This window comes from Xenopus laevis, chromosome 3L, assembly GCF_017654675.1.
Source record: "Xenopus laevis strain J_2021 chromosome 3L, Xenopus_laevis_v10.1, whole genome shotgun sequence".
NCBI lineage: Eukaryota > Metazoa > Chordata > Amphibia > Anura > Pipidae > Xenopus > Xenopus laevis.
In genome coordinates, this window is record NC_054375.1 from 105,465,864 (window position 1) to 105,537,232 (window position 71,369).

The 71,369-nt window shown below is 38.2% G+C and overlaps 1 protein-coding gene across 3 annotated transcripts; it reads left to right on the forward strand.

Annotated features, from left to right (window-relative positions):
- The first annotated feature begins 23,540 nt into the window (after nt 1-23,540).
- Nucleotides 23,541-58,081, forward strand: znf280d.L (zinc finger protein 280D L homeolog). Of its 3 annotated transcripts, XM_018253042.2 has the most exons (21): nt 23,541-23,680; nt 25,980-26,130; nt 34,626-34,688; nt 34,767-35,131; nt 36,335-36,452; nt 38,394-38,606; nt 39,768-39,941; nt 40,053-40,168; nt 41,397-41,623; nt 42,238-42,395; nt 42,973-43,073; nt 44,052-44,198; nt 44,370-44,504; nt 45,897-46,156; nt 48,536-48,676; nt 49,240-49,302; nt 50,832-50,950; nt 51,080-51,119; nt 55,243-55,288; nt 55,924-55,955; nt 56,711-58,081. In XM_018253042.2, exons 2-21 carry the CDS (start codon nt 25,986-25,988, stop codon nt 57,231-57,233), a joined length of 3,186 nt encoding a protein of 1,061 aa, XP_018108531.1. In that variant the 5' UTR covers nt 23,541-23,680; nt 25,980-25,985; the 3' UTR covers nt 57,234-58,081. The 3 variants fall into 3 exon arrangements, 2 of the variants coding, with proteins under 2 accessions (XP_018108531.1, XP_018108532.1); XR_001934885.2 differs by lacking the exon at nt 51,080-51,119 and having other exon boundaries at nt 56,711-56,782; XM_018253043.2 differs by lacking the exons at nt 34,626-34,688; nt 34,767-35,131; nt 36,335-36,452.
- The last annotated feature ends 13,288 nt before the right edge of the window (nt 58,082-71,369 follow it).

Genomic DNA, 71,369 nt, shown 5'->3' on the forward strand with positions numbered 1-71,369 from the left:
GCTAAATCTGGTGTTTCCACCATCTGTTATATACTTTTTCTGTAGCTGTGAAGGTACTGTATTCTTTCACATATTTACTACATGTCATGAATATATTTATTAAAAGGTTACTTATGAAATAAACTTTAAACACACAGCAAAACCTCCCAGGCAGGAATATCACAGGAAATGTGTCTTTAATGAGCCAACATGCACTTTGATGATGCTGCAGGTCAAGGAAAAAAAGTTAGTCACTCAACACAAATGCAAACTTTCCATTGAGAACATGGAAAATTATCCAAGTACATAATCCTAGTACATAATAGAATCGTTTAGGATTTGTAAACATGAAGGTTCATGCTGTTGACGTCTCCTTATAACTCTACGCATTGCAGATCTCGGGGGCTAGTCCAGGTCAAAAGGCCAACATACCTTCAGTAACCCTGTATTTACTCTTACTGCAGGCTAGTAACAAATTTCTTTTCAGCTCCTACCAGGCGCCAGTTTATAATTCCAATACAAGACTATAGCAAGTGACATGATGGACAAGGAGCATAGCATGACACCACTGGGGTCAGTGGCTGAAGAAGAAGATATTTATCTCAAAGCAAAATAATTTTGTGGCCCCCATAAACTAAAGTCAGTGGCCCAGTGGACCCCTATAATTCCTGGGATCCTCTGTAATGGCAGGGTCTGCTTCCTCAGTGGTTACTCCCCTAATCAGTGCATGGCCAATTGAAGGGGGCTATAAATGTCACTCTTCATATGCGAGACAATAGGATTTTTTATAAGCTACAACTGATTTACCATGTACAAGGGCAACCATTAAGTGGTAAAGCAGCAAGTGGTGCTGTCCATATGTCAAATATATATATAAGGGTGGCAGTCCCAGTGGTGCCTGCATTGAAGCCTCCTGTTGTCATCTTAATTTTTCTCCCCTCCCCTTAGCCCTGAAGGAATGCCACCCTCCCTTAGGGCAGGGAGATTTGTCGCCCGTGATAAAAATGCATGACTGCGGGCGACATTGGAAATCACTGAAATCGCCTGCAATAAAACCATAATTTCATTCTTTCGAAGTCGCCCGAAGCTACCTCTGGAGAAAACTTAGGGCAACTTCACGATATGTTGGTTTTACCACCAGAGATTTCAGTTATTTCAAATGGAGATGCATTTTTGGGAGATTTGTCGACCCGCAGTTGCGCATAAATAATCGCGGGTGACAGATCTCCCACTGCACTTACTTGCAGTAATATTTTCTTATCTGTTTTTCATTTGTCTTAATCTCAAATATGTTCAGAGCACTCCTGTAGAATACCGACCAACAATCAGCCTAGATGACCCGCAAACGAGTGTGCAATTTTCGTTGCATTTTAGCCCAATTGCCGTATTCCAGGAGCATTCTAAATATTATATTATATTATGAAGATAAAAAAACAAATAATATTCAGTTTTCTGGAGCAGCCTGAGAATGTTGTAGGGGGCAAGAACAGCAGTACACAACTTGCAGATGAGAGCAGGATTTAAAGTGAGTATAGGGCACAGAATGCAAAAATAAATGTAATGGTAGGAGAACAAGAGGAAGGGCAACGAGGGAAAAAGGGAAAGAAAACAAGGGAAAAAGGAAAATGAAGACAGAAAAGTGGAGAACATTAACAATGATAGGGAAATTGGTCCTTTATGGAGGGATGTTTGTTATTTCACTGTTTTAGTCCCCCACAGGGACTTTCATTAGGATGTAAGGAAAACAGATAAATACATATACAGATTTTTTTGTCATAAGCAGCTGTTCAGATGCATTTAATTCAATTGCATTTATTTCAGGAGAGAGTTCTGCATTGAGACTTACATATTAGCATACTGATATTAAGGTCTTTTTATTTGCGGTGTTACCTCCAAAATCCCCAATATCTATCATATCTTTTTTGCAGGGGTCTTATGATTGTCAACTACATACATGGCCGGAACTAGAGGTAGGCAACAGAGGCACTTGCCCAGAGCACAGTTGAAGAGGAACACATCATCAGGAATGTACAGGGGGATCAAGAGCTGGGCAGAGGGCCATGCAGACCTGGCATATGGAGGATGGCAGGATGGGGCTGAGTAGTTGGGCACTTTAGGCATCAATACTACTTGGTTCAGCACTGGCTGTCTTATATAAAACATATAAATATCTAAATTTAAGTTTTTATATATCCACTCACAATTGTATATATTACTTGCATTCTTAATTAGCATTTTACGTGGGGAAATCTGATTTGCCTAAAACTCAAATCTTAAAAGAGAAAGCTTCCACCCTCACTGGCCCACTATCCATTACATCTTTACTGAGACAAACAGAAAGATTATGCCAATTCAGATGAGCCCTGCAGTCTGATATCCACATTCACAATAAGAAGGGAAAAAAACCTGAAGTTGAAACTGATTTTATTTCATCTCTAGAAATAGAAAAGTTGTTACCATACTGCTTAATTCCAGCCACGAATGAGGCTGACGAAAGGCGTGCTGAACAGTACTAATTATTGTCATCTTTGTTAAACGTCCAGTGAGATTTAATTGGTGGTAACTTAATTGAAGTCATTCTGCAGAAATGGTCACCATATTCAATGACATTTCCTTGCTGGGAACATCGATTGCTGTTTTCTGTTTTGCAGATATTGTTAAACACAGAAATCTGAACAATGCTTCGAAAGCCATATGTCCTATTGGATTAACACCTCCTGAAAGGTTGTACTATTCCAAGGGTCCGCTTTCCATATGTTAAGTTCCAGACCTTACAGCACGATGCATATTATTGCACCCATTTTGTTATGTATTAGAGCTTTTCTTAATTAGAAAACCATACTGACTTCTCCTCCTTCTAACATATTAAACACAAACCTAATTCATTTAACACTATGGAGTGCTGTTTTGGGGGTTGAGCAGAAAGCTCATTTATCCTTGTGCCCTAATCTTCAGAAAGGCTCACTGAACACAAAATGGCCTTGGTAAAAGTACTAGTTATGGTGCTGAATTGCAACAGTGCTGTAAAAATCGCCATATTACTCTGATCTGATTGGTTCTCCTGATTCAATGGATCAATATGCAGAGGTACAGTTTCCACACCACTGACAATCATTGGTCTCTATAGTTTTATGCTGGAGTACTGCTGTACAAATATGACAGCCCCCTCATAGAGGAACATGGGTGATCAGGTAGGTAATGTAAAAGCGTTGGGCGAATATTTAAATGTAGATGTAAAAATAATAGATAGATGTAAAAAAGGTTTAATTTTTAGTGCATCCCTTTAAGATAGCTAAAGTGATAAAATACTGACACTCTGATAACCAAGCTCTATTCAACTTCCAGTTAAAATAATTAAAGTGTATAACATTATATTACGTCACGTTTATTAGGAAAAGTTAATTATTTGCAGTATAAATAATTCCAAATTTATTAAAGGAAAATATATATATAATTTTAGTTAAATATGAGAAATTGTATTAATCTCAGGAATATATGTCCATGTAAAAAAATGTGCATGCTCATAATGGTAAGCTAATTATATAGAAAAAGGAACAATGGGCAATGAATCCTTCCTAGGTGGTTAATGAGCCGAAATGAGTTCCTCCTGGAGAGAATCAAGCTGCTGTCCCCCATACTCATAGTAATAATACAGTCACAGACACACTGCCTTATACCAAAAACGGTGCCGTGCTTTGGGAATGCTTTGGCCTTCTGGAAGCAAACAGGTTAACTCAAGTCTTAGATTTATAGTCAGATTCTAGGAACAATACATAAAGACACCTGCAAAGACCTGACACATAATTGGAAAGTGGGAGAACTTTCAGTGGAACATCCTGTGGTTCTAGCATGCTGCGAGGAAGAATTTAAACAGATGTTAAGCTCCAAAATGCAATCTCTGATGATAGTTGTTTTTGAAATGTTATTATCCTTTACGGTCTCTTTCATTTGGGCTGGATAAATATGATTTTGCAGCTCTGTAATTTATTTTTCTTCCAGTTACCTACGTCCCTATATTTTTCTTTGATTGACTATTTTTCTTTCCCCAGCAAAATAACTCCACCAAATTTTGTCTTTGATCTATAAAGAGGGATTTGTATTCTGGAACCATTTTCTTGCGCAAAACCTTGCACATTAAATTATAGATTTATATATTTCTCAATATTTATAAATTAGAGAAGTGATAAAAGCTGATCATCTTCAATCACTCAGTTACTTTGTTTAAATTGATAAGTGATTTTCTCACTATTTATCTGGCCATGCCTTACTATTATTATCTTTTACTTATATAACCCCAACATATTCTGCATTGCTTTAAAGAGATTATACAGCATTCCTATCAGTTCCTTTGACAGTGAAGCATATAATCTTGGGTCCCTGTTTGTCACATCCAGTATACACATTATGGTCATTGTAATCGGAAGTCAGTTACCTGCCTGTATGTAACTTAAGCTAGGATCCTAGTGCTGCAATGTAGTAATACCAACCACCGTGACATGATGCCTCCATTCTATCAAAAAGCAGCAATCCCCGAATATCTGGGTTAGAGGACAGGTGTGACCCACTAATTTACCAGATACAACAACTTACCCTACAAGTGCACACTCAGGCAGATCTTCTGGAGGACTACGAAAATCACCAACGGAGAAACAACCCAGTGGCATTCATAGAGAGCTTGATAAAAGACATGTTAAGGAATGATAAAAGGAATGTTTAATTGGGCCCATCAGCAAATACGCTGTTGTACAAACAAATAAATCTTTTAAAAAAAAAAGCAGAAATCCCAGCATGCTTTATGACTATTCTTATAAGGGCAGTATCACATGAGGTGATTTGATCATTGCTTCTAGCACAGATAAAAATACCTGCGCTTTGTTTTTCAGACTCTTGTGGCATCTTCCCTTGACTTCCCTGAAAGGCAAGCCTCCAAAATTATTGGTGTTACCTGCAGCTCTTAGTACAGTTGATTAAAGGAACATTCTGTCATAGTGTTCATGGAGCCTATGTGACAACTACAGTTTACATCATTCTACACTTTGGAAATCTTATTTGTTGGCTTGTTCAGCTAAAAATACTGACATAGGGGAAAACACATCTTAAAAATTGCAATTTTGTGGAAGAAAATACATACTAAGTAACAGAAAGCAGCAGAGGATTAATTAAACTGCTAAACAGTTATTACAAAAGGGATTTTACAGCATTACTGTATCCAACCTGTTTTATTATTTACTGTCCTAACTCCCATCTACCCCTAATATCCTAAAATGTATTGTATTATCCTGTATTACTTACTTTATACACACACATATATAATATGTTGGACCCATTTTAATCTGGTTACTGGCCTGCACAAACTGCTTTTTGCAGAGTAACAAATCATCTTCACTTTGATGTGCATTTGATACTGTTGACCACTCCCTTCTGATGCAAATTCTTAAATAAGGATTTGGTAATAGTCATCGGTAAAGTCTGGAATAAGTAAAAAAAACGGGGAAGAATATCCATCTTGATTATGTTGATTTTCCCGAACCATGAAAATCCTGGTTTATCCCATTTTTTCAAATCTTTCTGTACTTACTTCACGAGTGGGTGTATATTGTTTTTATACAGTCACACAGATTAGCCGACACTTTAATCCCCAAGGATGTAAAACATTGATTTTCTACAGCAAAGGAAAAAGAATTTCTAATCTGTGTCATTTGGGCCTCCTTTAGTGAAATATTCAATACACTGGATTTTTGATAATTGATTTTCAGATTACTAATATTATTAAAGGTCTCAAATTCTTCCACCAAATTAGACAATGATACAATGGGATCTGTTATAAAAAAACATATCATCTGCATATGCCGCCAATTTATGTTGACAATTTCTACCTTTACTTCTAAAATATTTGCATTATTTCTTACTTTTTGGAGGAATGGTTCTAGGGTAATAACAAACAAGAGCTGAGAAAGTGGACATCCTTGCCTTGTACCGTTCTTGATGTTAAAAGAATCTGATAGTGTGCCGTTTATCTGTAGGCGAGCTTGTGGATTGATATACAGATTCTTTACATATTGGATAAAATTAGGCCCCATACCAATCCAGGATCCTTTTCCGCATTGGTAGTCAATAATGCCAAAGGCACTCTCTTTTGTTTGCAAAAATATAGAAAAATATAGAAGGCTATATAAGTGTAATGTATTATCCCGTGCCTCTCTTTTTGGTATAAACCCACTTGGTTGGTATGTATCACCTGTGTTATAATTGGCTTTAACCGCTTAGCTAACACTTTTGCAAAAAGTTTTATGTCAACATTTAGTAATGAGATAGGTCTGAATCCTCTTACATCCATAGGGTCTTTTCCCTTCTTTTGTATCAATGCTATATGAGCCATATTCGCTTGATTTGGTAAAATATCTCCACACAATAGCCTGTTTAGGTCTTTGGTGTAATGTGGAAGCAAGATCACGGCATATTTTTTATAATATGAGCAGGTGAATCCATCTGGGCCAGTAGCTTTATTAATTGCAGTAGATCTCAAAGCAATTCCCAATTCTTGCATAGTGATAGGATTCTCCGATATTTCCAAATGTTCTTGTGGTACTTCTGGTTTTACTAAATTAGAGAAATATTGTTTCATTTTCTTAGTCTGTTGCATGTCTGTTGAACCTTGTTTACGTAAATTATATAAGTTCTTATAATATTCCCGAAATGCAGCTGCTGTTTCTTTCATGCTTGTAACTGCATCCCCTTTATCATTCTTTACTTTAGCCACATTGTTTCTTCTTTGTCTGCATCTCAAGAAGGCAGCCAGCATACGACCGCATTTATTACCATGTTTATAAAACATTTGTCTCTGGTACCAAATGGCTTGCTCTGTATATGTGTTTAATAAGTCCTTAATTTGACTTCTGATTAAAGAAATTTGCTGCATTTGTTGAATCTGTTGGATTTCTCTTGTGTGTTTGTTCTAATGTTATTAATTCTGCATATAACTTATCATACCTTTGCTTTCTTTCCTTTTTCTTTTGCGCCACCAGTTTTATGATTTCTCCTATCACAACACATTTATGAGCTTCCCACGCTATTAACTCATTAGGGCCTTTAGCTTCATTTTCCTTAAAGTAAATATCTATAGCACTCAGAATCTTCTTCCCTATCTCTGGATCCTCAAGTAGTGTTTCATTTATTTTCCACTGCCATGTTCTGCCCTGATTATTTGCTATATCTATTGCACAGACGTTGGGGGCATGATCTGACCATGTAATAGGGCCTATATGCGATTTCTGAACCATATGCAGTTGATTTGTAGAGTGAAAAAATAGTTAGTTCTTGAATAACGATGATGCACAGTAGAATAATATGAGTAGTCTCTTAGATTAGATTAGGGTTAAAGATTGCCAGATATTCATCATCCTATATGAGTGTAATAATTTCCTTACTGAAATCAAATATGTATCAGAGATTCTACTTTTCTGGAGAGAGCAATCCATGGCCGGATTGAGAGTTAAATACAGAAGAAAACCTTCTGTAAAACCTTCCAAAGTACATAGAATAGATTTTAAAGTCTGAGCTTGTCCAGAGTTTGGGAGGTACACAGAGACAAGTGTATAGATATTACTATCAATCCTGCCCTTAACAGCTATATAGCGCCCCAATTTGTCAGAAATATGATCTATAAAGGACCACTGGACTATATTAGAGATCAAAATTGCTGCACCTCTGACTTTTTTCTCTTGAGGTTTACTCACTTATACGGCATTAAATCCTCTAAAGTTTAGCTTAGGCATAGCATTGACCTTAAAGTGCATCTCTTGCAAGAAAGCAATTCCAATTTTATGATTTCTCATTTCTAATTTTAAATTATATTGTACATAGGAGTTTAGAACAAAAACAAAAAAGGGAAAAGTAACAAGAACAGTCTTATGATTTTAACCTCCTATACTGTACTTAAGACAATGTTAACACTGCTAAATCTTTATTTGTTATGGACATGTTCGTCTACCATACTCAAAGACATCGCATCTCACCCTGCAATATCGGCTACATTATCACTTTGGTATAAACATAGGAAAGAGTACAATTTGATGTCTACTTTTCTAATGCTGCAACCTCTCTTGAAGAATCCGGACTTCCCCCCAAGTCTAGAACCTAAAGATTTTGTAAGATGTTCAAGGGAGAGAGTCAAGAATGATAGATTTCTTAGAGAATGGTAGACTGATTAAATTAAGGGATATCCAAGAAATCTGGGGCCCCCACCCGAGAGACTTGTGGTGCTACTATCAACTGTATAACTTTCTTAATGCACAGAATATAAAGCAGGATGAGATCGAAATGTCGGTTTTGGAAAAAATATTGGATTCAACCAAACCACAGAACAGACTTATATCTGTAACATATAAGCTCTTACTTTCAAATAAAAACGTATCCTATTCTAAGTATTTTGATGCATGGGAAAAGGAATTGGAGACAGAGTTGTCTCTGCAGATTAGGAGGAAAATAATGATAACTATACATAAAACGTCCAGGGCTTCCAGAGTTAGAGAAATGTTGAATAAGGTGACCACTAGGTGGTATAATACCCCTGAAAAACTACATAGGGGAAAATGGGAAATGCTGGAGATGTAAATTGGAAGAAGGAAACATACAAACATATTTGGTTTACATGTCAGGGAATTATCCCATATTGGATAAATGTGGTAGATAGGATAAATAAAATAACAGGTTCAGAGATACACCACTCAAACATTATGTTATTACTGTTTCATATAGACAGCAGTCAGAACAAAATGCTAGTAGATAGATTAACACTACATCTTTTACACGCAGCAATTGCTATGATACCAAAAAAATTAGAAGTTATCTCCTTTAGAAATGGAATGGAGGAACCTAGTGGAAGAAACTATAAAACTAGAGGAGATCACAAGTTTACTGCATAATAATACATTACAATATTTCCATAAGCAGATAACCTGATCAAGCTACAGATCAAAGGGGTGCAGCAACATTTGCCTACAGTGATGCAGATATTCAACTCATCTTGAGTGAGATAGAGGAGGGAGATATCCCCCTGAGCGGCACAGCTACAATTGCTGATACTAAAAGAATTTTACTGAACTTTCAGAAAAAAGAGCAAAATTTAAATCTACACGTTATCTCCCTGGCACAATATGCAAGACAGAGACGCATCCCGCGAGGATTGCAAGTGGATTTGAAACCGAATTTATGCGCTGACAATCCGGTCTTAATGCAAAGATGGCAGGAGATATGTAATAAGTGCAGTTTGGACTTAATTGTATTGACCGTTGAGCACATACAAGTGAAATTGTCATCCATTTGTAAGAGGGTTTGTGACCCTATGGAGGAGACCAAGCGGGAAAAAGGGGCGGAGCAAGCGGCGGCCATCCTGTGAGAGCATGAGGAAGTACTGAGACTTTGACCGGGATGCGGAGGATTGCCGCAGGAACCAAGTGTACACCTGGAGAGTTGATAGAAAGAAGCAGAGGCAGCAACGGTATTCTCCTCCACATCAGAGCGACTACAGACAGTGGAACAGCGGTACCATGGAATACACAAATACACGTCAGTATAACAGGAGGAGGGAACCATTACCACCATACAGAGGAGACTCTGGCGACTTATCGAGCAGTAGCGATCTGAGTGGGGCAAGTTTTTTATACCAAGACCCTCCACTTCATCAAACCAAGAAGAAAAATCCTCGGGCCCCGATTCAGAGGGAGCAGTATCCGAGCAGACTGAGATCACAAAGGTAAACACAGAGACTATTGTTGTGAATATCTCATCATATGACTTGTCCCCAACTGAACTTAAACTTCTTAATCACGGGCTTGGCTTTGTACCGACATATCACACAGACTTTGTGGAATGGGAAATTGATTTTCAAAAGTTTGTCCGTAATTTGAAACTTAAAATGTGTTTCCCTGAGAACCCACAAGTTTCTGATGTTAGTACACATGTATTTAAAGTGCCTATATGCCAGAAGTAGATAATGATGTGTTGACTGCATTTGAACTTGTTGTGACAAATGAAGTAAAGAAATTGTGGGAACATCCTGGCAAATCTGTACCCAATTTATCCAAGGACGAAAAAATAGCATTACACTCCTTAAGAACAAACGACAATATTGTAATTAAAAAAGCAGATAAAGGAGGTGCTATAGTAATCATGAATAAAAATGAGTACAGATTGGAAGTATTGAAGCAATTAACTACACCAGGACACTACCAAAAAATTGGACATGACCCTGTTTTTGAAATTAAGAGAGAGATCTCGCTGCTGGTGACTGAAGCTCATAATAATAGTACAATCAGTAAAAATACTATGGAGTACCTTTTAACGGAATACCCACGGACTCCAGTACTGTATCTTTTACCAAAAATACACAAATCCTTAATAAATCCTCCAGGGCGCCCAATAGTGTCCGGTGTAGGTTCTGTCTTAGAGCCACTTTCAAAACTGGTTGACTCATACTTACAACCGTTGGTTCAAAATATCACGACCTGCCTGAAAGATACTAATGATCTATTGAATCGGCTGTGTGCACTTCCTCCTTTAAATGCGGACTGTACTTTGTGCAGTATTGACATAGTTAGTTTGTATACCTCTATACCGCAAGATGAAGGCCTGAAATGTGTAGAAGAGGCTTTATTTGAGACTACTTTGCCCATTAATCTAATTTTTTTCTTACTGGATTGCCTCAATATTGTCCTTAAAAGGAATTATTTCAGGTTTGAGGGGTAATACTACTGGCAGCGCCAAGGGACATCAATGGAGGCTGCAGTAGCACCTTCATTTGCCAATCTAGTCGTCCACATGCTTGAAATTGATCATTTTCTAAAACATAAATACAGTGAACACATTGTTCTGTACTTGCAGTATGTGGACAATATTTTTGAAATTTGGAAGGGGGATTTGTTAAAGTTTCAGGAAATGGTCACTGAAGCCAATGCCAAACATTCCACCATTAAAGTTACTACGGAGACCTCCAGTAAAAGTTTAAACTTCCTGGATGTGAAACTTACACTAGGTGAAGGCACACTTATTACTGACCTGTATTGTAAGGTTACAGATAAAAATAATCTACTGAATGCATCTAGCTTTCACAACCCCCGTTGTATTAAAGGCATCCCAAAAGGGCAGTTTTTAAGAGCTAGGAGGATAGCCTCAAATGATCATAGTTATTGGAGAGCAGCATCGACATTAATAGACAGATTTAAAGAAAAAGGATTTAAAGAGAAAACACTTATTATTACAGCTAAACAAGTTGGAGAGGTCCCACGTAACACCTTACTAAATAAGCAAACAGAGGAAAATGTAAAGAATAATTCAAAGAGAATCCCCTTTGTAAGTAAATACGCTAAACAGTAAACCGATTGAAAAAATCATTAAGAGATTCTGGCCAATACTAGATAATGATAAAAATTTGGGTAAAATCTGTTCACAATTGCCACTCTTTAGTTATAAAAGGGGCTCTACACTGCGAGACATTCTTTGCCCAGCAGAGGCCAGGACACCAGAAAGGATGGAAAAAATATTTAAAAGCAAACCAAACATAGGCACATTTCCGTGTCTTAGTTGTGTTTGCTGTTCATCCATCATTAGAGAGGAAGTCGTACAACACCCTACAAAAGGGAACAGTATCCAACTTAAAGATTATGCTACATGCAATACGATTGGAGTCGTGTATATGCTAAAATGCCCCTGCGGTAAAGTGTATGTAGGCCAAACGATAAGAGAAATAAAAGCCAGAATTAAAGAACATAGAGGGGACATTAAGAATTACAAACCAAATACATATACAGACACCCCCGTTTCTTGTCATTTTAACCAAAACAGACATAACATGTCACAGTTAAAATGGCTAGTTTTGGAGGTGGTTCAGGAATTACCTAGAGGAGGTGACAAAAAGAGATTTCTTTTACAGAAAGAAGCTTTGTGGATAAAAAAACTCAATGCTTTGGAACCATTAGGCTTAAATGACCAATGGAATATGGCTTGTTTTCTGTAGCAATTAATATGTATCTTGCTCTCCTTCCCCTAACAGATACAGCTGCCTTAAATTTGAAGGTGCATTGATTCACGTGTATGGTAAGATATATTTAAGTAACATTTCTGTTACATTTAAATTTGAGATAACTGAAGTAATATGTTTGGTTATATTGAAATAAGGCAGTAACTTTGCTACACGTTTAATTAAAAAGTAACACGAGTCTAAGGATGTATACAATGTATTGTTTTTAAGTCTACTCCTGTAGGCCAATAACAGGCAGTGCAGAGGTTTAGTTGTAATTAGTTTTTATTGGTATTTTTACAGCTTGCACAAAAAGAAAGAATACACACAGTGTCAAAGACTTTGACAGTTTGGTGTTATTGTCATTTATTCCTATTATCTGATGAACAGCTCTTTTATAGCAACTGAAGATTTATGAAAACAACATATGGGTTTGCTATGGACTTGTGTTACCTAAGCCTGTTAGGCTACAAATTCCCACAGCAGTGTTCGTTGTAACCAATCAGAGGTTTGGTGGGTGGGGCATTTTGTATTTAACTTGTTGTACACTGTTTGGCTAATATACACTTGATAAAGAGCAAGAGCTCGAAACATGTCGTGTTCATAATAAAGGCACCGTTTGCAGCAGATTCGCCTGCGCTTGTTTGTATCCACACCTACATTTGAATTTTTACAATATTTCCAGACATGGAGACCATGGTTGGAAAAGTGGGAACTGGTTGAAAAAACTGGATAAGGTATAAGGGGTTAGCTTAAATGGGTCTGCTAATCAATATATCAGATAAAGGTTACTAGATGTGATGTATTGAAACTCAATAAGTCAATACTCTGTTTTTTGATGTACTTGCTGTAAATTTTCTTATTTACTACCCTTTCCTTTGTTCCCTTCTGTACCCACCCTACCTTTTTTAAAAAAAAAATCAATAAAGAGAGGTTTATTAAAAAAAAAAAAATCTTTATCCCCAAAGGGGCTATCAATCAACTGTGGTTGATGGTCTGCGGGGGTAAGACCACAACGTTTTATCTCTGTCTCCTCTAATCACCCAAGAGGGGAGAAGGAGCTTTCCCGTCTCTATATGATTATTCGGCATCCCTAAAGAGTTGCACCACTCCTTTCCTATTTCCCTTCACTTCCTCTTGTTCTGCATATTGTTTTCCCAAATTATCCCCTTAGCTGAACATGTTTTAGATTCCTGACAAAACAGCAAAAAAAAAAAAAGGGGGGGATTATAAAATAAAATTAAGTGCCACGTTATTTTGAATTATTAAGCCATTACCTATAGTGAAAAAGATAAGAAAAAAAGAAGTGGAGGAGTGATCTCTCATGTATTCTCAAGTGAGTTAAGTGCCGTTATTTTGAATTATTCACCCATTACTTGTGGGAGAGTGGGAGAGAAAAAGTTAACTCTTGTGTATTCTAGGATGAGTTCAATACCACATTATTGTGAATTTTAAACCTCTACCCCAAAAAAAAATGTCATTAATTTCTTGGGGGGGGAACCCCTACATTCCACCTAATAAAAATCCCTGACAAACATCGTACTAATTTATTTTAAGAGCTTCTCTGCCCTGTGTACATCTTCACATAATTAATTAAGTTGATGTTACAAGAACCTCTATCTGTGACAGCTGTTGGCCTATTCTATATCTATCAACTATACCCTCAGCTGGCAGTATTATTATTTAGTGAAAAATGAAGAGAACAGCAGTGAAGAAGAATAAGTGTAACATAGTATATAAATTCCCTTGACAAAATATTAATACATATAAATGCATACAATCAATCTTCCTGTTTGATCCTAACTCTACTTCCAGGAAATTAAAGAGATGTTTCCTCTGAACTATTAACCAGTCACATACATTCCCCCACAGTGTTCCTTATATCCCAAGGACTATATTAATACAAGTTCAGCAGGACTATAACTAAAAAGCATAAATATATCGTGACAAAGGAGAAGCAAAAAAAAATGTATTCCACCTAAAAAAAAAAAATTCCCTAATAAAACACCTTACAGATTTACTTTAGGAGCTTCTCGGGCCTTTTGCAAACCCCTCTCATAATTAATTAGTGTTACGTGTTCCTCTGAAAGTGCCAACTATTGGCATATCCTGTATTTATCATATATGCCCTCCAAGGGCATTGTTATTATTTAGTGAAAAACACACAAAAAACAAAAATTGCAATTTGTCTTGAACATTAGTACTCAGTATATTAACACATTCCCGATAGTCTAAAAGTTGCATTAATACCGGTTCTGCAGAGCAATAACTTAAAATGATAAATATATTATATATATAAATTCCTATGACATTATGTTGAAACATATACATGCATGCGGTCGATCAGTCTCTTCCTTTTTAACCCTCCACATACAACCATGGAATTATATAAATTCCTATGACATTATGTTGAAACATATATATGCATGCGGTCGATCAGTCTCTTCCTTTTTAACCCTCCACATACAACCATGGAATTAGAGTAATGTTTCTTTTGTACTATTAACCAGTTGCATGAATTCCTCTCAAATGAGTCACCCCAGCCATATGCCCATTGTCGCCGGCTATGAACATGCAGATTGTCATGTGTAAGAAGACTCAGTATGTTGAAGGGATCCTTATATCCAAGGATTATATTAATACCAGTTCAACTGGGCTATTGTATAAGAGCATAGATATATCATAACAAGAGGAATGGGAAAAAAAAGGGTTACTCCCTTGAACAATATTTTAGTACATGATGATGGTAGACATCAGTCTATTTGTCTTGACCCTTAGTATGCTTCCATAGGACTACTAGCATTTTTCCTCTGAACTTTTAACCAGGTGCAAGCGTTCATATCTGATAGGTCTTCACCACCATATACCAGATGTCTCCATTCCTTTAGCTCCATGCTGGTATACATAACCCGTGGCAAAAGGTATCTAGCTCATCGGGTTCCTTAAGGGTATATACTTGGCCATTATGTTGAGCTGCCAGTGTAAATGGATAGTTCCATCTATACTTGATACCCCTTTCTTTTAAGGCAGTTGTCAAGGGTCGTAACAGTATCCGTTGTTGTAGAGTCAACCCAGATAAATCTTGAAAAATCTCTATTTTATTACCCTGGAACATGCATTTATTAGTCCGCAGAGCTTTTGTCATAATTGTTTCCTTTACCTTATAACTGCAGAGGTGCATACAACATCCCGTGGCTCCTCCCGGCTGGTGTTTTTACCTATTACTCTGTGGGCCCGATCAAATTCAATTACCGCATCCTGCGGACTTTGCAGAAGTGAATTAAAAATATCCCTCAGAGTATTCTCCAATTCTCCATGTGTAACAGACTCCGTTAGACCCCTCACCCGCAGGTTATTCCTCCGTCCACGATAATCGAGGTCCTCCATCTGGCATCTTATAGTATACAAATCCTTGTGATGTTTGTTAAACGCTGTATGCCATCTTTGATAGCTTGCCTGTTAGTGGATACTTGCATATCCAGTTCCTCCATTTGGGCTCCAATGCTCCGTAGTGAATCCTTTATTCCCGCCATGTTTTCTCTTTCGGTCCATTGGATCCCTTCCCCCATCTCCTGTAAATCGGTCTTAGTGGGGAGCAGCGCAATCATCTCCTGCAGCGCGTGGTTAACTGTGCCCTCTGCCTCCTCTGCTTGACTAGGGCTCACATTGCATTCAGGAGCTGCCGCCATCTTGCCTCCAACAGAGAGCCTGTTTCGTTCCACTCTGTCTAAATACTTAGACACAGATGATGCCTTTGTTATTTGCGGTGGCGTTAAAGCATTCGGTTCTGTCTTTCCCCATCTTGGAAAGAGGAAAAAACCTTTAGTTTAAAGGGGAAGGAAACCTAGTCGGCGCAAACCCCCCACCCCCCCTCCCGTTTGTTGCCCACCCTCCCTCCTCCCCCCTGACCTACCCGTCCCGCTGGGCAAATGCCCCTAACTTGTTACTTACCCTTCTGCGCAGGTCCAGTCCAGGGAGTTCACAGACGACATCTTCTTCCACGCGATCTTCTTCCTGCTGTGAACGGCGCATGCGCAGTAGGATCATTTCGCCGGTACGGTCTACTGCGCATGCGCGTGACTTTTGGCGCATGCGCAGTAGATCCATACTGGCGATATGATCCTACTGCGCATGCGCCAAAACGCCGTTCAAAGCAGGAAGAAGATCGCGTGGAAGAAGATGTCGTCTGTGAACTCCCTGGACTGGACCTGCGCAGAAGGGTAAGTAACAAGTTAGGGGCATTTGCCCTGCGGGACGAGTAGGCCAGGGGAGAGGACGGAGGGTGGGCAACAAACGGGAGGGGGGGTGGGGGGTTTGCGCCGACTAGGTTTCCTTCCCCTTTAAAGGAACAGTTACCTCAAAAAATAAAAGTAATGAAAATATAATGCAGTGTTGCCCTGCACTGGTAAAACTGCCGTGTTTGCTTAAGAAACACTACTATTGTTTAAATAAATAAGCTGCTGTGTATCAATGGGGGCAGCAATTCAAAGGAGAAAAGGCTCAGGTGACACAGCAGATAGCAAATAAGCTCTGTCTGTCTAATGGTGTTATCTGTTATCCATTAGTTAACCTGTGCCATATAGCCGTTTTTCAATTTCCGCCATTTCTCCACAGCAGCTTGTTTATATGAACTATAGTAGTGTTTTTGAAGCAAACAGATCAGTTTTACCAGTGCAGGGCAACACTACATGATATTTTCAGTACTTTAAAACACTTAAATTTTTTGGTGTTACTGTTCCTTTAATACCAGAGATACCCGCAAGTGTTTTAGCTTAGAGACGGGAGCTATTCTCCCCCGTGTCCATTTAGTAGCACATCTGGTCACCCTTTCTCTGTATGTATGTTTAACTTTATTTGTAAAGTGCTGTTAAGGAGCCGCAGCGCTTTACAGTGCATAAAAGTACAATATATATAAAAGTATACACAGGGAAGACATAATACATAATAAATATATACAGCATCATATCAAGACAAGGAGCTTAAGTGTTATGTGGTAAGAGATGCAGTGGGAAGGAGGTCCCTGCCCCGTAGAGCTTACAGTCTAAGTGGATGAGAGGCTAACATACAGGCACAAATTGGAGATGAAAAAGTGCACAAGGTCAAGCATAAGCAGTAGACACAGGACTAGGCTAATGTTTTAGTGCACCAAAAGGTAGGCTTTTAGTTTTTTCTTGAAGAGATTGAGAGAGGACTAAGTAGCAACTAAACTCATGCATGCTCTCATCCTATCCCGACTAGACTACTTCAACTTGCTAATAACTGGCCTCCCTAACTCACATCTCTCTCCACTACAGTCATACTATTGCTAGAATTCTCATCCTCTCATTCAAAAGGGTACAGGTCCCTCCCCTGCTGAAATTCTAATCATGGCTTACCATAAAACAGAATAACTTTTCTTCTCATAACCTTCAAAGCTCTTCATTCCTCTGCACCTCACTACATCTCTTCTTGTGACTCCATACATTCCTGGCCAATTCCTCTGCTACTCTCAGAGAAACCACTTGGTTGCACCCCCCCAATACTACTGCAATATTTGGACACAATCCATGTATTTTAACTCAATTGTAATTGAGGGTGCATGCATTGGTAAATCACATGTTATATTCTTTATTTCTGTGTCTGGGCCTGAATGGGACTAAGAACAACCCACCATAGTTTTCTCCCATAATGCAATTGTGCTAGAATTTCAATGTCACTGCACCACCAACTGCATATAAACCAGTGTGCTCTGTATCAGAATTGATTTATAATCATCCCTGGAGCTTCCTATGATGGATGTAACCTCATTTTCTGCCAATGTTTTGATGATTTTCCAAAAGCTTAGTTTCTCTACAGCAGAGCCAGAGTACACTAGATATGTGCAGTCACTGGCTCTTAAAAGATGACCAAATAAGAGCCAAGATCGGGAGCTGTTGTCATTTCCTTGGAAGGGATGGATTATAGGGTTGCAGAACCTCTGGCTTGGTACAGAAAGTTTAGCATATAATATATATAGAATTTTTACACAACTTTTTTTAGTTTTCCTTTAAATATATAGTGAAATTCCTACAGCTGGCACTTATATCTTTATACTATTTTCACAAATAACTCATGTCTGGTATGTGGCACCCTCTTAGTATAGAGAGCCTGATATGACATAAAACTGATATGACTAAGTCTGCATGCAGCTGGAATTCTGATCAAATATATTTTGAAAATACAACATACCTTTTTCGAGTAATAATCCTGTAATGCGTGTAATATTGTGTTGATGTTATTTACATATAATTATACACAAATACACAATACATATTATTTTTAAAATCCATTATAAATGCATTAACAGGATTATGGTAGAAGAAGTAAAATGGCTATTTTATGTTGTGGATAAAAATGAAGTATTCTAAGCACACAATTTATAAAATGAGATACCAACTGTATACGTTTACATATTTTACCAATTTCCTGCATCCTTTTCCTTTGGATGTCGGAGTTAAATGTAAGTATTTAAAATAATGCACTGATCTGATTTTAGAATAGGAAGTCATTTTAATGAGTAAATGCACTTTATATGCTAAACAGATTGCTAACCATATTGTATTTGTTTCAGGAGGAGACACAAAGCAGAACATTTGGGACACATTTTTCTGGCCTTGCATTTTTCTGCCAATTTCAGAATTGATATGTATTTTTATATTAGACTTGAGTCATTCACGGATATAACGACTTTGGATGAATATTTTACAGTTTAACAACATTAAGGAAAAAATATGGTGTCAATGCATATTTATAAAGCTTCATGGTTTCCTTATGCTTGGATTAAAACCATCATCATGCCATGAAAACAAATCATTACAAATAGCTAAATAATGTACTGTATTTGTAAAGGTGTACATTTTTTCCACCATTCATGCCTACAATAATGGTGTTATTTAATACCGCTCTGTGGGGCAAATTCACTAAAGCGAGAATCGGCTAACACTAGCGCAAATTCGCCAGCGAAGTGGACCTACTCTAGTGCTACTTCGCACCCTTATGCCAGGTGAAGTTGCGCTATGGCGAAGGGACGTAATTAAGATAATTCACTAACTTGCGCATTTTACTGAACGTTACCTCTTGCGCCAGACTTGCCTTCGCCACCTCAGACCAGGCGAAGTGCAATAGAGAAGAGGGCTTGCTTCAAAAAAAGTTGAAATTTTTTCTAAGCCCAAAAAACGCTGGCGTCCAGGGTCAGACTGGGGGGCCCACTGGGACCACTATCCAGGGCCCCCCTCTGACCTCCCTGCCCGCCCCCTACTGTGACGTGGCGCTCTACGCGCACACTTGTAGGAGCGCTTGGCATGCACGCATGAAGGTGCGCTCAGCGAATGAGCAGGAGTCGTAGTGCTGAAATTTTTTTTTCAGTGAAATCCCAATTTGGGGAGAGGGAGCCTGGCCCGGTGGGGTCCCAAGAGTATCGGGGCCCACCGGGTTTTTTCCCAGTTTCCCGCCGGGCCAGTTTTTTTGTGGTACCCTCCTCCCCCCCTACATTTCCTAACATATGGCACCTAAACTATACAGTGGGCACATGTATAGGGCAAAATAACAACTCTATTTTATTATATAAAGCTTTCCCAGGCTTGTGTAGTGTAATGTATTTACTGCTACATATACGTCCATTGTACTTTAACTTGGCGCCGTATGCAAATTAGGCTTCGCTTTGCTTGACGAATTAACGCTAGCGCAACTTCGATACCTTTCGCCTCCCTGAGCGCAACTTCGGATTTTAGTGAATTAGCGGCGCCCTGGCAAAATTCGTCTGGCGAAGTGCGGCGAAGGCGTCGATAGCGTATTTTTGGCGCTTAGTGAATTTGCCCCTATATCTGAAGCTACCTATTGAAGTAAATGGTAAGATTAGCTAACATTCAATTTTGAACACCGGGGTAGAAATTTGCGAGCTCATGTTTTTTAATGCGTCTTTTTAGAATTTTGACGGTGCAGGCATTTAAGTTGTATATTGTAAAAAAACGGATTATCTTCTATATCTGGTTCATCTGTCTTGGGGGCAGATTCACTAAAGGGCTAAGTGACTAACATTAGCGAAAATTCGCCAGCATGACGTCATTTCGTTACTTCGTTAATTTACTAACGGGTGCAGGTGTAACTTCCCTAGCGAAGGAGATAGACTCTATCGGTAATTCGCTCCCTTACGCCTGGCGAAATTGCTGTCTGGCAAATGGACGTAACTACGCAAATTCACTAAGATGCGGATTTTACTGAATGTTACCTCTTGCTCCAGACATGCCTTCGCCACCTCAGACCAGGCAAAGTGCAATAGAGTAGACAGGAGTTCCTCAAAAAATAGTTGAAAAATTTTCTAAGTCTCAAAAAACACTGGCGACTTTTCATTTTTCAGGGTGATAGCAGGCTGCAAAAGATCGTAAATTTTTTCTGGGGTACGCGGCTTCCACCTACATTTCCTAACATATGGCACATAAACTATATACTGGGATCATGTGTAGTACAATATAACAACTCTATTTTATTTTATTAAGTTTTCCCGGGCTTGTGTAGTGTAATGTATTGGCTCCAACATATACGTCCATTCAACTTTAACTTCCCGCCGTATGCAAATTAGGCAATGTGCTAGCGCAACTTCTATTCGCTTGCAGCATTAACACTAGCGCTACTTCACCAGTGTTTGGCGACCTGGATGCAACTTTGGATTTTAGTGAATTAGCGTTGTCCTGGCGAATCTACGCCTGTCGAAGTATTGCGATGTGAGAGAAGCGGATGCTAGTGCATGTCTACATATCATTATATTATATATCTGCATATTCATCATATTTATACTGTATATTTTCTACACTGGGTCTATACTGCAATTACAATATATTTCTGGAGATCATAATATTTCTGCAGTTTTTCAATATTGTTGTATTATATGTAGCTTCTGTCTTTTAGTGTATTTAGATTTACAGCATGTTATGTTGCTCTAACTGTTTCTGCCACTCGCATTCAAACTGTAAGTATTAAAGAAGCCCTTTATGTTGAGTCCTATAATTCTACAAGAATGCTACTAGTTGCTTAGTGAGTGAGTATAATTTGTGGGCTGTTGTTCTTTGCTTTTCTTTTGTAACAGCTCTCATTGTTTCTGTGGTCCAGATATTAGCTACTGCAGTCACAGTTATTGCATTACTCTATTTCTATAGGGGTCTTCTGTTGCAGTGCAGTTTTATTGTGGCAGAATTGTCTGCTCTTGCAGATTAGCTTTAACTACAGTAGTGAAGCTGTTGCAGTAAGATTTATCTGCATTAGCTGCTGCATTGCAGTGTTTTGGGATAGTGGGTGTAGCATGCAGTGTACCTGTGAATAACATTACAGTGTACTTTTCAAGTCTGTCATCAGTATTTATGGGGCTCCATACTACCCAATTATTATCACATGGGATACCTGGGCACACTGGGTAGCCCTGCCAAACTAGTAAAATAGGCCACAAATTTAAAAAAAAGTACTCTTCCAAACATACTACAATTTTGCCTAACCCTGCCCATTCATCACATGCTACACTCATTTACAACCCTCGAATGAAGTCCGACATTGGGGTTCAACCCCATCTGAATTAAAATATTATAGAAAATAAATAATGAAGACCAATTGAAATGTTGCTTACAAGTGGCCATTCTATAACATACTAAATGTTAACTTAAAGTAAACAACCCCTTTAATAAAAAAATTCAAAAAGAATTCAAGTTAGTAAATTGCATTCTCTGCTCTAGAAAAGCTGAATTTCTGGTGTAATAACTAGAAAGCCTGCTCTTAAAAATTACCAGGAGTGGCTTTTACTGCCCCTGGTAACTTGTGGGGAACTGCCACCTGAGCTAAGCTTCTCACCTTGCCTCAAAGCAGAAATGCCCGTTTGCGCCTGCTGACCCTGTCAAAACTTCTCTTTGTCATTGCTTGATATGTAAGTTAAGTAAGTTTCTAGGTAAGGCAGGACAGTTTTTGTGGAAATTACGTAAATTGAGTATATTTTGCCATAACTTTTTACATAATTTATACAATTTGTGTAACTTACACCACGTGGCCAGGGTCAGTTCCCCATGTAGATTTCACTGGACCTGCTCTCCTCCTCTGGTGGGGACTGGGCCATAATAGAAAGTTGCACCACCACAACAGAGCAACTTGAAATTGATCTGTCATTGATACATCATGACATGCAGAAAATTCAAACAACACTGCTGCACTAGAAAATAGAGTCTCCTCACTAGACAACTCAGTAACCCTTTTGCAAAATGATGTATTAAAGGAGAAGGAAGGTCGTCTTGCACTTGGGGTGCCAAATGTTAGGCACCCCCCATGTGATTGCAGTTACTTACCTGAAACCCCAGGCCGGTGCTCCTATTAGCAGAAAACTGCACCAGCCCGTGGTTATTCCACTGAGCACCACGGAGCGATCCTCTTCTGTCTGCCTCTTTCTTGCGCAGTAGAGCGATAGGCCGAACTTTAACTAAAAAGTCGTCTATTTCGATCTACTGCGCATGCATCTGCCCCGGGAAATTTGAAGAAAGAAGAAGCCGGAGGAGGATCGCACCGTGGTGCTCACTAAAATAACCCCGGGCCGGTGCAGTTTTCTGCCAATAGGAGCACCTATTGGCAGAAAACTGGGGTTTCAGCTAAGTAACTGCAATCACTTGGGGGTGCCTAACATTTGGCACCCCCAATTGCAAGACGACTTTCCTTCTCCTTTAATGGATTAAACATCAACTTAAATTGGCCATAGAAATGTCAGATGATGTGAAAAATAGACTCCGGAGAAGCAATGTGTGGATAATAGGATTAACTGAATGCACTTAAGCAACCAGTCCATAGTTATTTATAGAAAATGGCTTAACAAAGTACTGGACCAAAAAACCTTTATTAGGGACTTTGTGCATGAGCCTTGCGACAGGTAATGTGCTGGTTTTTGGTTGTGTCTGTAGCATCAATAGGAGGGTGGCTGCACACACAGAGCCTCAAAATGATGGTTACACTTCCACTACCTCCTCCTCTCTTCCAGTGCTTTCACATTATCTACCTACACTTTGTTGTTTGCTGACACTAATTACTTGTCGCCTTTATGAGGTGTCTTATAATATTTGTGTTTTATAAACTATAAACCTTGAGGAGGGAGTAATCAGAGAATGTAAGTTTCATGTCTGGGTGATGGGAAGACTTACACTGCCACAAACAAATTTCCATTTTTCTTCGTTATTTATATACTGCACAAGCCTTTGTTTATAAAATTTCCATTGGTAAGCTTCAGGCCTAAATAACAGTAAAATGTCGTCATTAGGTGAAAAATATTCTTTCACAGTTTTGTGGAGGAAAAGTTTCTATAACCTATGAGAATGGAGAAAGTAAACATTGCCTTTTCTCCTCATTCATTTTTAGGTTGGGTTATCCCTTAGACTGTAAACTCTGAGCAAGGGGACCTCTAATACCTTTTTATTCTATAATCCTTGTTTGTTGTAAATGATTGTTAAAGCAAAAGCACTGATTAGTAGCAACTTCATATTTTTTTTTTAACAATGGGTTACTCCGCCTCTGCTCATCACTCCTACGTAACGCGTCACTGCGCTTACGTGTAGTCGTGACGCCGAAGTCTCGCGTGATGAGACTTGTGGCGTCGAGATTTTATGTAACGCAGCAGGCAGGGAGCTTGCAATTAACAGCTTTGTGGGACGGGTAAGTAGCGAAAAGCGGTACTGTTGGGCGCTTACATTGACTAGCCACCCCCTCTGCTGTCAATAAAGTGCAGACTTCGGAAGTGAAGTTTGGACTTCCCCGCAGCCTATCCAATCCTCACGCGGCTTTGCTGGGACTAAACCTTATGTGACAAAACGAGCAGTACAAAAGGCTGTGTTGGGGGAAAGAACATGCAGTCACTGTAGCTCACTCCCTCCTTTCTGAATTATCTATCTTACTGACAACAGTAAATGCAAGTAAATGCAGAACAGCCGGGCTATACCAATATTATACGCAGGGGTGACTGCCCCCCCTTTCTTGAGGGCATGTGGTTTTTCTTTGTGGTCCAATGTTTACTGAGGGTCTAACATACACCTAGCATTGACATAGCAAGTCTTTTAATACATGAAAACATAATATCTACCCCTCTATAGTTCTAGTTATATTTAGTAGAACAAATGTTTTAGCCTCCAGCTTCATTCTTTTACTATAGCAACTGTTCTATTTTGCTCCCTTTATAGTAAAGTATATGGTGGTGTTCTGAAGCAATATAGGCTATATCGAAACACTGTCATCTTTGGCTGCTATTTGAGAAATAATGTGAGTTCAGCACAGAATACACCTTGTCTGCCATAGCCCAAAGTGATCAGTGCAGTCAAACAGAAAATAAAATCACTATTAAAGGGGTGGTCCACCTTTATAGGGGATGTAAAGGCAAAACAATTAAATCCCATTTTTACTTTCTTTAACAAAAAAAAACCAATATACTTTAATTAAAAAAATGTGTACAGTTTTTATAATAAACCTGACTGTATGCAGTGAAATTCCCCCTTTGTTTTACTTGCTCTGACTGCTGCAGATAGGAAACTTTCGACGGTCCCTAACTGCTCTGCAGGGAAACAATCATACTTTCAAACGGCAGGCACCTAACTTCCCTGACCATCAGCAGATTTGTTTCCCTGTAAAGCAGCCGGCAACTGTGTAGAGATTTGTATCCACAGACCCAGTGCAGTCTGCATATTCTGATTATTAATCAGTCTTGCTGTATTGGCTTCTATGGCAGATATTATTTAATTTGTGCTGTTTTGATAATTTATTACGATCCCTAAGCTTAACTTCCCAACTGAAGCCCAGACCACACTGAGCATGTGCATAGTCTTGGTCTTGTTAAGATGTTTAACAAAGTTGCAAGATGACAGCCCCCTGCGGCCAACATAAATCATTTGTTTTTTAGGCATCTGGTGCAATAAGTTCATGTTTGTGTTTAGTATACAAAATACAGCATTTCTAGCATTATTCTATTTTAGACTTTAATTCCCCTTAACTTTAAGTATGTTATATAATGGCTAATTCTAAGCAACTTTACATTTTTTCTTTTTATAGTTTTTGAATTATTTGCCTTCTTCTTCCAACTCCAGCTTTCAAATGGGGGGGGGGGGGCAGACTATCTATAACTCAAAACCACAAATAATAAAAAATGAAAAACCAATTTCAAATTCTCACTCACTACATCATACTAATAGTTAATTCAATGCTGAACAATAAAAATTAGCAATAACAATAAATGTGGGGTATTTGCAGAGCATTTTTTTTTAGATTGGGTCCGCTGGAAAGAGTCAGAAGAAAAAGGCAAATAATTAAAAAGCTATAAACAAAAAATGAAGACCAATTGAAAAGTTGCTTAGAATTGGTTTGTCTATAATATACTACAGGTATGGCATCTGTTATCCAGAAAGCTCCAAATTACGGGAAGGCTGTCTCCCATAGACTTCATTTTATCCATATAATCAAAATATTTTAAAATCATTTCCTTTTCTCTGTAATAATACATTAAAATAGTACGTTGTACTTGATCCAAATTAACATATATTTAATCGTTATTGGAAGCAAAACAATCCTATTGGGTTTATTTAATGTTTAAATTATATTTTAGTAGACTTAAGGTATGTAGATCCAAATTGCAGAAAGATCCATTACCCAGGTTCCGAGCATTCTGCATAACAGGTCCCATACCTGTACAAGGTGAACCACCCCTTTGACCCCTACGGAGTTGTATGGAATTTGGATGCATGTTTCATTGGTGTGTTACTAAGTAGTCTGTCAGTTGGTAACTTTCTTATGTGTATGGTTTCATTCTGGATAAAATTGTGCGGTTGAAATGTTTTTTTTTTTCATTTTTACATAAATGTTTCTAGCTTTTGTTTTTCTGCTATCGTGATTTTGAATGACGTTTAGTTATGTAGTGATTTGGTTGAGAATTTCCCTGTTAACTTTCTCTTTTAATTTGATGTTACCATAGCTTAAAATGGCTGAATTGTTAATGGAGTGTGAGGAGGAAGATCTAGAACCATGGCAACGTAGAATAAAAGAAGTTGAAGATGATGAAGATGATGATGACGATGAGCTAATATTTGTTCGGGAGATTAGTGGAGCAAAGCAACCACCTGCAAGTAAGAATTATTGTCCAAATAATATAAAATGAGATCCATCAGAGCGTTACCCACGTGTAGTAGCAGTGGTGTTGAAATGATTATTAATTTCTAAATAGTATAATTAAGCGCATCTTCCCCAGCTGTGCCTATGGCATAGAGGAGGGGTAGACCATATTTGATAGCTGAAATTTTTAAATGAACTTACAACAGCTATAATGCTATAATAAAAAAATATATGCTTTAATAAAAAAAAGAATTAGGACTTCACGTTTAACTTGAAAAGGACAGATTTTTGTGTCTGGATGAGAGGTCCACTTTAAAGGAAAACTAAACCCCCGTACCAAAAAGACCCTCCCCCCCCCTTAACTGCCTGGATTGCCCCCCCCCCCGACCTCTCCCTATACGCACTGTGCATTAGTAAAAAAAAAAATCGGACCCTAAAATGCAGAGAAGCTCAGCGGAGCTCCAGGGCCTCATTTTCCACCTTTCTGTATTCTTTCGGGACTCAATGCCGATATGAGCTCCCGCAGGGTTCATGTAGATGTTGAGTCCCAAAAGAATACAAAGTGGTGGAAGATGGTGCCCTGGAGCTCCTCTGCACTGCTCTATATTTTAGGGTCAGATTTTTTTTATGGTTTTTTTCTACTAATGCACAGTGTGGGGGGGGGCAATGGCAGGCAGTTAAGGGGGGATTTTTTGGTACGAGGGGTTTAAGCTGGCCATAGACGCAAAGATCTCATCGTACGAATCGAGGATTCGTACAATATTCGGACCGTGTGTGGAGAGTCCCGACATTTTTAGTCTGGCGGAGATTGGTCGTTTGGTTGATCGGACAGGTTAGAACATTTCTGTCGGCTGTGGTTAATATCTATGCCTGTATTGCCGATCGTACGATTTTCAGGGGAGACTGTCACTAGCTTTGTCTATCGTACGATTGTTCAATATAGAACACGAACAGCACCTTCTTGATATAATAAAAAGGCCTTTATTCAAACATGGCACAGACCAATCTTAGCAACGTTTCGAGCCGTCTCTGGCTCTTTATCATATTGATAAAGAGCCAGAGACGGCTCGAAACGTTGCTAAGATTGGTCTGTGCCATGTTTGAATAAAGGCCTTTTTATTATATCAAGAAGGTGCTGTTCGTGTTCTATATTGAAGTATCTATGGTGTGTGGTGGCCACCTCTGAACGTGCACCTGAAATAAGTGGAGGAGTTGTGTGCTGACACAGAATTACTTATATCGTACGATTGTTGTCAGGGACAGAACATCAGCTGATCTGTTCTTACTACTTCTGAATGGTAAGACTTTGATCTTTATGGTTAGTGGCAGGTCGGGAGATGGGAAAGTCCGATCGTACGAATCAACGTCTGCGGCCAGCTTTAGTTCTCCTTTAAAAGAAGGTTCAGTGAACAAATCAACTGTGCATATAGAGTTTGGCCTAACTCAGGTTCTGATGCTGCACATGCACTGGTCTTTTTTTTTTTAAACACACAGGGAATGTATTGTTTGCCAGGCTTATCTCGGTTAAGATCCAGTAACTTGATAGGTTTTAGATGTGATAGGTTCTGTGACTGAAATACTCATCCCACTTCATGTAACTGTGTGGTGTTACCTGACTCCAGCATGTTAGGGGCTTGCTTTTAATGAGATACTTGAACTGAATATAGAGATATGTTTTCCCAGTTACAGGTCATAGGGTGATGTCACAATTAGCATTGTCTCTCGCTGCTGGTGGAAAAACTCCAGTGGAGGAAATGCCAATACCACTCCAAACCATCAGTGCAGACAGTCTGTGGGGGGGAATTCACAAAAGTGGTGATATTGAAACAAAATAAAAATGGAGGTTGAATTTCCCGACATAATTACAAACCTCTACTTCTGTGAATTTGTTCTTTAAACACGCTGTTTCTGGATTTTATCACTAGCACAATATTTTAAACCAGTCAGTCTGTCATCAGATGACTCTCAGCTGAGCCTGTGCCTTGTTCTAAAGATTGTGTGTTTCAGATAACTAGCAAAATAATGCAAATATGATGTAAAAAGTTGTTTTTGTCCCCTATTTTATGTTGGCAGTGAGCTACCTTGAGATATAAAATACACTTTTATTGTTTTTACTTATTTATAAAAATGCTAAGTAATCTTTTTACATATTGGTATTCTAGAGTTAGGCAGAAAACAGGGCTTTTACCCCAACAATATGCTTCTGATCTCCATGAATATGCTAATAAATATACTGCCACTGAAAGCAGGATAGATGGAGATTGAAGAGATCAATGCAGAGCTGAGGACAGGGGGACAAATTACATGGAGCTTTACTCAATTTCTAAAATGTTGGGAATAATTTTTGTTAAAAGTTTTGTTTTTCTTCTCTGTTTTCATCATCTATTTATATAGCACCAACAAGTTACGCAGTGCTTTACATTAGATAACGAACAGGGAACAAATAGTAAGTAACAAACAAGGGTTTACAGATACAATATAATGAGAGGGCCCTAGTCTCAAGAGTTTACAAACTAAAGGGTTAGGGTAGAGTCCTGCGCGGGCCCATTTTTTGGAACCCGTACATGCAATCAGCAACCCGCATTCTTACCTGCTTGGACTGGCTACCCGACCCGCAAGTACCTTATTCGCGACCCGCTGACCATCAAGAATCAGGGAGTGCTGTCATTGTAAACCGGAAGTAGGCATGATCAGGGAAAAAAGGAGTAAAACAGGAAGTGACATCATCGGAAGTAGCCACGATCAGAAAAAAAGGAGTAAAAATCGCTATTGGGAAGACTCGTGGCCCAACCCGCAGAACCGCCGACCCGCGTCTTTAGCTGCACCCAGAATTTCTACCCGCAACCCACAGGGTACCACAGGTTGTACCCAACCCGCTGCAGGACTCTAGGTTAGGGTACATTTGAGACATAGGAATTTTAGAAACAAATTTGTGATTCATAATATGACTGATTAATTAAGATACATTGAATAAGCTTCCCTAAACAGGTTGGTCTTTAGGAGTGTTTGGAAGGAAGGAGAGAGTTTGACTGCTCGAGGCAGAAAGTTCCAGAGAGCATAATGTGAGTGTTAGCAATTTGAATTTGATTCTAAAGGAGATTGGGAGCCAGTGAAGGCATATACATAGTGAAGGAGCTGATGTTTTGCGGTGAGATAGATGAACAAGTCTAGCAGCAGCATTTAGAACACACTGGAGATGTGAAAGGCGACTTGTAGGAATACCTGCAAGGAGTAGGTTGCAGTAGTCAAGGCGGGAGTTGATAAGAGACTGGATAACTGTTTTGGGTCTATCTGAACTGAGATACGGCCGTATTCAGGCAATGTAGTGCAGCTGATGTGTGGTGAAACAGACAGATGAGTCTAAGATAATTTCTAGGCAAAAAGGCGAAAAGTGATGTTGTTAACTGTGAGTGAGATCTAAGGGACAGGGAAGGATCTTGGAGGAAATATGTGAGTGTTGTTTTAGAAAAATTCAGTTTCAGGTGGCGCTGTAACATGATGGAGGAGAAATCAGAAAGGCAGTCTGTAACTTGGGAAAGGACAGAAGGAGAGAGGTCAGGAGTAGATAAGTTGAGTTGGGTGCCATCAGCATAAAGGTGATACTGAAATCCAAACGACTGAATAAGTTTTCCTAGCGAAGTAGTATAGAGTGAGAACAGCAGATGACCTAATACACAGCTTTGAGAAACTCCACTAGAGAGAAGGAACGTAGTAGAAGTAGAGTTAAAGAAAGCTACTTCAAAGGAACGGTCAGGGGGGCTTACTAATTAGTTAAATGTGGCAAACAGTCGTGATTTAGAAGATAGAGTGGAGATTAAAATAGAGAAATACAGTTGTTTGGCTTTGATAGAGCTTGATTGTAGCAAGAGAGCATGAACTGAAAGTGGATGAAGTCAAGATCAGTTCATGACTGACTTTCAGCTGATCTGGTACATCTTCTGAGGTACCAAGTTAAACTAGTGTGCCAGGGTTGGAGTTTCACTGGTCTACTGTGACGGGTAGTAGAAGGAGCAAGAGTCAAGAGCTGTTAAAAGAGCATCGTGGAGAGAGAAGCTGCCATATACAGACAAGAAAGGTTGTTAATGTGAGAGATCCTCTGGTCTGGTACTGTTAATAATTGTTGTGGAGCAAACTTGTTGAGGTTTCTGTATGTGTGGGTGGAGAGAGATGTTTGTGATAGCGCAGGTTAAAGTGGGGGAAGGAAGAGTTAGTAAGGTTGGAAGGGTGACATGAGTGGCAGAATGTAAGATCAAGAGCACGACCCTCAATATGAGTAGAAGCTTTGATCCACTGAGTGAGAGTAGTTTAGAAGTAACTGGAGAAGCAGCGTTGTCCATGGAAATATTTATTGCAAATCGATCGAGCATTCCGGAGAGCACATGAGAAAGGAAGAGAAGGGTGATGGCTTTATGTGAATGAGGTTTGCAGGATTAAAACATATATAAGGTCTTAGAGATTGGAGAAGACATTGATAAGCGCCTGTGTGTGAGAATAGACGAGGGTAGGAACGATGAGAGAGTGGGACCAGGCTTCTGGGAGATATCCCCAGCTGCAAGTAACATCAATAAGGAAAGTGACACAAGGTGTGACCTAGATTTAAAATTGCGAGCATTGTAATGTTTGATGGGTTGAGAGGGGTTAATTGAGAACAATGCAAGGCAGTGTGCTTCGATTGAGAGAGGGAGATGGGAGCAATGAGGAAATTAGAATTTCAGGATAGTCAGATGGATGTTGGAGGGCTGAGGATATATGCAGAAGTATAGAGGAGAGAGAGAAAAAGAAGCCAAACAAATTGAACATAGTTAAATGCTATAACCAAGCTTATATTGTTTACAGAAGTAATGATGGATTGATGGATGAGATGTCCAATGTTAGCTGGCAGTTTCCAATCCAACTACTGATCCAACTGCTGTCTAACTCTATCTAACTCTAACTTAATAGCTATAGAACATATCACTCATACCCCATAATTGAATAATTGACTGGTATTACAATGTTTATCAACTGACTTGAACAGTGACTTGCAGAAAGGAAGGAGTAGTTTGTCTTTTTAACATGTTCACAAAAGTCTCTGTAAAGTCTCTTTCACCAAAAATGAAAAGTGACAGTTCAGTTGGAATTTTGTCAGATTTCTGATTCTGAATATGGAGAATGTATTTTCTTCACTTTTTAATACCATTTTTACTCCATAAAATGCTGTCTCCACATTTGTGAAATCCCCCATGGCTTTAATTGTCCTTTTCACAGTGGGTGGATTTAGGCCCAAAAAAACTTCAGGTATGAATTGTGTGCAATGACTGCATGCAGTGACAGTTCACTGACTCCATTGGCATTTTCCATTTGTGGAGAAAATGCAAAATGTAATGTTCCACTTTCACCTTATTCCAAGTTAAATCATCACTCGTCAGTTATTCCCATCCTGTCCACCCTCTTTTGTCTTAGTGCAGCAAATAAGGCAAAAGGAGACAAGATACTGTAGAGATAGAGTTGCAGTTTTACCAAGAAAGGGTATGGGGTGAAGCATGCAGGCAGAATGTTTTTAAAGCTTCGGCTGGATGGGAATATTGAAGAGGCGGGGGGTGGTGCAGCTGTGGTCAGAAAAGCAGAAAGAACTTCCATTTCTAGAGTGCATCACTTTATTTGGAACAAGGTTGGGGGGATGATTTTGACAGCGTTTGGGAGGCTGATCAGTCAAAGTCAGGGGCAGAGAAGTGTTTTTTTTTTGGGGTTTTTTCAAATCACGTGTGTGCATGAATAGGTTCATGTTAAAAAAGGGGGTATATTTTCCCTTTAAATATTCTGTAATTTTGCTTAAAGGGGCTTTAGGGGAGTGCATGTGTAATACATTTGGGGAGTGCAGGACAGTAGTGCTAGCCGAACAGAGCAGGATAGAAGAAGGATGCAGAAGCAGCATTAAAACACAGCGCAATGCTCACAGGAGGATTTACTACTAAGAACATGGCGGCTGCTGTCATTGATGCGCTCTGGTACAAGGCAGGGCTTTCCGGGGTTCAGTGCACCTTCTTGAGAACTAGAGGGCGCTCTCACAAAGTTGGGATTCTAGAGCAGACCAATATATGACAGTGCTTATTTGATAAATTGAGTTGTAGCAACTGGTACTCTTGTTGGTTTGTTTGTGTATAAAAAAAACTCACAATTGCTGATTTAAAATATTGTTACATTAGAGATTCACATAGATTCATACTTTCTTTTGTTTGCCTGCAGTATAATGTCAATCCTTCTGCACCAACTGTCAGAAACAGGGTAACACTTTCATCTGTGGCACACTTTGTGTTTATTGGAAACACCTGGCATGGCATAATCAGATGATCACGATAAGAGCCCTTAGCCGCAAAGTGCAGAAAAGATGTTGATTGTTTTTTGCTGTTGGTAGAGAAAACTCTGAAACAAATCAAAACAGGGAATTTTAAGCTATTCCATGTTTGGGAAGAAAATTAGCATACCAGTATACAACCACCTCATATTCCCATTTAGGGCAATAACAAATGTTATTAGTTGGCCACAACAAATTTCTTCTTCTGTGGGCCGCTAATCTCTTCCAAATGCTTTCCCACCAGAGATAAAGTGAATCGCTGCTGGGGAAATATATGCGTCGCTTTCTCTGAAGTTTTTGCGGTATGGCACAATAAATGCACATTCGCTAAGAATTATCTGCTTTTGAGCCTTTTTGTTCCTATGAACCTTAAAACTTTGTATTAAATTACCCTGGTGGTGGGGAAGCAAAGGACTAAAACCATAAGGATTGTTATGTACCAATGTAAGGTGCAATCTCATATTAGTTCTAACTACTAGTTGGTCCAGAGGAATGCAGAAAAACCTGAAGCCTCTCCAATTTGCCTTCAAGGGGGCAAACATCTTCCTGGCTTCAGGATAGCAACCAGCTTTATGCTGAGATTTATTGTCAGTAGCCCTGTATTTTCTCTTGATAACAAGCCATCCAACTCCTCCTTGAAGCTATCTTTGCTTCTGTGATATTTTTCTATAGGTATACATACAAAACAAGAATATATGGCACCTGAATACGCTTTATTTCTTTTTAAGGACCATACAATTATAATATCTATTTTATAGTATAGTATCTTTAAATAGCAGAACACTAAATGTTAATGAGCCTTGTAGATGAATTGTAATGCTTTTTGGAACATTTACTCTGATACCCTAGAACTGTGCTGTCCAACTGCTCTGGAACTGAGGGTTGTAATTTAATGGTCTGTGTTGTAGGTCCGATAACAGTTTCCAAATGCTAACAAACCCCAGAACAAACCCTACCAGGCTCATGTCCCACATGTAGTATAACAGAATATGGCACACACAGAGAGCATAGGGCAGACAGAGAATGGCACACACAGGGATATATGGCAGGCAGAGAATGGCATACACAGGCAGCATAGGACAGGCAGAGTATGACACACACAGGGAGCATAGGACAGGCAGAGTATGGCACACATAGGGAGCATAAGGTAGGATGAGGCCCACAGTAGTGTTGCCATCTGTCCTGTTTTCACCAGGACAGCCTGGTTTTCGGAAGGTTTTTCTGTCCAGATTTCCAAATTAGAAAATTTGGACCAGATATTGTAGTTAATGGCATGGTGATCAGCTGATCACCACATCGTCAGTACCACCCCTGACATTGTCAGCTCCACCTCTGATGTCCCTCATCCCGCCTCCGACATTACCGCCCCCGCCCAAGATGAGCCAAAGAAAAGGTGGTAACCCTAGCCCACAGGCTGCAAGTTGGATAGCACTGCTCTAGAGCAGGGGTCCCCAACCTTTTTCACCTGTGAGCAACATTCATATATAAAAAGAGTTGGGGAGCAACACAAGCATGAAAATTTTTCTTGGGTGGTGCCAAATAAGGGCTGTATTTGGCTATTGGTAGCCCCTATGTGGACTGGCAGCCTACAGGAGGCTCTGTTTGACAGTACACCTGGTTTTTATGCAACCAAAGCTTGCCTCCAAGCCTGGAATTCAAAAATAAGCACCTGCTTTGAGGCCACTGGGAGCAACATCCAAGGGGTTGATGAGCAACATGTTGCTCACAAGCTACTGGTTGGGGATCACTTCTCTAGAGTATATCTAGAACTCCTTTCATAAGGCCTATGGAATATGGAGTATTTTCATTGTAATGGTAATGTCAAACCAATAGTAATGAAATGGAAAATGCACATATGAAAGGCGTGTAAGGGTGTTTAACATCTTTATTTCCAGCCACAGATTGTGACACAAAACTGAGGTTAATGGTTTATGGTACAAGCCACCCATTGTCAGTATGGGAAGTGGGAATGTGAATTCTTGCGATGCAGTTCTCCATTTGAGTGAACACTCCATATGCCAGGTCTAAGACAAGAGTAGACTTTTGCGACAAAAAATAGATGGGCATCAGAAAAGGGATTTACCCATTCAAGCATAAAAAGTGATGATCGAAATAATCCTGTAGACTATATCCCTTTAAAAGCACTGTAAAATTGTTTTTATTTTTTTTCAACAGATAATGCACAAGTTACTCAACCTAATCCATTTCCATGTGCTGAAAATGGAACTCCTATCAGAGGTAGTAATCTTACTTATAGCAGAGCATTATGTTTCTTTATATTATCTATTCTTAAATTACATCTTGTTTTCTTTATAGGAAACACTGCTTCATTTTGTCCTTCCAACAACCACTATAAGACAGCATCTACTGGAAACACTATTGCTCAGCCAGCTAATACCATGTACCAACCTGTCACTAGACCAGCCACTAGTTCTGCCATTGTCCAGCCACTGCCAAGACCTGTTGGCTCTCCAGAGCCATTAAAGCGGCCACTTACAGGATGTTTTCCATCACATCAGCCACCAAGGCCAAGCCCAACTATTCTCCAGCCTGTCTGCAGACCTGCAACTGCTCCTTCAAATGCACAGCCAGCATGTAGAAACAATGCATTTCCTACAGCCGCTCAGCCAGCCGTCAGGCCAGTTGCCACCATTACTGCACAGCCTGTTATTCTGAACCAGGTAATTTAAAAAATGTTTGCATTTCCCCCCAAAATAGTTTACTTTTATTAAACAGCATTTAATTGGTTAGGGGCCCTTTACTGACGAGAGCTCATTCAGTAAGGTTTATGTAGAAAAGGTGCATTAAACACTATCCAAACTTCAAAATTAAAATAAATTTAAAAAAATATGTATATAATATACATATGTGTGTACATACACCTCTAATCCTCATATTTTTTAACAGGGAGCTCCTAATTATAATTCACAGGTTTCAAGGAGTCATGTGAATTACACCACTAAGCACCAATTATAACTGGTTCTGGTTGTTTCTATTTTCTGGTGGTTTTGACTCCTGAAATTATAACAGAGCCTAGCTGATGATTAAAAGACCTAGAGGATCTCTGATGTCTGCTACCTTGTTTTCAGGAATAAGAACTGAAAGGGATAAATAAATACTCCTTTCAATAGCTATTCCATTTTCAGATACCTGTAAACCATTGGGAAATTTTTAATATATGTTTAGTGACAGAATTAAATGTAATTTTATGATGCAAAAAAAAAATACTTTAGGGTGGAATTCTTAAATCACGCTCTACTGCTAGAAATAGAGATTGAAAATGCTGGAGAAAGGGGACATTGGAGGAAAAATGTATCTTTTCTTTCCAATTTTTTGAGGCTGCTGGCATAGAATATGGATTTTACCTCAGAAGTAGAGAAGATGGGCATTCGTGAGCTCACTTGGCTTCCCTCAGTCATTCCTTAAACTGTCAGAATCTTGCCCATCTATTTAACCCAACAATATTTTCCCTCATACCTCCCATCATTTGAATTATTTAGACCATGTCCCATTCTGTCCTGACCATACCCAGTTACTGCTAGACACTCCCCAATTGACCCAAACCAATCCCACTTTCTAATGAAGCCCTGCCAAATTATGGGGGTTCCCAGTGTGAGGCTGTTCTGCAAATATCGGAACCATTAGGTGGTATGCTGAGGGCTGTGAGGCTCACATAGGATGAAGCACTGACATGAACAAAATCTCCACCCTATCAAAGCTGGGCATTTCTTCCCTGTGAATAGGAAATCAGCAAAAGTGGGATTTTTGAAAAGAGCTGCTATAGGCTCGATGCTATATGAAATAAATTTTGGCTTTTGAGGAGTTTTTTTTATTTGCCAGCATTATCTGTTGTTAAAAGATCAAATTTGCTTCATATTTTACAGGGTTATATTGTGAATTCACCCCAAGTTTCCTCAAGTAATCCCCCAAATGTAATGTATACATTACGACCAAGCACAACATTAACACAGTACCAGGGTGTACATCCTCTCAGTGTCACAGGTTTGTATTAAGCTTTGTGTGACTAATGCATCTGTGTGATTGTGAATTTAAACAAAAGTTCATGACAGTAGTCTGATACAAGTTACGAACAAAAGTGTAACTTCTTGCGGTGTTTCACTGATTTCATTTCTGTCTCCCTGAAGACTTTCTTTTTATATGTATGGTAACAAAACTTTCAGAAGTCAATTTGGAAATTTTTATGTCATTTGCCTTACCAATATGGATTTTTGCTGCTTAGTTAGGATTACTTACAAGGTACTGATTTATTGTAACAGATAAAATGGAAACCATTTTTAGAAATTTGAATGATTTGCTTAAAATGGACCCTGTCGGAGATGTAATTCAGAGCTGTCCGGATAATGGGTTTTCATGAATTGGATCTCGTAGGTCTTACTTTCAGCTTTAATAGGAAGGAATTTAAATAAAAAAAATGTCATGTGAACCATTAAGGAATTACAAACAAGATTATACATAGACCTCCAGTTTTGGGTGCTCAGATAATTAGGTAAACTGACATATGTGTAAATAACATGATCATTGTTAAAAATCAATATCAATTGCCGTCATTGAAATGCATGCTGTTTTGGTTTATGATCAGGTGACTGACTTGGACATTGTAGAATATTCCACTTATTTGCCTTTGAAAGTTCCTGGGTTACTCTTACAGTATGTTTGGGGTCATTGTCCATCTGCACTGTGACGTTTTGCACTATTTGGTTGAATCTGAGCAGATAGCATAGACCTATGCACTTTAGAATAAGCCCTTTTGTCAGCATTCATATCATCAACACTAGTGACCCAGATGCATGTGCAGCTATAAATGCCAAACTTCCTCCACCACGTTTCAAAGAGTTGTTTTTCATGGTTATCCAACCTTTTTACTGTTGTGGAGCTCACCAATGTGCTCCTTCTTTCTACAATGTACCAAATTGTTGCCACTTTTTAATGTTTCTGTAAATTCTGCTAAGTATTTGTTTTTTTTCTTTTTTACTGGTATTGACATCATTCTTATCTCCAGACCTTTTACCTGATAAATTGTTGATGAAATAATGAGATAACTGCCCACATCTGGTCATGAAACAGTGTATCAAACTATCAAACAATTGTCCAATTACTTTTGGTCCCTTGAAATAGAGGGGACAGATGGGGAGGGGACAGATGATGAAATTCCTAAATTATTCGCCCAGTTTGGCTATAAATACCCTTAAAATCCATCCACCCATTCAGCCCACATTAATTACACAACTTCAGCTCAAATATTTCTTGGTGAAAGGCTAAAATGACAATGACTTGCGAGAATAATATGTAGCCCAAAAAGTAAATCAATTAGTGCCGATAAAGTATTGCATGTGGTCAGGGCCAGGCTATTTTTTTATTCAGTTGTCAGACCAGCAGATCAGCAGATCTCAAGATCTAACCTCCCTTACAACAACATTTGTCTTTCAATATCCTTTAGTTATGGATGGCTTTAATTGCCTATGGATCAGGGAAGCCATTGTTTTTGACTCATATATGGGCCAATAGAAAAAAGAGGCAGCATTGCAGTTCCAGGGGGCATGGCAAGTTAAACATTCTCCATAAGAGGGGCAATGCACCTGGTTTCTTCATATCATACATGTATTCTTAATGTGTGTCTCTGTAGGGAGGGTCATCCTTATCCTTAAATTGTGTGCGGAAATAAGCAAAAAGTAATTAAAATGAGGTGCATAATTAATTTGAACTTGTGTTACAACTATCCTCTGTGGTTTCTAAAAGTACTGTCTTGAATTGTTGGTTGGTTAATGCCATATCCATGTGTAAGATACATTTGCTAAGCACATCTGCTTGGAATAGGATTGAATTTAAATGACTCTAAATGTAATTATTTTTTTTTTTTTTATTGTCTCTTTTTGTGTTGTAGACTCACGCTAACACATAATTTTATTTATTTATTTTTGACAGTGAATGCAACTCCTTTAGTTCGGCCAGTACAGCCACTTAGCCAATCTCTCCCTGTATCAGTTCCCACAAGGACAGTTCCTGCAGCCGTACACAGACCTTTTCCTCAAATGGCAACTGTTGCAAAAAATCTAAACCTGGTAACAGAACCACAGCAGTGTTTAATACTAAATTCACAGAAAACTCATCAAGGAATTTCAACTCAAAGCTCTGGAGGTACAAATTGAACTCAAAACTTTTCTTTTTTTTTTTGTTTATTGTTGGTGTTTTTGATTATTGATGCTTAGATTAGAAAAATGAAAGAAAGTAAAAGAAAGTTTTCCAAATACAGATGCATCAAGAACAATTGATAGCACATTAGAATGTAACAAAGTACACATTATGAATATAAACATGTTAAATACTTAAAAAGCTCCATAATCAAGATATATAGGCCATCAGTATGCTGAAGCACCAGTCGGGCTTGACATATATTGGTCACTGCAATCTCAAAATTGAAGCTTGATATGTGTTTTCTGTACAGTATAACCATACTATATATACATGTTTGCAGTCTTAGAAAGTACTGTGTTTAGTTTCATACTTCCAGTAACTCGTTTCTCAGCATGGCCCAAGCTAGTTACTTTATTTATGTAATTTTTAAACCATGAGGTTGTAGACTATAGATAAAACTTTGCAAAGAGAACACATGGTAGGAAATTTTCAGAAGTTATTACAGAGGATCAATTTAGGGTAGAAAACTAAACGTAGAAATCCACGTGCTGCTGACTTTTAATATCTTCGTTATAATATAATAGAAGAGCTATGAAGAGTGTTAAGGGAAGCTGCCAACATCCTTTTAAGTTTTTCTATAGTATATACAAAATTATTTGCTGTAACATTGTATCGAGAGCAACAGAGTGTAGTGGTGGTAGTTTCTTGAGATCTTGAGAACTGTCAATGAATGGAAACGGTAACCTGAACCAGAGTTTCTACTGGATAACATTTATGAAAGTTAAAGTGCTTATATTTATAATGATACTTTTTTTTAAATATTTATTAACTGTTGTTATGCATCCAGTAGTGGATGTACTTAGTTTACCTATTTGCAGGGGATTATCTCTATAGTTTCTTTTAGAGCAGGTAGAGAAACATCAGCCTTCTGTGCCAATTTAAAAGAAATATATCAGAATAAGTTTTTCAAGAGACTACTTTTAAATGTGTTGCTCAGGAATAATTACTTGTACTACATCAGTAAAATATCCATGTGAGTACCAGTCTGAGAAATAATGGTTAATTATTGCACTGCAAAACAAGCAATACCTTTAGACAAATATTGACATTGCTTACATTTTTTTCCAAATCCTAAGCACTATATTTCTTTCTTTATATTTTAAGCAAGTATTGGGTGGAATGACAACACCGTATCAGAGAAACGCCCAGCTCCTATTGAGATTTCTGATGATTCACCAAAAAAAACAAAAAATGCAGAGAATGAATGTGACAACAGATTGACTGATTTATCAACATCAGTGAAACCACCTACATTGTCACAGTCTTCCCCTACAAAAGGTAATATAGCTTTTAGATAACTGCATAGATGTAAGTTGTAGTCACTTTAATGTATATTCTTCTAAGGAAGAGTCTGTCTTACAAGAAGTATTATATTTTGTCTGTTGCTAGTAAATGCAGGGACCAGTTCTGGAACAACACCGAAACATGGGCCACCTTTTCCTCGAGCATGCCCAAAATGCAACATACATTTCAATCTCTTGGAACCTATGAGAAAGCATATGAAGGTAAGAAGTCTGTTTGTTAGCCCTGTGTATCTACAGACACCGTTTTAGGTTTTTGAAAATGGAGTAGTTAATACTGGAAGGAGGTTCAATGAATAACCTTGAATAAATGATATAAAGCATGAAAGGATCCACTTATATATGTGCATCTGCAATATTGGATACCCTATATTTCTATTGAATTGGAAGACACAACTAAATATTGTAGGTCAGTGGTAGTCTGAAAACGTTTGTCTGCAATATACCATTATACAAACCAATTTTTCCATGTGGTTTGATAATTATCTGGCATACAGTAGGGGTCATTTTTAAACACTGGGCAAATTTGCACTTGGGTAGTAACCCATGGCAGCCAATCAGACGATTGCTTTCACTGTTCAACATTATGCTGGATGAAAAAAGCTCATGACTGATTGATTGCTATGGGTTACTGCCCATGTGCAAATTTGCTCAGTGTTTTTAAATGAGCCCCACTTTGTTTGTATAATTAAACAATAATTGCAATATGCAATGATTTGTCTAATCAAAATGACATAAGTCATTTAAACTGGGCATTAAACCAAAGTAGGCTTAATCATCATATGTTTTATTTGTGCAATTTGCAAAAATAATTCATTGGACGGAACATTTTTTTCCCCCAGTTGACAGTCAGTGGTTTTTCCATTCATTTATGCATTCCTTTTTCTTCCCACACTTGTAATTATTCCTGTATATTTTCCCTTCCATGCTCTACTTTCCTCATCTCATAACGTTTTTGTACTGTTCTACCTTATACTTATTTACTTGGGAGAATTTTTCTTTATCTGTCATGGTTTATAGCTATTTGTAAGTGCTTATACTTTTGGTGTTTTCAGGCCCAAAGTTTTTTTTTAAGCCCTGAAGTTCCTGAATACTGAGACTTGCTTATTTCATTGTGGTTTTTCTTCTATTGCTATCTAACTGAGAATCTCAGGGAAAATGTATGTCCTAGCTCTGTGTTACTGGGTGTGGGTTCCGGCGTATTCCCTTTCTTTATTTATGCAGCACAGGCAAGTGCTTCATTACCATATAGGGGTTTATAATAAATTAAAAAGCAAGGATATATACATATATATATACATATATATATATATATATATATATATATATATATATATATATATATATATATATATATATATATATGAAGCCAAAATAAATTTTGATGTACTTGGTACTTACCTCCCTTTCTTCCTCTTCTTTTTCTTTCTAGTTTTGCTGTCCTGACAAAGTGGACCACTTTTTTAGTGGATTGGCAAACATTGAAGCAATGAATGCACCAGGAATGATCGAGGATGCAGAAAAAGGAAAGCTGATCATGTTAGTTAGTGATTTCTATTATGGAAGGTATGGAGGAGACCTTGACTTGACCCAGCAGGAGCAGAAGACACACACTTTCAAATGTTATAGCTGTCACAAAGTTCTTAAGAACAACATAAGGTATTTTGATTCTACCAACATAAAAGTTGTCAGACCTGCATGTGTAACTGTTGGTATGATGTGGACAGTGATAGATCATTTGCAATTGGTCTTTGTATGTGTGCATTTGAATTGAATTAACATTTTATTAAGCAGTGGGGAAGGTACATTGATGCTAACTTTTTTGAGGGGACTCTACAGAGGAACAGAGCAGAACTGTAAGAGCTGGTGATATGCTCTCTGTCACTTTTCCAAAATCTGCCAACGAAGTTGTGCCACCCAATGGCCTTGTGTGAATAAATGTCTAGCTAACATTGTTTCTCTCTTTGATTTTCCTATATCTTTATCTTAATTTATCGAGGGTTTCAGTGGTGTTGGAGGCGGCTGGTAATTACGTATGAATGACAATGTCATTCTTTGAGAAGCAGGAAGAGACAAACACATAGCAGTCTGGAGAAAAGTTATATAGTTGCCAGGAGTCAGAACTGACTTGACTGGACTTAATAATAACTATCTTTTGAATCTAATACAGCTTTCTTTATATATTTAATTGTTTTCGCCTCTTTCCTTTAGCAAACACAGGGGAGCAAGGAAAGAAAAACTGTTTATGCAACTGCTGTTGTATTTTTTATTAGGTTTATGAACCACATGAAGCACCATTTGGAGCTTGAGAAGCAGAGCAGCGAAAGTTGGGAAAACCACACCACCTGCCACCACTGCTATCGGCAGTTTCCCACACCTTTCCAGCTGCAGTGCCACATCGAAAGCTCGCATACTCTCTATGAATCATCAAGTAAGATGTTTTGTGGATTAACGATAAATAGATTGCTGTTTCTATTATATACACACACACATATATTATCATCAAATTTATTTTCATAGTGGTATAAATCCAGAACTTATGTTTGTATAAAACTTATATTGCAAAAGAGAAAATAAATCTGCAGAGCTGCGCCATGGAGTTTAAATGTGTGATTTTCCCTTATTTTTGGATCCTAACCTGTCATTTCTCAGATACTGATCTTGGGGGAGCATGCCCTGTGGAAGCTGATTTAGGACATAGATTCAACTGTGCATGCTCCTGCAATATTCTTTGAACTCTGCACAGCTCTGCAGATTTATGGCAGGTCAGCACACAGGGAACTTTTCAATAGAATAGATGGGGAAGGGGGGGGCTAGGGTTTAGTTCTCCTTTAATGAACAAAATGTATAAGTTAAGGTTACCTTTGCTACACACTATTATAAGTTACGTTTCTCTTGAAAACTCAGTTGTGAATTCTCTAAATAAAAAAAGTTTTTAGTTGATTAGTCTACATGGTACTTGAAATGTATATCTCACATTGTAAAATATTTTTCTCACTTTTTTATAGCTATTTGCAAGATATGTGAGCTTTCCTTTGAATCAGAACAGATATTGCTGCAACATATGAAAGACAACCACAAGCCTGGTGAAATGCCCTATGTTTGTCAGGTAAGGGCTTTAGTCAATGGTTTTGTGTGTGTAAAACATTTTATATAATAAATAAAAATGTTATGATCACTATATTTGTACAAGTCGTAACAATCAAAGTTCAGCATGGCCCTAATAACTGTAATAATACTAATGGCCATAATAGGCAGGACTGTACAAAAGGGGAATGTATCTATCAAGCTTGTAAATTGCATTTAAATATTCGTCAATATCTAAAAGTAAAAGGATTAAAGGAGGCAGAAATGTTAAATCACTGATGGTGCCCCCACCCCCAGTATTGTATATACCACAGGTTGGTGCTCCTGTTAGAAGAAAATTGCACAGGCCCATGGTTCTTCTAAGCAACCACAAAACAATCCTCTTATGCTGTGCCTTTCTTTGCTACCGGGGTCCTACACATGACTAGTAAAGTGAAAAGACCAGCTTTTTTTCATCACGGTTCAGGGGGTTATCATCTTGTAACTTTGTTAAACATCTTTGCAAGAACAAGACCACGCACATGCTCAGTGTGGTCTGGGCTGCTGTTGGGAGGTTAGGCTTAGGTATCGTCATACATTATCAAAACAGCACAAGTCAAATAATATCTGCCATTGAAGCGGATACAGCAAGACTGATTAATAATCAGAATATGCGGACTGCACTGGAAAGTAAAGTGGGGGGAAGTAAAGTGTGGGGGGGCTCCCGTCTGCCATTTGAAAGTATGATCGTTTCCCTGCAGAGCAGTTAGAGACTGTCTGAAGTTTTCTATCCACAGCAGTCAGAGCAAGTAAAATGAAGGGAGAATTTCACTGCATACAGTCAGGTTTCTTATAAAACGGTACACATTTTTTAAATTCAAGTATATTGGAGGTAGGTTTTCATTTTAAATGAAAAGTAGGGCAAAATGTAATCTGATTTGCAAGTACTAATATAATTCTCCTGTATTTTTTGCACTTTTTCAAAATCCATTAAGAATTCATGAGGATGTTTATTTTTTAGGTCTGCAATTACAGATCATCTGCTTTTGCAGAGGTTGACAGCCATTTCAGGTGTGCTCATGAAAATACCAAAAGCTTGCTTTGCCCATTTTGCCTCAAAGTTATTAAGTCTGGTACACCATATATGCAACACTACATGAAACATCAGGTAAATCATTTTTTTACTGCAATACCGTACCATAGGCTTTGGCATAGTATGGAGGATTACTTGCATATTCTTTATGTATTACTCCAAAATTTAGACTTGACTGAAAATTTAGGCAACTGTGGAGTGATGTTTTTACAATTTTTAATATACTTTTTCCCATATTCAATATAGAATAAAGGAGTATATCGATGTGCAAAATGCAGACTTCAGTTTCTGACTTGTAAAGAAAAAATTAATCATAAAACTCAGCATCACAGGACCTTTCGAAAACCAAGACAATTAGAGGGCCTTCCTCCTGGTACAAAGGTAATTTGCCTTAAATTTTCAAAATTAAAAAAAAACCTACTTACAGTTACCATAATTAATTATATATATTTTTAATGACTCCGCATCATCTGCTTGTAATAGCAAATGAGGCTGTGTAGTGAATTGCACTAATTAAGAGGAAACCTTGGGTAGTTGTAGGGTAGGTAAGCAGGAGAGGCAACATGACCCCATACTGTGGGTTGAGCTGTTATAAAATTATTGGTTTTAAGGTAACCTGTAAGGTGTTTTTACCTTTCATCTACCTTGTGCTGCCAGGTTATTTAGGGCATGGTAAATCAATTTAGAGACATTCACTGATGGCAGGTTGTATACTGTATGCCAGAAAAGTAGTGGGTAGCACAATCCATTGGTAGAGATATACATACAAATTAGTGGTGTGCAGGGTCACATGGTATATGTAATAGAAAAAAAGAAGAAAAAAGTATGTTCCATAGCATTGCACCTTCCCACTATTTCCGTCTGGAATCTGTAATGAGAATAAAACTTAACTTTACTTATGACCATCTAAAAATGATATATACCAAAAATATGTACATTAAAAGAAGGGTTAGGAGAAGAAGCTGTGTAGACACAAAGTCAACAGCTTTTAAACGGGATGTGAGCGTTGAGATTGTAGTTTGAGTTCAAATCACAGTAATTACTGTTCCCAAACAGCATTCGCAACTACAGCTGATGCTGGTGAAACTTAGTATTCGAGCGGAGCTGGTGGTGTATTAGGTTGTATTAACGCACTTATAGTAGCCCAAGCGTGCTTGCCGTTCAGCATTAACACCCCAACCCACACCTCTCACTTAAAATGCCTGTAGTAGAGCCCCATAATTTCAGAACATCATTATGCACCTCGGGCTCAGCCCGTGCTAAGTTTTATTCTCATTACAGTGGGATTCCAGACGGAAATAGTGGGAAGGTGCAATGCTATGGGACATACTTTTTTCTAGGTTATATACTGTACATGCTGGAGATCATTCAATTAAACACTTTTTTTTTAATGAAACTTGATGGTCGCTGCACAAGAAATTTGTCACTCAGGATTAGGGGGTCCGGATCCGGATTGCCGCATGTAAAGTGTTTTACGTGCAGTAATCCCAATGTTGGTTAAGGGGAAATATTTTTGGTCAATTTTTCCACTCACAGTAAATCTGCGTTATCACAGGTGACAAATCTCCTTGTGTGCCATGCCCTTAGATGTGTGTTTTCTAATTCATTGTCCCTAAATCATAGGCTTATGACTTGCATACATGTTCAGTGTTTAGGATTTTAAATATGTTTAGGTGCAGGTCAAACTTCATTGTTGATTCACAAAAAACAATGTACATGTGCATATTTAACAATCGATTGCCGTTTTGCCGATCAACTGTTCTGTTGCTTCAGGTTACAATTAGAGCATCAGTTGGATCCATCATGAATAGTGTTCCTTCTCCTACCAATACTGTTTGCACAAGTCCTCCATCTACTGCTTTTCAGGCATCTCCGAAAGTTACAGATGCTAAAATTACTCAAGACCTGTTAGTAAAATCAAATGAGCAAAACACTAAAACAAAGGTATCATCTCCAACTCCTAAGAAGAAGCCAGTAAGCACAACTACCACAAAACGAATTAAGATGATCAATACAGCATTGCAAAATCTAAGGTGAGTTCTTGAACGATGCACAGACCCAAACACAATGACAGAGCTACGGGTAAGGTATATGTTGATTGCATAAATTTATATAATTTAACTGGTGTGAACATGAATATGTCACAAAAAGCTTGTGTTTGGAACTATCATTTTGCTTAAAAAAAACGAACAACATCAAGTTGATTTTAGTTATGTAAAAAAAAACTTGTGTGTAAAACCACTTTTATTAAATGTACTTGCATCACTTCCGTGTAGTTACCTGCTGTTCCAATTTGAGCACAGCTGCACCTATTATTGCAAAGTAACCCTATATCTATCACCACCTCCTGAGCAGGCAGCAGCTTCAGGAATCCCTTCTCTCCCAGCAGCAATAGGTGTCACATGCACAAGGAATATACTTACACATAATGTCGTCATTCTGTGACTAGATGCGCATGCAGTTGCGCTCATTTTGGGGAATTGGTCATGATTGCAGTAGGCTCAGCTCGGTTGCTCCAAGCGCATTGCCCCCTTGCGACCACAATGACACTGAAATTCTGGGGGGGAAACACTACATTGTGGGGAAAAAATTATGTTCCCTGGATTTTTGGACATAAATGAGCCCCAGTGGCTATATGATAAACTTCAATTAAAACTCTTTTTATTCCTTGATATACCTGATTTTTTACTACTTGAAATAGTTTTATTAAATGTATGTTACTCTACATATTACATTTCATACAAAAATTATACAGATGTTTGTTAGGAGATTGCATATTTTATATTTATATTTTGCTGCAGTACATTATGTTCAGAAGTGTCCTAAAACCTTAGAATTCACAATTTCCAAGTGTCATGAGGATGCAGGGATATTGTTCTGGGAAGTCATTGTACTATTATTTACAAATGTATGGCCTTGAGTGTACAACCTGATTCTAACAATGCACAACTAATGGCTGCCCATGCTGCCTCCATTGATGTAATTTGAAACTGCCTTACACAGAAAGTAGAGACTGTCTGAAAATGCACATTAGAGAATTTTAATAAGCACATGTACTAGCAGTGTTAGACTGGGGTTCTTTTCAGTTATTGCTGCCCAAGGTAGGCACTCATTACTGAAAGCAAAGGTTGACACATACAAATATGTCATATCAGATTATTTCCTCAATAAATAAACTAACAAGCATTATATTTTGTCTCATTTGACAATTCACATAGTATAAAGGAGGCCACAAACATCCGCAATACTGTGCTGCAACTTTTTATTCCAAATTCCACAACATGTTTCGAGTCAACAAGGACCCTACTTGAAAAAGGGTCCTTGTCGACTCGAAACATTTTGTGGAATTTGGAATAAAAAGTTGCAGCACAGTACTGCGGATGTTTGTGGCCTCCTTCGTACTATGTGAATTGTCAAATATTTGGCCTTTATGGTGTGACCTAACTAAGAAGGTGAGCCCACTAGATAAGAAGTTAAGGGACGTGCTGGGAAAACTGCATAATTTTGTGTCATTTGTTTAACTAGGTTCTCATTATTTGGCTTTCAGAAAAACATCACTTAAATACTGCAGAATTCTTTGAAATTCAAAAAAAGGTTCACTGACTTCAAAATACCACTATATGTACGTTGCTGCATTTCTGGCAATTCCCCTTTTTACTCTGTAAGTCTAGACATCTCCTTGTGGACTATTCAGTTCCTGTTATTATAAGAAGAGTCTTCAGGACAGATGTTGCACACTTAAAGAATATGATGAACTCAATTAAATTTTTAGTCTAGAGTAGATAAAAGCTGTCCAACTGTATGGACACACTGCTGTGCTCCTTGCTTCCTGGGGCCTGGCGTGTTTTTTACTGTCATGCAATTCTGACCTGTATCGCTAATACAAATCCTTATAATTTTGTTACAAATTCTGGAGCTGTGTGGATTGGCTGAGTTGCATTTTTAAATATCACATTTTTAAATGATCTGGCTACAGCCTGCTTTCTGGCAACAGCACAATAGTTCTGATATTCAGATCAAATACAGAGGAGAATCTGCAAGGAAAAAACACTCCCCGTGGGAGAAAAGTGTCAATGTGATAATAAATTGACCCTTAAAATAAAATGTAAGAAATTATGCAAATCAAAAAGACCAGTTACAGTTTTGCTTTAATAACGATTGTCTAAAAGATATTAGAGTAAATAACTTCTGTAATGTGATCTTTTTGTTATACCCTCTAACCTTTACTGCTACATGATTCTTATTTCAGCTTTTGTATTTAGGAAACAAAAATTCCTAAATACATTTTGACAACGTGGGTGGAAAAAAATGTACATTGTAATATGATGTTGAACGTAATGTATCAAATGCCAATAATGCTACAAAGAATGTGGTTTTAGTTTATCATTACCTTTTATGTTTTCCATTTCCAGGTCAGTGGCTGGGTACTATAAATGTATTGAGTGCCAGCTAGAGGTAAAAGATTTTGAGGGTCATTTTCACACATATGTGCACTGCAGCAAATGCAAATTCAGTACGAGTTGCAATAAAGCCTATATGAATCACATGCTTAGGTGAGTGGTTACATTCTATTTCTGTGAATTTTGTTTGCATGTGTAGTTGGTTGTCATAGGATTATGACTGTTATGATAATTGTGTGGATAAATAACTTCACTGCACAAGACTCTGTGTGTGTGTGTGTGTGTGTGTGTGTGTGTGTGTGTGTGTGTAAAGTGCTGGTTGTAATTTTATATACGCTTGTTAAGGTCATTCCCTTTCCTGCAATTTGTCACTTCTGATCATTGACATTGGTGGCACTTCCTGTTTCAGTGGGATAAAACTTTCTCGCAAACTGGCATTTCTTTTTATTTTCCAAGAAAAAGTTGTCACTCTTTAAATGTTTAAATGTAGTGATGGGCGAATTTATTTGGCAGGTGCGAATTTGCGCGATTTGCCGCCAGCGAAAAAATTGGCGAAACGCCAGCGCAAATTTGCCGGCGTCAAAAAAAAATGTTGACGCCGCAAAATTGCGAATTTTTCGGCGAAACGGCGCAAATTCGCCCATCACTATTTAAATGTAAAATATATTTAAATCGGTATTATAAAGTGAACTAACTTCTGTTTTTTATTTTTGAAGCTTCCATGGCAGAGGTTCCAGCAAACGGGCTAAGGCTTCAAAAAAACCTCTAAAAGACAAAAGGTAATTTACAGGTGAAAATAAAAATATTATGGAGATAATATAGACAATGTGATTATATCTGTGAACAGTTTGGAATATTGTGTAAATATATGTATATTGGGTAAACATGATTTGATTTTGCCGCACCCCTACTTATTGGTACCACTTGCCACTACTAGAAAATCATGTAAACATTAAATGAACCCAATAGGCTGGTGTTGCTTCCAATAAGGATTAATTATATCTTAGTTTGGATCAAGTACAAGGTGCTGTTTTATTATTACAGAGAGAAATGAAAATAAGTTTTAAAACTTTGGATTATCTGTGTCCTCCCCCTACACCTTATTGATGCTGTCTTAGATGAGACAGAAGTGGTTCATGCCCTGTGCCTCCACATTTCCCCCTGAATGCACCCTAGGCGTGACTTTTCTGCCTACCCCTAGTTCTGGTGCTGGCTGGGACATTTTCCACTGCATATATTAATATTTCCAGAAACCGGCATCTACAGAATCTTAGTTTTGCAGGTGTGCGTTTTTTTACCCTAATCACTTCTGTTAATAAGCATCCTTTGAATGACATACTCTAGAAAACCTGAGGAATGTAATAAAGATCCTGTTGCTTCAACCACACTTTTTTACATGTATACATAATAATTTTTGTGTGTGTTGTGACTTCATATCATTGTGAGTTGTGATTGATAAATGGTACTCCAAGTTAGTAAAAGTGTAGCACAGAAAACTAGTTTAACTACAAGGAGTTTTAAAAGCTGCATTCATGAAACTGAAATAATGATTTTAAAATGATGAACTTTTTTTGGAACCATTTATGTTCCACTTTTACTTTACTCCACCTTTGTCACTTACCCTCCTAGAATTGACTCATAGAAGTAACTATATGACCAACTTTAGAAACGTGGCTATAGCATTACAACTGTAATTAATCTCACAGTAAGTGCTGGCAATAGACAGCTGTGTGAAGAAAAGTGTTTTTTTTATTTTCTTAAAGCAGAAGGGAAGCTATGGATGGATTTTATTGCCAATAGATAAGCTGCAATAGTGTAAGCTAGAATGCTATATTTCTTCTGTAGAATTTTTAACCATACATGAGTAAAAAGCTGTAGAAGCTCTCTTGTTTGTTTAGGATAGGAGCTGCAGTATTAGCTTGGTGTGACATCACTTCCTGCCTGAGTCTCTCCCTGCTCACTTATAGCTCTGGGCATGGGTTACAGCAGAAAAGGGGGGGAGCAAACTGAGCATGCTCTTGCCCGGGGCAAGGAGGTTTAAGCTGAAGGCAGGAAGTCTGATACAGAAGCCCATGTGTACACAATAGAAGGAAAGAAATGCCGTGTTTCGTTTGACAGAGGACTCAGAGCAGCATTACTTTGAAGGTTTACTGGTATATTTAGGTGGACCTTTCTTAAAGGGTTACTTTGTTTTAACTTTTCCTTCTCCTTTAATGGTTATGTTCCTTAAACCAGCAACAACCTGAATAATCCTAATGTATGAATGGCATTAGTTAAATTCTAATGTATTTACAATTTGTTTCTCCAGGAGAATTACTCTGGTGTGCCTAAATTGTGATTTCCTGACTGATGTGTCTGGTTTAGATGACATGGCCAAACATCTGAGTGAAAGCCACAATCATTCTTGTCAAGTTGTCTTAGAGAATGGTATGTAGAGAAATAATTTCTGTTTTAATGTGTCTTTCTAATCATCCATCATTGTTCATTTACGACTTGGTATTGTACTTTTTTTTTTTTTTTTTCAAGTAAATTCATATTTTTTTCTTTTGATCTCAGTTTCCATATTTTCCTCAACTCTTGAAGGAGACATGGCTAAGTAAGTTAGATTTTTACTTGCTGCCCTTAAATATTAACCATAGCTATTGTAGTCTGGCTTATTGTTAATGGATACCCAGTAGTGTGTAGTATATTATTTCCTTTAAAGGACATGTAAAGCCTACATTTTTTGTATATAAGTTGGTCATATCTTCCCTGCCCAGGCCACACTATTTGTACTGCATATACCCCCTCCATTTTGTCATCATATTTTCCTAAAACAAGTAGCAGCTTTCACCCGGCAGCCATTTTCCCTCTGACACATAATGAGTAACATTGAGACATGTATGTTGTAAAGTTCATGCAATGCAGAATGCAGGTTTACACAGGCACAACGCACTGTAATGGTTAAGCTGAGCTCAAGACAGGTGGTTAGGAGAAAAAAATAGGATCAGGCAGCTAGAGTTTCTATGGGAACCAGTAATGCTATCTCTTCATTGGCTGTTAGACTGGAGGGTGTGTTTAGTAATATGAGCTGAGAAGAACTGAGCACGATAATAAGCCAACAGCCAAAGTGAATTCCTGATGGAGGGGGCAGAGTGAGTTAGAGGAGGACAAGGAATCCTAAGTGATTATGCGGATGCTGCAGTCTTACTGTTAACTTTTTAACAACCAGAGTGGCAGGTATCTAAAAATTTCAAAGAGTCTGTTCACTGATTACATTTTTGTGGGGTGGGGGATTTACATGTCCTTTAAGTAAATAATTGATTTGCGTAAATAACTTGCTATAAGAGCTGCACTGTGCACGAAAAAGTAGAACTGGAATCTCTCATCTGCTAAAATGGACATGCTGATGCAAACGTAATAAGCTGTACAGCGGTATGTATTTTAAAAGCATTTCCCTAGGTTAAAAATTCATTTAACTTTGCCTTTTAATTTGCTTACATGAGCATTGTGCCTGTATCCTCATACTTTGTTATAGTACGTCATTTTTTATTGCATTTTTTTTTGGTTCTGTAAAGGAAAAAAATAATTTTAAATCACTTTAAAATTAAATACTTTTAACTTGAGTGTTGTGCATGATTATATGCAATGCATATGATTTTATTGCAGGGGGGGTGATTGTATCACATATGCATGACACCAGTGCACAAGCTACAAATTTGTTTCTATTTTCTACAGACTATAATGCATCTTTCTTTCCCTGAGCAGTTGACTCTTTTATGCAGCAAATAATGAGAAAACACCAGCGCAATGGCACTTGCGGTGCTTCGATTTCCGAAGTCACCTCACGAGGAAACTTTGGGCGACTTCGGAAATCGAAGCCCATACGATTTTTCATTTTGAGCAGGCAGAAGGTAGGGGGGAGGCAGTTTGGGGAGATTGTTTCCCCCGAAGAGGCGATTAGTCACCAGGTGACTAAATCTCCCCGAAACTGCTCGTGTGCCCCTGCCCTTAGGGGTCTATTTATCGAGTTGTGTAAAAAAAAAAAAAAATGAAGTGAAATATTACTGGTGATGTTGCTTATAGCAACCAAGCAGATCTTTGCTTTAAGGGTTTGCTGTGGGCTACATTTCCAGTAAATTATTTACCGTATATACTCGCGTATAAGCCGAGTTTTTCAGCACCCAAAATGTGCTGAAAAACTCGACCTCGGCTTATACGCGGGTCATACGCCAATCCCTCACCGGATCCCTCACCTCCCTCTCCCATATATACTCCGTCTCCCATATATACTCTGTGACTGACTACCCACATGGCGGCCATGGGCGCCGCCATTTTGGGAGCGACGCCGGCAGGGAAGGACGCGCCGCCCGGAGCTCCTGGACCTGCTCCGGGCGGCGATCGTGACAGTCAGTCACAGAGTCCTGATGCGCTATGGGAGAGGGAGGTGAGGGATCCGGTGAGGGATTGGCGTATATACGGAGTATATACGGTATTTGAAAGAAAATAACCCCTACTTTCAGCACCTGGGTGTGTCATTAGTAACTCCTCACTTCATTGATATTCATAGGCTCACAAAATGGGGTGTGGGGACCAGGGCCCTTTTGTATAAAGTGTTGTGTTATTTCCCAGCACCCACTGCTAGCCCTGTATTCTATATGGATTATCTTCTCCCTACAGGAACCAGCATGGCAGCACCAACTGCTAAACAGGGGCTTATTTATAATAATGGGATTATTGGACCCCCGTCCCCCATCCAGGCCATATTCTCCTAGAAGAGTTTGTGACCAAAATAAGCAGAGGAATTTCAAAGCTCTTGCTGCGGACTGTAAACATTTACATGTGTCCTGCACACTGTTGGGGCCGCAGAAGGAGCCTCGTATGTAGTTGCTGCATCTTTCCATCTCTCTGCCCCTGGTTGAGTTATAAGTTATTTTACTGTGACTGGTGTGCTTACAATTTTTTTTTTTTAAACTGTGGGCAGGCCTACCTTTCATTGTTATTCAGTGGGTGCAGGTACAGATTGATTTTCAATCAGCCCCTAGGCTTATACACGAGTCAATAAATTTTTCCAGTTTTCTTAGGTAAATTAGGTACCTCGGCTTATACACGGGTCGGCTTATACACGAGTATATACGGTACTCTGCTTTTTACACAGCATGATAAATAGGGGATTGCTGGTTTGTTTTTATCTTGTTTGTAGGAACAGGAAGTAGAATGCAACTTTACTTTATTTTAAGATGTAACCATAGATGTTCTTAATAGAAATATGCTCAGCACAAGTCCTGTTCATTGAACTAATGTTGAAAAATGGTTAATTGACCTTTAACATATTTCAACGTTTTGTGTTTATCTGCAGGCCGCATATCAGCCTGGTGTGAGGCAATAGCCTTATTCTGCATCACTATCTCTCCTATAACACTGTTTATTCTTTACACCCTTCATTCTCATTGTAGAAATGTAGGGGAGCTACTCCAGTTCATTAAAGTTAATAACCTTAATACAGTCCCAGAAGAGAGACAATTACAGGGCTCTTTTTTCATTCAGTCTTCCTTTTTTAAAGGAAAATGTAAAATCTGTAAAATTAAAATGATTATAAAATACATTTAGCAGAGTGAACCCAATATGTTTAAATATCTTAGGAGAATAATGTAATGAATCATTTCATCGATGATTAATAACCGCTTCAGTCGGGGTACAGTAGCAGAATACATTTGCCGATAACTATGGACTTTAATGCTGCCTCGACAAATTACACTTGACATAATTATTTATTTTTTAAAAAACAGACCTCTTTTAAAGTTTAGATAAATGTTACATTTGATGACTATACAAGGCATTATGGAAATCAGGCGATTTTGCTATCTTTAGCAACATTTGTTGTTTTGTTTTTTTCTTAACTGGGAAAATCAATGAATTGGATGTTGAGATAAGCAGTATAATTAACAACCATTGTCAACGCATGTAAATAATTTATTTGAATTCAAGGAATTAAATTGGTAGATTTTCTTCCTAAGTGAGGGAATGCGAAAAATGGTTTTCAGGGTTATTCCTTATCTAGATTATTTTCTTGTCCCTCACCTTTTTTTTTTTTTTTTTTTTTTTTATACCACTATAGAAGAGCGGTGAATACTAAAATGCAAACTCTGGGTCAGCCAGCCTGAGACAGTGGCAGTGTTAAACACTCCAAAACACATAGATATTTGTGATTGCTGTGGTTATTTTTAGGGGGTCCACGGGATCTTCAAAAAAATAATTGTAAAAATCCAAATCTGGGTACTGGTAAGAGAGCTAATTGATTTCCCTGTCCTGTAAATGCTTCCATGGTCTTGGTTTTTGCTTCTCTTCTATTAGCCTGGTGTCTTTTTGCACCAACATTAAAATTCTAGTAGGTTACAAAGACATATGGCTCCATTGTGCTTTTTTGTGTGAAACAATAGATCACTTTATGGTTCAACTTTATCACAGTCATTTTCAGCTGAAGAGCAGAGTTCAGATTTGCAGTGTTTACTGTGCATGCCATCACTGTGTTTTCTAGTCTGACTGATGGGGAGGTGCAGTTATGCCCACACAAAGATCACTTCACACATCCTCACATTTTCTGTCATATTTTAACAAAAGTAAAAATGGGCATACTACAGATTGGTTTGTAGGTTATAATCAGATCCTTGGTGTTCAGAAACCTTCGTGATCACTTTTTGTAATAATCCAGCATTCTAATTCCAGATCTTCTTTTCTAGATCAAGAAATGAATCTTCAGTAGGAGAGAGGCTAAAGTATTGCAAGGTAACAAATGCCTATAAGAATTAGATTCACTACTTGTATAAATTGAGCTTGTTAGTAAATATGTGGGTATGTTAAACAATGCAGGGGCCAGTTAATCTCTGTAGTGATTCCTTGTAAAGTATTGATGTGCGGGCCGGCCCAGTCGGACGGGGCTCGGGCTGACCTTGCACTCTTCTTCGCGGGTTGAGCTCTTCTCCTGCTCTCCCCGCCCGCCACCGTCAAATGCTGGCTTCCGACTTCCGGGTTTGTCTTTTATAGACGAGGCACCTGCTCACTCCGCCCATTTTGTGATGTCATCGGCGGGGGGCACCAGTTGGACAGCCCTGCATTAGTCAATACATTTCTTATCTTTGTCCCTGCTGAGCAGAAACCCTGAGTTTCATAAAAGGCAGCTGTTAGAATTGATACAATAGTTGCTGATACTCCAGAGATGCTGCTGAGAAATGTATCAACTAAATGTAGCAGAATTGTAACAGTTCAGAATTTGCTGTTGCAGCTCTTTATTTGTATACACTGTGTGAAATGCATAGAAGTTGTGCTCTGATGAACTAAACTTAAACATGAGCTGTCTGCTGCATGGTAGACCAGTAAATTCTGAAATCATTAGACTGGTAATCACTGTTTCTGTGTTTCAGATAATGCTATATGATACAAAGAAAATCCAAAGGTAAATATGCCCACATAATAACTCCTGTTTCTTGTCATTTCAGCAGTATCAGTAAAATAGTAAAGTTCTCGCTGTATTGTGATCCGTACTCTTTACGTAGTTGATCTAAATTTGAAATAAACATGTTTTTTTCTCTAGACTTCCCCTCTGTCTAGTTTGTTTTGGCTGTGAGCAAATCTTGCATGTATATAGAAGGCTTGCCAATTTTTGATTTCGTTTCTTACAGAAGGAAGAAGGAAAGGCTTGCAGCACTTGGGGGTTCCAAATGTTAAGTGATTGTATTGACTTACCTGAAACCCCTGAGCTGGTGCTTCTATCAGCAGAAAACTGCACCGGCCCGGGGTTATACCAGTGAGTACCACGGAGCGATCCTCTTCACGCAGCTGCACATGCGCAGTATAACAAAAGGCCGAACTTTAACTAAAAAGTCGGCTATTTTGTTCAACTGCACATGCGTTTGCCCCGTGAAATTTGAAGACAGAAGAAGACGGAAGTGGATCGATCCGTGGTGCTCACTGGTATAACCCCGGGCTGGTGCAGTTTTCTGCTGATAGCAGCACCGGTCCGGGGTTTCAGGTAAGTAACTACAATCACTTTGATGTGCCTAACATTTGGCACCCCCAAGTGCTGCAAGTCTTTCTTTCTCCTTTAACAATATTCAAAACGTAGCCACCTGAAAATGATGTTGGGACTTCATGTTCCTGTACTTGAACAATACGTTCCAGTTTAAACAGTTCCTTACTGTGTCTTTTTAGCAAAGGGGAAAACAACACTGTCAAGACAATGGAAGAAAGTGGTACTTCTGAAAGTAGCAAGATAAGTGATGTTCATAGAGACTTCTCCTCACATGACAAACATGTTACACCTGTGGAGCCTGTGAAAGATTCTGATCAAACCACTCAGGATGCCTGTAATACTAACCCCATTATTGGTATAGCAGGAACCAACAGTGATCATAAAGATTTAATGAGTACTGTAGAAGGGGAAATCTCAAACAGAGATCTGACTTCAGAGACAGACCAGAACATAGACAGTACATATATCAGTGACACCTTGGATGAAAGCAAGGCATCCTTGGAAGATGTTACGCTGAACATAGAGAGTCAGAAGCCAAGCTTTGCAGGTGAGGAAAACAGTTTTGTGCAATTTTTGAGAGGAAGAGAGGAACCTGAATCCATATGTTCAGATGTTAGCGAGCAAAGCAGTGTTCACCTGGAACCCTTAACACCTTCGGAAATTCTAGAGCACGAGGCCACAGAGATACTGTCATCAAATTGAAGCACCTTGTGAGCAAACTGAAAGAAAATGCTGAAAGTACCCCAAATGTTTTTAAAAAAGACTCTTAAAAGAGGAAATGTAAGCTATTTTTGAAGCAGCGTGCTTTGGGATAGTGTCCTGGCAGTGCCACATAATGAATGTTTGTGTTAAAAGTGTTTTTTTTTTGTATGTGGAGTCAGCAAGGATTAATGAACTACTTTTCCTAATGACTGAAGAGAAGCAAGAGTATTGGAAGATTTCTGAGTAGAACCTGCGTTAATATCAGTGTTAAAATGTATAGTGCTAGGATGGGAAGGAAATACTTTTGTGAGGAGCTGGACATTTTATAAGCAAACCTGTTAGTATTATTTTAGAATTGAATTAGAAGGGTTTGGTTTCTGTCTTTACACAATATCGAGCGACATACTGTACAATTTGGGACAAATGGAGCCTTGTCTATTTCAAGAGCATCTTGGAAGAAACATAAGACAAGGCTGTTATTCCAGAAATCTGCTTTCAATATCTATGCACCTCCGCACAGGTGTGATCCTGCCAGTCCAGTCTTATTTTAACACTTTCAGTGAAAGTGAACAATTATTGCATTATGGACATGTATATAAGTCTAAATATATATGTGTGTGTGTTTGTATATACATACAGGAATTTCCTTTGATGGTTCACAAACCAATAGACTTTACTTAAACTCCGAAGTAGACTGCAGAACTTGGCCCGCTGTGCTTCCATCAGCCAAATGTTAAAGATGGAGACGTGGTTTGCAGAACAATGGAATCTCTTTAAAAAAAAAAGGGGATCTTTTTAGAACCACAACACAGATTGCACATCTAAACTACATTTTTTTTTTTTTTTTTTTTTTTTTTTTGCAACCTTGGTTAAGTCATCTGAATATTCAGGATGATTTTTATGGTCTGGCTTTGTATTTAACTTATAGACATAGGAATGCATTTTATAATAGTAGCTTGCTTTAAAGTACTAACATCTGCGCTAAATATTAAACTACTAGTATGTAGTTTGAGGTCATGAACTTAGATTTGTTTAAATTGATGTTCTATTGTTTAAAAATAGGTTTATGCTGGAAATATTCCTTTTTAAGTAAATATTTGAAACAAAGTTCTGTTTTTGGATTTTTTTTAAATTGACTGGATATGAACAGTTATTAAAGGAAGGAAAGTACAGGTATGTTATTTGTTATCTGGAAAACCATTTAGCAGAAATCTCTGGAAAATTCATATTTTTTAAAATTATTTCCTTTTTCTCTGTAATAATAAAACCGTACCTTGTACTTGATCCCAACTAAGATACAATTAATCCTTATTGGTGGCCGCACAGTTTTATTGAGTTTATTAAGTTGAAATGACTATAAGAAAAACCGAAAAAATGACTAAAAGACCAAAAAAAACCCAGGTTCTGAGCATTCTGGATAACAGGTCCCTTATCCCGTACTAAGAATATTTAATTTGTAAAACTACAGTTAACTCTGGATAATTATCAAAATTTCACTTAATTGTTTTGAGTTTAAATCAAAAACGAATTCAACTAAAATACTTAATTGATGTAAACACTTTATTTCCATTCTTTTTTTTTTTAGTAGTTTCTGAGATAAAAGCATTATCGGGGCACTTCCTGAATTTAGTTCACCCTAACATTGCTCATTCTCAGTTGAATTTACTAAAAAAAAGACTAAAAGAGAAAAAGAGTAAACTGCGACTATATCAGAAACTATTATTTATAGAAACTGAATGTAAATTGAAAAAGTGCTTAAAAACACACTCCGTTATTTCACATAAATTCATCTTTTTAGTTTTGATCCCCTTTAACTTACTATTTATGTAAAGTGAAACAAATTAGACATCTGTAAACCATTCTACACCTATAGTCAATGAAATATAGATAATAGGATGTTCACATTTTTCGTGAGAATATTACAAAAAGTGAGAAATACTTGCAATATGGAGAGATCACCCTTTGACGAAGGAAACACAATGTTTAATGAGAGCTAATGGCTGTCAGGCAAAAGTTTGGAAAATAGCATCACACTGCTAAACATTATTAATTCTGAATTCCAATGTAGACCACAAATAACATCATTTTTGGGGGGCTGTCACTGCTTTGCCCTGACTGCTATTGGCTGGTAATGTCCCTAATTACATCAGACCATTGATTCTGTGCTGCTGGTTGCGCTGGTTTTTCACAACTAAGTCTTAATAAAAAGACATCACCTGCTTCAGTAAGGATACAGCAGCTTTAACCAGTTTATCTTGTATCGTACAGGATTTCCTATATGATACAAAAAGGAGAAACCTGAGATTCACTAATTTGCTGCATAGGTTTCAATGTCACTGTATAATTGGTAACAAATGACACTTTATTAGCAGTCGCTTCTACTTTCTTAGTGTATCCATCACAGACCTTACATTCTACTTTCTCTAACTGACACTGGATATTCTCTGTCCTGCATGTGACTTTGTAACATCTCTGTACATCTCATCCAACATAATTCTTCATCCTGTACAATCCTTCTAACACGTGTATCTTGTCTCTGTGGAATAGAGCTTTTTACATGTTCTGGGTGATAACTGTCAAATCTAAGCAATGTTTTACGATCAGTTTTCTTTTTAAAGGTATCCGTCTGTAATGCCCCATTGTTATTCACAACCTGTACATCCAAAAATGTACTTTGGCTTTCTGGCTTGCCAAGTAAATTTGATATGGTGACTGCTTTGATTGATCTGCTTGAAGTGACAACTCTACTGCTGCCCCCCCCCCCTCCACAGGAGGAAGAACATGTTATTGATGTATCTTTACCAGGCAAAACCATTCCTGGGTGAAGAGTACATTAGGATAGATATATTTGTCCTCAAACAAGCACATGAAGGGGCAACATTGGTCCCCTGAGTTGATGATTGAAGCAGTCCTAGAATTTGAAATAGTTGTCAAACCTCATCAAGCTATCGATATTTCCTGTATAACATGGAATTAACCAGCATTTGTTCAGTAGCCTCCATCAAATGGGACATAGGTATAGAGGTTAGTTGCCTGTCTCCAGTATCCTTCACATATGACCTGGCCTTAGAGACCAAAGGCTTTTTTGATCTATATACAGGGACAAGGACAGTGCTCACAAGATTTTAAGAATTGACAAAATGTAAATGCAAACATACTCAACGTTTCTGTCTCACACAAACCTTCATCAATGTGTGTATGTGTGTGTCCCTTTGCTTAGGAGAGAGGGCTGCAGTTCAGCGGAGTGATGTTTCCAATATTCTGGCATCAGTCTATCCTCATCTGCCAATACCCCCTCTTTGCAGGGCATCAACAGGATAATGGGGCTCATTTGTCAGCAAATTTGCACATGGGCAATAAATAACTCATAGTAACCAGTTAGTGATTGGCTTTTTTTTTTTAGGCAGCTGCAAGAGGATGCCTATGATTAAGTGCTTGGCAAGCATGAAATGCGTTAGGCTCTTCTGTGGGGACTAATGTATTTTAACTTTTATAAACAAATGGGATTTTTTAAACTATAAATGCATGAGTAAATATTTTTGTAGCCGCAAGTAGAACCATGAATGCAACAATATGATTGGTTGTTATGAGTTACTGCCCAGGGGCAAAACTACCCAATGATCCGAATGAGTTTAATGGAGCTACAGTCCTTCCACACTTCCTTTCAGGTCTGATCCCCACAACCAGTCGCACAATATCAATTTGACTTTTTGGCAGATCAGTAAGATAAACCCCAGTTTGTCCAGTGTATGATCAAAATGGTCTATTGATATTAACATATGCAGTTGCAATGAGTGTCTGCATTTCTTGTTACATAGTTAGATCAGGTTAAATAAAATACAAAGTCAAGTTGAACCCCTCCAAATGAAAACCCAGCATCCATACACACACCCCTCCCTACTTTGTTGTTTCTCATTGCCTTGGAGTTCTCTCAAAATACTTCTGAGTATTTCTGAAACAAATTCAAATTTAAGAGAACAACCCCTAACTGTGCCCCTCTGAAACTCCTGCACTGAGGAATGCAGCTTGAATGTCTGCAGTCACATACAGAGAAACACTTTCCTCTCTCTTTTGTAAAATGGCATTTAGTATAGAATAAAGTTTAAAACTTCTGTAATAACTTGTGAGTCGAACCTTTTAGAAAATCCTGATATTAAACCAATTAGCTGTCTGATGAAAGGCCCTGTGTATGTGTGCTGCTGTCTGCATTCCGCTGCTATCAAGGAAGCACCCTCTGCCATTAGAAACAGCATGAAGCAAACAAACACATATTAAAATGCTGTCTTTGAATCTTTTGTTCTCTAGCAGCAACTCCAAAGCACTAACTTCAATTTATATGCAGGTTTCATTGGGCAAAACTAACCAACCACGTTAAAGCTGCCATTGTTTTGTACATCCAGCAGATGAAAGCAGGGGTGAAAAACAGTTAAATGTAAAATGTTTCATCCTCCAGGAGTTTCATCTAATTGTTGGTGCCTTCTAGCTACAATAAAGCTAATGCATCTACTCGCATAAAATAGTGCCGTTTTTTCTTTTTGTTGTTGTTGATGTTTATTTACTATTCTAATGGTTATTTCGAAGAGGCCAAGAATTGAAACGACATCCACATGGATAATAGCGACATAATGTGTTTGCTTTTCAATTTAATCTGTTTAATTCTATATCCGGCAACAAAACTAGTGCTTATGCTATGCAGACTCTATTGAACTCCAAACAAGCATTAGCTACAATATCACATTCCACAGTGTTGTGCTTCAGCCTTCTTATGGAAATGACCTATTCGAAATTTAATTAAATGACTGACGTATATACAGGGGAGCTAATCTACAAGTTGACTGCATGAGTGTTTTTTCTTTATCACCAAGATACATCTTGGATATCAAAACCAGAATGTTTCTAATGGTTTCCTGTGTCCCTACATTTCTGCCCAAAAGCTGATCTTTAAGGGACACTTTTACATTTTTTTTTAGTTTTCCCTTTGTATGTGTCTAAATTGCTAAAAATATTTTTTGATGTTTTAAGTGTTGATTGTATATTTTTTGTTTGCTTACTCCAAAAGGTGATACTGGACAGCTACTGACCTTCAGTCTTAATCACCTGAACAATTTACTCTATTTTTCTCTCCTGCTAGGCCTTTTTATTAGGGTATGAGTACACTTGATAGTTTAGACGTGCTAAGACAGCATTGCATACATGGCAGATGTAAATATGGTACAGGTGTGGGATCCAGACATCCAGTTATCCAGATTACGGTAAAGCCATGTCCCATAGACTTCATTTTATCCAAATAATCCAGATTTTTTTTTTAAAATGTCCTTATTTTGTATTTGATCCAAACTAAAATGTACTTAATCCTTATTGGGGCAAAACCAGTCTATTTGGGTTTATTTAATGTTTACATGATTTCTAGTAGACTTAGGATATGAAGATCCAAATAATGGAAAACCCTTAGTGCCAAGCATTCTGGATATCAGGTCCCATGCCTGTACAATAAACTCTTAGGATCAGGGCACACGCTCAGATTCGGGGAGATTAGTCGCATGGCGACAGATCTCTTCTTCAGGGTGACTAATCTGCTCGAACTGCTGACTGGATGGCATGGGATGGCACTCATTGCGCATCATTTTCCGAAGTTGCCTCACGAGGAAGCTTCGGGTGACTTCGGAAAATGAAGTACCATCCCGCCAGCGATTTATATTCTAGCCAGCAGGAGAATGTCTGGGAGATTAGTTGCCCCAAAGAAGAGGAGATTTGCCTCCGGACGACTAATCTAGCCCAATTTGAGCGTGTGCCCTGACCCTTATATCCTAACTTTTAATGGCTCTTGAGGTTGATATATTGGTATAGCCTCCCACCTTAATTTGTTTCCCTTTATTTCTGGCTCTTTTTCTTTTTGCTGTCGGTTTTCTTTTTCCACTAAATCAGCTGACTAACTTGATAGCAGTTCATAACAATCAACACAGGACAAAGCTTCAAATAAGGTTCCCACTCTTATTAGTTTGCTTCAATTAGCCATGATATCAAAGCTTCTTTCATGGAAAAACTCACTTTCTGTGGGCCCATCGGGGAACATACAACAGATCTAATTAAAGATGACACATGACTTGCATGCAGCATGTAGACAAAAGAGCTTCACTCATACACTACAAGTATAGATACAACTTAAAGGGGTAATTGACCAGAATACCTTTTATTGCATTATGTGTATAATTGTATTCTAAGATCATCTGTGAAATACCGGTAGGTAGGCAAATAATAATGAAGCCAGTTTCAGTTTAGCGTTTCCTTAACCCAAAGAACCTCAGAGGACTTGATAAAACTATTTGCACTGAGAATCCCCTGATAATTAGCTTCCTAAAGGCTGATGCTTAGAAAAGGGAGGAGTTTATTTGTGCAAAGGTAAATGGGGAGCTGTGAACAAACTGCCCTGTTTATATATAGAGGGGTAAGTATTCAGTGAAAATAGCTTAACTTTATAGTGCTTTATAATGGCAAAAAATAGTAAAATATTGATTTTTGTTCAAAATAAAACAAAAAGCAGAATGTAACTTCAACAAATCCTAAAAAGCCCTATTTATTTTGTTCATTTTCAGCAAATGTTTTTTTTTTTTAATTTGACTAAATACTGCATTAAAATCCCTGAAATTGCCATCCACTGCTAACATTGAAGGTGTGTAAGGGCATATATTTAACTGTAGACATGGATGTGTAATCTCTGCAGAGGGGTTCTCTAGACTCTACTCATATTGCGTATAAGTATAAAATGAGGAAAGATCAGTGGCCTGTTACACTGAAGGGATTCTATCACTGTATGCCATGATTTCCCATTGTAAGCTGTCTGAGAAGTTCTGTTCCTCTGCTTTTGAAATTTTTCCTTATCTCCTCAACTTTGCTTTTGTTATCCAAGGCATCAGGCTGCAGCGTTCGCATGTAATGAATGTTAAAACCCACAATTAATAAAAAATAAAAAAAACAATTGTAAATTGTCTTAAAATATCACACTCTGCATCACAATAAAGTTAATTTAAAGGTGGACAACCCCTTTATCAAACCCTCATTCATATTGTTTGTTTGTTAGTTTTTAGTGATGAATGACTCATAGTGATGAAAGACTAGCAAAGAGGCAGTGGTATGCATGTGAGAAAGCATGATTAATAGAGGAGAGCCTAAAGAGAAACAACCTTACCAGTAAGGGTCTGGCCACACGGGCAGATTGGGGAAGATTAGTCGCTAGGCGACAAATCTCTTCTTCGTGGTGACTAATCTCCCCGATCTGCCTTCCACCGGCTAAAATGTAAAGCGCCTGGGGGCAGGCACACGGAGCGATTCGTTTTCCGAAGTTGCCCGAAGTTTCCTCATGAGGCAATTACAGATGACATCAGAAAACAAAGTGTTCCGTGTGCCTGCCCTCAGACAATTTACATTTTAACCGGCGGAAGGCAGATCGGGGAGATTAGTCGCGAATCTGCCCATGTGGCCAGACCATAAAAATCCTTTCATTCAATCTCCTTTGCGATTCATAGGAACAGTTCAGTGTAAAAATAAAAACTGGGTATATACTGTAGATAGACTGTGCAAAATAAAAAAAAAATCTAATATAATTACTGTAGTTAGCCAAAAATGTAATCTATAAAGACTGGAGTGACTGGATGTCTTGACATAACAGAAAACTACTTCCTGCTTTTCAGCTCTATAACTCTGATTTAAGGTGGCCAAACACATTTGTGATGTCGCCAAAGGAGCGGATCTCTCCCCCGTTATGTCCATATTGATGTGGGCGATATCAGGCTGATCCGATCGAGGGCCCTAGGGCCCAACGATCGGATCAGCATGGAGGCAATACGGGCGGTCGAAACGCCGGACCACATCAATGAACAGATGCTGCCGCACTCCGACGGGATTTTTTACCCTGCCGACTTTGGCCCAGATATCGATCTGGGATGACCGTTGGATGGCCCCACACATGGGCTAATAAGCTGCTGACTGGTCTGTCGGCAGCTTTTCTCTGCCCATGTATGGGGGCATTTAGTCAGCAACTTTAAGGGGGGGCACACGGGACATATAACTGATCAGTGAGTTTGCAATTGATCCTCAGCATTCAGCTCAGATTCACAAGCAACAGTAATGACCCATGTGCCCCGTATATTTTAAATCATTTATTTTCGGTGGGGTCTGTATGAGCTATTAGGCTATTCACAGAAATTGACCATTTATGTATATTGAAGAAAAAAATATTTTTGTTAACAACACTGATTTTCTATAGGAAAAAGTTTAATGTTATAGGTGTGTAGAGATCCATGAATCACATTGACCATTTATCTGTTTATAAATTGGCCCTAAAGCTTAATGGGCAGATTATTGGCCAGTTTGGCAAACAAATACATTTGGTTTATTGAGAGTCGGCTGAAGCCAATATTGCCTGTACATGATTGTAACTGCTTGTAACTCCAATTTCTCTCTACTATAGTACCTATTAAATACTGCGGCCAGAATTCTCAGTCAAGGCAGTATAGGCCCTCTTGGATGAGAGGTACAATTGAGTACCAGTTTATACAAACATATACAATTAGAAAATGTATTTTAATTTTCTGTCTTTTTTTGATACTCAGAAGTATGCTACTTTTCACAATATTGTACGTTTTCAATGCAAAAGTAAACCTTTTTTATATGTGATGACTGTGCCTTTAAGCCACTTTATTTGCTTTTACTTTTCCACCATTGGTACGCACAGTTCCCAGATTCCATCCACTCATTATTCTCAGAGAATTTCAGGTCCATTCTTAATATGTGACACAGGTGGACTTGCACATTTTACAGTATGTCTGGCTGCACTTACACAAAGTCCAGTTCTCTGGCTGACTCAGGAGAACTACACTGTATATCATCATTTCACCTTTAAAACATTGAACATTAGAAGCTACATTTCATTGTTAGGTTCTTAATGAAACAGGTGCATAAAGTGCTTTCACAAGCAAGTACAAATATAAGCATGCCATTGTTATTCTTTTCTTACATATACCCTCACATTAACCCCATCTTCCCTGAATTGCACCTTGCACATTCATTTTGCCTATTATTTGACAACTTTTTTAATTTGCTCCTGCTTCTGTGTCTTCTCATTATACGCAAGTTCTGTAAGCCTCTACTAAAGTTCCATATGTTTCTAGGCACGTCAGGGGATTTTTAATGGAAGTTTCACAGTGAGACTGGGCCTCCCCGTGCTGAAGATTTCTCCAGGCCTGGGACAACAGTACCCTTCTACCCCCTGATGGCAGCCCTGGGTTATATTACATTATTGGTTTTCCTCCAGGAAAAAAACTTTATTCTTACATTTTATTATTTTCCATTTAAAGTGTATAGGGGAATTAATTTTCACTTCTTTTTTTGGTTTGATTAAATTATGAAAACTGTTTAATATGAGGTTTAAATGGGACCCTTCACACAAAAAAATGATTCAAAATCATATTTTATCACATTAGTCAAGCAAAATGAATGTTAATCACACAATATAAATTAATTGAATTCCAGTTTCCTTCAGTCTGGGAATTCATAATTAAAACAAGTACACTGGACACTGTTATTAAGGAAAGACTTACATCATCTCAGATTCTTGTTTGTGCACCAGAATAGGGGACCCAATGCCCATCCCCATGCCCTGGCTACACAATTAAATGGTGAAGAGAACGGGGGAATGTGGGGAGAGCAGTGATATCTAGGAAGTGCTGAATGGAAAGTGAAAGTAATTGATTGCCCCGCCTCTATGCGTAGGGATAGAGGAGGGGCAGACAATATTTGATTTACAGCTGAGGTTTTTAAATGAGCTTAAAACCACTATGAATGCTTTAATAAAAAAATAGGAATTGGATTTCATGATTAATTTGAAAAGGACTTTTTATTATACAGATTTTTGTGTCTGGTGACAGGTCCACTTTAAGATGGTTAAAGTCACTGATGAGCACAAATGAACCAGCTTTGGAGGCTGAAATACATAACTATTTCTTTCTATTAGGAAAATGATCTCAACATTTCTTTCTAAAATGTTTCTTTTATTGTAATGTCAAATGATAAACTAATAAACCTAATATAATGACATGCAATGCAATGTAGGCTAGAGTTGTGTATAGGTCACAGCCATAATCATATGGAGCAGTAGAGATGCATTCTTTGGAGTGATGTATCATGCTACATCATATGGCAGTCAGTCTGTGGTTGGTGAATGATGAAAACACTCCCTGTCTGAATCTGTAATATCAACTGGCAGTTGGAGGAAAAATAATGACCTGGGACTTTTTTCATGGTTTGTCATAGGGTCCCTATTTCCACATAAAAGGGACCTTAATATTACAGCATACAAACTAATTCTTGACAATTCTGTGACTCCTACTTTGTAGGAAATTTAGCTAAGGCCCTATTCTGGGGAACAACAAGAACCCCCATTGTACAGAGCAGGGTCCGTAGAAAACTGACTGTCCAGCACTGAACCCAGACCTCAGTCAACCCAGTTGGGATGACTTTGACGTAGTTGGCCAGCTTAAATATATTGCAATATATGGACAAACAATCCCTGTTTTGTTTAAAGGGTAAGGAATTTTTCAGTAGCAGTATGCACAATATGTCTCTGTCTTAAATATATTGATAATGGGTTGAGTGCTGAGGACTCTTGTAATTGTCTATACTTGAAAATACAGCCATTATATTTTAATTAAAATATGTGTATATACATATGTTAAACTATTTTCGGATCTTCAGAAGGGGTGAATGTCTTTTCTTTTCACTTAGCGTATTATGCAATGGGTTCCCCCAAACAGTCACCCGGTATAGACCAATCATCTTTCTTCCTCCATAACTGTCAGTACAATTCAGTGTGATCCCTCTTTAGCTTTCTGTACGTAAATAAATAGTGACCTATTAGCCTATTAATAACTATGTAAGGAAGGACAGGGCCTTCTACTGCAGTTCACTTGCCCCAGCCCTGTTTGAATATCTGAAGGCTCCGTAGCAGTCACTGTAGGACTCAGATATCTTGATTTTCTATGATGGCTGAAGGCCATTTTTTTATAAATTCTAACCAATTAGCATTTTCATGATTTCCTAATTGATTCAGTGAAGTATGTATTCTAACATGACAGCTCCTTATTTGCAAAATACAGCAACCCTTCTTTTATATTTTCTTTTTTACTCCTTAAACAACGACGCACTATTTTGTTTCCCAAGAACATCACTTTGAGAAAATAACTGTATTATTGAGAACACACAACTTCACCGTTCTGTCAAGCACAGAAAAAAAGAATTGCTTTCTGCTGCAGTACGGCAACCCTAAAATTATTATTCCTATTTTAAAAATGTTACAGCCAAGAAATCTGCTTGGATTGTATATATATTCTTAATTGCCAGGCAGCCATTGGCAAATGAAAGAGTAGAGCTAACAAGACTAGATTCAGTGTTCCACTTTCCAAAGCCTTCTACAAGTAATTGTGGTGAATACTATAATCAAAAGGGGTTATGAGTGGCAGGAGGTTTGGTTTCTTGGCAAGATAGTGGCTTTAACTGATAATAAAGCAGATATGTCTTCAGGAAGCTGACGTTTATAACCAATACATGAATATACCATGGTGGAAAACTGGCTTTAAATAGTCTGTTTAGCAGTGCGCTCATGGAAATGTTGCTCGGGCATAAATATGTATGCAAAATGAAGCATAGAAACTGTTTTATTTACATGGCTGGTTCTGCTAATGTCTGTATGAAATATTTTCTTCAGTCTGAAATTGGACACTATAGGCTCAGTTGAATGAGACCTGGTAGGCTTGCTTAATATTGCATTGCCCGTGTGTAAGAAGAATGAGCTTGATCTAATCTGCAATGTTCCCTTTAATCTCAGCAATGTTACTGCAACTTGGAAACATCTGGCACAGCTATTTTTTTTCCTCTTTCCTGCACCTGCAAATGTAAGAACAAACATTAAAAAAACAGACGGAAAGGAAGAAATTAAATCTTCTGCACTGCCCGAGGTAACAAAAAAAAACCAAATAGGCTCAAGGGAGCAGTGTGACAAGTGCTGAGCGGTAAACAAGCGTGAGAGGGATTTCGTTCATAAGACTCAGTATATATGCATTCATTACATCAGGGGAGGCTCAAGTAATACATGAGTGTGCAGCCAGCGGGTGTGGACATGCAATTCCCTCAGATTTGTAGTTCAACAACAGTAAGAAGGGCAAAGGTTGGCAATCCTTATGAACCTGATTCTCTTCTGGATCATCGAGCACTGCAGGCAACTGATATAGTATTTGGTTTTGCTCACGAGAGTCAACTCTTGGGAGTAGAAATCACTCAGCTGGGTGTATAGATTTTTGTTGTTTATTTATGTGGTGCTTCTGCAAGTCCTTTGTCACTTTCATTAAGGCAAAGCTTATCACTGTGGCGGGGGCGATGCTTTCTGTGGCCACAAGAGAAGATGGAATTTGCTTCGTTCACCGTTGCTTGTCATCTCCGATAAAGATTTGTTACACGGGAAGTCAAATAAGTAATGTCTCCTAATAAAAGCTGTCTGCTGCATTCAGCCATGATCACCAGTATATTTCCCCCTTTGGTATAAACCAATTTAAAATTAGTTATTAAAGGAGTCACTTAGCAGCTCAGCTGCTGCACACTGACAAAAACCTTCTACCAACTCACAACTACTATTTGTCATCTGCGCTTTGCAGCTCAGAGTTTTTAACCATGTAGGGGCCTGGGGGGATAAATCTATTAATCAACCTTCATTTTGTCACCATAAAAAAAAAATAGTTCAAACTTGAACAAGCCCCTAGTAGTTGTATGTCATCCAAGATTCACATAAACAGTATGTACCAGTATAATCAAAATGTTTTAACTTTTTCATCTATTAAGCCACTTTGGTCATATGTGTCCAATTGGCCTTCATTATTTTCTTTTCTTTTACATTGGTTGAATTATTTCCCTCATTTCAAATGAGGGTCACTGACCCCATCTAAAAAAACAGGTGCTCCGTAAGGCTACAAGTGTATTGTTATTGCTATTTTTTATTACTCATCTTTCTATTCAACCCTATACTATTAATATTTCAGTCTCTTATTCAAATCAGTGCATGATTGCTAGGGTAATATGGGCCCTAGCAACCAAATTACAAACTGGAGAGCTGCCCAATAAAAAGCTAATTTACTCAAAAACCACAAATTATAAAAACTTAAACCAATTGCAATTTGTTTCAGAATATAACACATATAACACTCTACATCATACTAAAAGTTCATTTAAAGGTGAGCAATCCCTTTAACAACACTCATCTACTAGCAATGAATTAAAGGAGAACTAAACCCTAAAAATGAATATGGCTAAAAATTACATGTTTTATATAATTACTTTATTGCACCAGCCTACAGTTTCAGCTTCTCAATAGCAACAATCATCCAGGACTTCAAACTTGTCACAGGGGGTCACCATCTTGGAAAGTCTCTGAGACACTCACATGCTTAGTGGGCTCTGAGTAGCTGCTGAGAAGCTGAGCCTAAGCTCAGGTCTAAGGTCATTGCAAATTATGAAGCAGAAAATTATGTTGCCTGTAATATAAACAGATGCTACAAGGCTGATTATTAAATACTGATGCTGGTTCACTGGTTTCTAGGTTGCCATGTAGTCATTTCTGTATTAATTACTAATCATCCTTATATTGTGACATTTATAGGCGTACTGTATATTGTGAGTGGGTCCCTAAGCTTAGTAAGTGACAGCAGCACAGAGGATGTGCAGTGAATCAGCAAAAAAGAAGATGGGGAGCTACTGGGGCATCTTTGAGGGCACAGATCTTTACTGCTAAAAGGCTGTGGTTGTCTTGGGCTGGTGCAGAAGCCAAAAACATAATGTACAACATTTCTTGCTACTTCTTTCGTTAAGCTTTAGTTCTCCTTTAAGACCTTATCAGCAGTGTGGTTAATGGGACTTAAAAGATAACCTTCAAGTTAAATGCTGGTGTTCTTAAAACTGAGAATTAGGGCAGAGACACAGGCTGTTATTTCAGGAGATTAGTTGCCCAGTGACCAATCGCTTCTTCTTCAGGCGACTAATCTCCCTGAACTGCCTTTCCGCTGGTTAGAATGTAAATCGTTCACTCAAGTCGTTTTG

What these genes read in the sequence shown, in the direction of transcription:
- znf280d.L (XM_018253042.2), top strand. Translation starts at nt 25,986, where the DNA reads ATGGCTGAATTGTTAATGGAGTGTGAGGAGGAAGATCTAGAACCATGG. An exon ending in CTTGAAGGAGACATGGCTAA is followed by an intron (nt 51,120 to 55,242) that starts GTAAGTTAGATT and finishes CTTCTTTTCTAG; the next exon opens with ATCAAGAAATGAATCTTCAG. An exon ending in GATACAAAGAAAATCCAAAG is followed by an intron (nt 55,956 to 56,710) that starts GTAAATATGCCC and finishes GTGTCTTTTTAG; the next exon opens with CAAAGGGGAAAACAACACTG.